Consider the following 72,089-nt stretch of genomic DNA (forward strand, 5'->3'; position numbering starts at 1 on the left):
TACACACACCAGTGGCCTCCAAGGGCTCTCGTGTTTGTTTTGTTTGAGGTCCAGGTTCTTTACCTCATAGGCCAATTCATTATCTGGAATTGATTTGAGGACATTGATGCTGTAGCTGACCCATTTTGTGTGGCAGAAACCTTCCTTGATGCACATTTCTCTTAGATCCTGACACAGCACAGTGGCTTCTGGCACCACAGACATGAGACAGTCATCCACATAAAAACGCTCAAGTATTGTGCATTTCTAGATCCAGCATTCATTAAGCAGTCCAACATCTGGATTGATTTCTGGAATGCACTTTTGCAATTTTTGCAAGTCCAAATTATAAGCACATACATAACACTTTGTAATGCAGTTATAAGGGTTTACAAAACTCTCTAAACCTTTAGAATCATGCATGACTTATAACATGGTTTGTAAAATGGTGTATTGTACGTTCAGCATTCATAAAGCTTTATACCCCCATGCTAAACAGACAAGTGTGTGTGAATGGTTAAGGCTCTTAATGAACAGGTGCCCTGGTCACGTAGTATGAATGTGAGTGTGAATGGACAAATGCAGACGGACTGTGAGTGGTCGTCAGTTAAACACAGTCCATTTACCATTTACCATTCTACAACAGTATTTGAAAGAAGATCTGAGTCCTGGGTTACACAACACATAAAAACTAATGCTAACGTAATGTTAGCCAGTTATAAAGGCACATAGAGGACTGCTCTAACGTATCATAACAGATTATAGAAATTCAAACTTTCTGAAATGCAATGTCTTAACATTAATAATATTCTATAACACGACCTTATCAGCTTTACATGAAGTGACAGCGTTGTGTAAGTTTATTAGCAATTAGCTGTCCTGCTAGCTGCAAGAAAAGTGTGAGCCAAAATACCCCACGATTATTAAAACTACGTCAAGTCTTTATTTTCCAAGCATCCAACATCACCATAGAGGCCAGGTTATGCCAAGGCCATAATAGGGATAATAATAATAACAACCCTAATGTATGGCCAAATATAAAGCTAGCTGTACTTCTGTGTAATCACTAACACATTACACTCAGTAATATTGTAAAGTAACTTGTTACTTTCATTTGAAAGTAATATGTAGTAAATGACATTTTGAAAGTAACTTGCCCAACACTGGTGGCCTCATTGCTCAAGATGCCTTTGAGCAATCCTGATTAAACTCACTGGACACATCCTCTGCATTCGCACTGAGGTTCATTCAAATCTAACATGTGGCTCTGGAAATGCAAATACACACATATCATGCATCTAATTACCCACTTATTCACGTCGAAATGTGACTGTCTGCAATAAACACCAGAGATTTAAAGAAAACATGTTCAAACTTTACTAGAAGTCAGAAAGAAAATTGAATAACCTAAGTATTGTGACTGACGTGTGATGTGCATAGTTTTTGGAAATGTGACTCATGATCCCTAGAAGTGTATGATTCCGCTGTTTCCCATGATCTAGTGTTGAAAAAGCAAACACAAATTGCAATAAATCCTAATATTGAAACGGAATACTTTAGAATCACAATACATAACGAATCAGCACCCAAGTGTCACGATAGTATCAAATCAGGAGATAAGCATCTCATCCCAGCCCTGAACTTCATGCCCCGTAAGGACAAGCAATATTATTGATTGTGAAGTTTGTGTTTGCAGATTTGCATAGAGTGGAGTATTTGGCTTGGTGGAGGTCAGTGCTCTCCGAGTGCCCTTTTAGTTGTGTTACAGTACCAGGCAATGGTAACTTTATACATATGTCACTTTACTTAAAGCTTATAAAGTCATGCTATAGTGTATATTATTTATAATCCATTATTCTATTTCAGAAACACTGAATTTTGTATAATCTGTTATGATACATTTGAGCAGTTCTCTGTGTCTTTATAAATGTCAAACGTGGTAGTTTATAATGTGCTGTGTAAACAGGATTCTTCTTTTAAATAGAGTCGTCCTTTGGCATGGAGGTCAAAAGCTCCATGAAGTCTTATAGCTGTATTACATTGTCTTATGAATGTACTTTTTTCCATAATGATTATAGGTTGATCATAGTATATAGTTTGATAATGACTGAGGAGGTTTCATTTGACAAAATTGAAAATATAGTTTATTAACATAAAAAAACTGACTTTGCAAACATGCTTTAATTGCCGTAACAAAACATACCATCTTGCCTTGTAATTTGTTAAAGTAATGCTGTGGTCGCAGGGATGGTGCACGTTCAGGTGATGGAAAAGTTTGGTTGTGTCTTAATCTGCACTTTGTTCCTTTTTCCAAACCGCTTCCATATAACGGACATCATATGACCTTTTATGTCAATAATTTCCTCAGCTGTGGAGGATAACATAGGTTCACTGTCAGCGCTTTAGCATAAAGTGTGGCTGTGTAGCAAAGCAGGTGTGGATTAATTACTGCTGTCCTGCTTATTTCTGCTGTGCTGCTCCATTTATCATATCAAGTAAAAATGACCAAAGTTTATCATTATCAATGTAAATTTTATCATGATCATCGTGATCATGTATTGGGATCGTTTTATCACCCAGTCCTACGTATAATGCATGATAGACATGCCCTTCATAGAAAGTGTTGCCTTTGTTTCCAGCACAGACCATCGCACTGCTGACTGCAAGGCTGAGGATTCTCTGTATCGTCAGCAGCTTTTTTGCTCCTGTTTGTCTTTTCATGTGCAGGAGCGTGGGATGTGTTAAAGAACACACCTGACAGCACATCCTCAGCTGCTCCTGTTCATATGTCCATGCCTTAAACAGTTGAAGCACAGTTTTTACATGAGTCCATGCTGTGTTGTCCTTGACAGAACATGCATGGGGTTGTCATAGCACTGTCTTGGGGACTCTTCTGCATGCTTTGCTTACTGTCTTTAACCTTAAGGTCATGTGCTTTGTGTTTTTCTTGTGCCTTGAACTCTGCATGTGCTTTTGTAGCTGATTTAACTGATGGGCTGTCATCTCTGTCTTCAAAAATTGGATGCATAGTGATGTTGTCTTGTTTGTGGATGAAGCCAGCAAGGTTTAAAAAACTGGCTTCTCTGTCCTGCTGTCCCTGTATGTCGTGTGTCGTTATCCTCCATGTTTACTCTTTACACTTTACACTCAACTTGTAAAGTAGCTTTGTGACAATGGCTTTCATGTTGGCAGCATTGTTCCTTTCTTCCAAGTAGTCGACGTCTATCATCTTGTTGCAGCATCCAGTCAGGAAAAGCGTGCAGACATTTACAAACGCTCCATCCTCAGGTCAGCAACAGCGCGCTTGTGTTCATTTCTGAAATATTCCTTCAGTAGCTGCTTGGCTTTGTTGTGTCCTCTCTCAGGATTCATGTGGAGACAGTTTCTGATTAGTTCTTTGGGCTGCCCACTAGTAAACTGCTCCATAGAGTAGAGATGGTCCTTGACATTATCATTAGTAGTTAAGTAGGTCTCCTTTAAAGGTGGGAATGTCCAATGCTTCATCGTTAGCTTTGAGATATATAACACTGCATGGAGTCTTTTAGCCTTTAATCAGCTTTCTGACACTTCTTTTGTTTTAATGTATGTGACTTAGTTCGCCATAAAGCTCTATCCACCTCTAATGTAAGGCAAACAAATGAAGTCCCACTTTCAGATTTTCTACGCTCTCTTCTGGTAGCAGACAGTATTGTGGATATCTGAAGGCTTCACTTCTTCATCACATAGGTTTGCTCGATTAGCACACACCTCAACCACCTGCATCCGTTTCTTAGTTTTAGCACCGTTGGTCTCATGTGCTTTAGGTTCAAACCACCAGCTGGTAAATTCCTCTTCACTAATGAATTTTGTCAGACCAACTCTTGTTAATCATCTCATTTTTGTTTTACAGTGCTAACATTAGCATCCTTGTCCTGAAGTTGTTCCATCTCCCTCATTCTACTTGTTAGCTGAACTAGCAGTAGTTTTGGCATCTGTTATATGCTGGGTGTTCAATTCTGAAAGATATAAATTAATATAAGATATGATCTAATTCTGATAAATGATAAAATATGCATTCCATGCCTGCCAACCCTTTTGATTTTCCTGCCCCTGTCCCTTCTGGGTTTCAGTTCCACCGATTTTCTCCCCTCGACTTGATGAAATATCAAAATCTGCCAAACGACTATTTGTTAGAAACAGGATTGCTGCTGTTTGTGATTGTGTTTTTTAAGTTACATACTTATTCCACATATTTGTTGTCAATTATGATGAAACAGAGAGCAAGAGAGAGGAGCAGACACACATGCAGGCGGGAGCGAGGCCCCCCCCCGCACATCATCAAACAAAGCCGTGGTCCTTCAAACTTCAGTGTTGCAGAAAATCATTGGACGCGTTATCCAGGAACACATAAAAAGCTTTGTTATAAATTCATGAGGTTATTATAAAAATCAGCTACATGTGTGATTAGGAAAGAGCAGAGGAGCAGAATCGCTTGTTGATCAGAGAGAAACACTTCTGCTGTAAAACAGTCAGGCAATACCAAACATAGTGGCCTACGTATATACGATGTATGTTTAAAGACACATATGATTAAAATATTTTATGAGACAGATCATAAAATATCTCAAAATCCTAAAAAAAGAAATCCAGGTCATTTCATGGTGAAATACTGAAAAAGTTCATGCATGTTAGAAACAAGCTGAGTAACACGACACAAACAGCCTTCTTCAAGGTGTAGCCCTCAACACATGGTAGGAGCTGCAAGATGATTGCAAACACCTGAGCAGAAAGAAAATGAACTCACAGGTGACAAATATGACCACCAGATGGCTGTGTGACATATATAGAGAGAAGAAAAAGACAAAATCTGCTGCACCGTAAGCACCTAACATCATGCATCAGAACATCTATGAAAAGGACTAAAATCAGTCTCTTCAGTTCGTCCTGGGTGTACTTTGGCCTGTGTATGGTACATATAAAGAGTTTCTCTCTGTGATAATGACCAGTCGATTACATTCCTCAGTGCTCTTTTTCATTGACTATTAAGTGCTTAGTCATAAGGTGATCTAAATTTGCTTTTCTGATGGCATACTTAGGTTCAGAGGCTCAGAGAGTCTTTCAGCGCCTCTTTGTCTGGCCCAGCTCTATGGTACACAACAAATGTGCTGAGCTCATTTTCAACATTCGTTGTCTGTTTTTTAATATTCCACCATGAAAAAAACATGTGAATAGAAGCTTTTAACTTCATGCCATTCATGAAATATCTCATCTTTATGACTTAGTCCAGCAAGAAATTACAGCATCAGTTCTAAAATGTTTCACAATCCAGTTACATGTTACGTTTTTCACTTAATAGGCACACTCATGAGTTTATGGATTTTGTTTCGGGAGAAATGCAGCTCCACAGGTTTCACATTACGCTAAAAGACGGTGAAAGGTCAAGATCAGCCCCCTGCCAGACGCCAGAGAAATGTCACTTCCTTTTTCTTGTCTGCTGAAAAGACCTGGACTCATCTCGAGAACTTATGGGTGGATATCTAAAGAGACTGACACTGTTTTTTGGACTTTTAGCTGCTATTGTTTCAAGGATGAAAGCCAAACTTATTAAGCAAAAAACCAGAGACTCTTCATTAAAACTAATGAAGCAAAAATGATCTTCATTAGAACTGCACAGTGAGTTGTTCCTGGGACAGCAAAGATGTTACACATTTGACTCTTGTTCAGATGGATTTACAGTGTGGTGAGCAGCAGGTAAGGGTTTACTGCCTTGCTCAAGGACACTTCACCACCACCATCACTGGCTGTTGGCACATCAAGCCAGAGGCACTATGAGCTCTCACTGATTCACTGAATTCTTCTTCCATGAAGACAGAGATGACTCCAGATCAGCCTCTGAGGGAATTCAGCTTCTTTCATTCCATCATTAAAGTCCTCCTCAAGTTACCATTTTCAGATGGGAACACTGGTCACAGTTTGACCTCTGGGTGTATCTACAGTATGATGTGTGTACATTCACTTTTGTATGCTGGCAGGATACCATGTAACTAAGCATTAGCTGTTCTGTGCTGTTACAGGGGTCAAACTGCTGTCCATATCACATGCTATCCAAGATCATGTGACACCATGCATGGATTTTGCTCACTCAATCTGCTGAGGTGGACTATGTAATATAGATAAAAGTTGTAGAAAACATTAATAAGTGGTTCTTTAATTGATTGAATTTGCTTTGAGATGTTTTGAGATCTTTGCTTCCACCGTCAAAATGAAGGTGAATGGAATTTAATATGTGGTTCTTACAGCATCCAAAGTTCAGAACTTTGAAGCTGAAATGTCTGAGACTGCTATCAGAAAAGCTTCCAAAACAAATACTATTAAAGTTATTTCAGATTGAAATCTTCTGATGGTGTATGAATGTGGACAAACCACACAGACTCCTTCCAAAACGAAACATTAGCACTTCAAATCAGATGCTTGTTTGAATTCAAGAGCCTCAGTGTGGTGATCCATCTTCAGCTGGTAAAGGGTCAACGAGTTAGCATCTGCAGAAAGAACCCAGCAGGATGTGATGCTGCTCTCACAGCCTGCATGTCTGCCCAGGAAGCACTGGAGTTTCTCTAAGTGTGTCACTTGTTTGGCACAGATCATATCTGTGGTTCAACACACTGCATTCAGTATATTAATGAATGGATACTGACATACTTTTTATTTAAAGTTTCTGTAACACACAGTTTGTGGAATCACACAAGTATGTATGTTGTCCCCAACTGAAAAGGTGGACACATTGATTTTAAGTGCAGGTGCACTGGTGTACGTACATGGTAACAGGTATGTACAGTATTATGCTGATTGAACTGCTGTATTATATCGTAACTATTCTTGGCTGGGGCTATAACATGAGAAATCATGTGAGGATACTCTTTATTGATGTGTTTTTCCAATAATTTCTGTCACTTTAACCTCTCTGGAAAACCTCTCGGAAAGTGAAGAAGGTGAAAGGCTCATCTTCTTTCTTTCTTGTCTCTTCAGCTAAGGCTCGATTAACACTGCAGCTGACACTGTCTAAGCTCTGTTTTTCTGCCACAGGATTTAGAATCTGTCTAAAATAAGAACTTCAGTGATCAGTTTTGATCTCAGTGTCATTGTTAAGATCTGAGTGTGCGATGTTTTGTAGATCAGCGCTGATCAGGTCAGCATTGAGCTAGTTGAATACTCTTAAAGCAGAAGGTTAGAATTAGTAATGAACCTAATCTAGCTCTGATACTGCAGGAGCGTGAACAGTAAACATTAAGGCCAATATCATTAAGCAATTTTAATCCAGCATGGTAAAATGACGGGACAGATAATAACAGACTGTACATTGTATTGAATACATTGAATGGCTATTGTTAAATGATAAATAATATTATAAGCAGGGTTTGATTTCATGAAAATCTGTGTGATTATGTATTGAACAGTTTTATAATACATGAAATCTCCACAGGGTAGCCAGCAATAATTTGTCATTAGGATACAACCTCAAACTGACAATGTTTAAAAATGTAATTTCACATGTGAGAAGACATTTGGAGGCAATCAAGAAAGCCTGCAGTGTGGATGGAGCCTGAAGCATCTGCAAGTTTGCTGCATTACATATGTGGCTACACAGACATTCATTCATATGGTGTCTGTTACCTGAACACTCAGGTTTATAGATGCCATCAAACTTGTTTTAATTTGAAATGTTCAGGGGGACATTTCAGAGAATTAAGCACAACAGGAATTCCTTTGATGTAACTCATTTATTACAGTGTGTTGGGAGTTTTCACAGTAATTGTAGAGCATAGTTGTGTTGATAACCTTCATGATTTATTCTGATGAACAGATGATGACCATTTCTTTGAGGATTGTGAAATGAGGATTTGAATGAAGCCAGCAGCTCTTTGTCCGTTCCACTCACTGTTGTCCTGAATACCTCACTGTTACTTCACTGATTACGACATGAGCGAGAAACCAGCGAATGCTTGAATAAATCAGATGTGATCATATGTGGAAATGATCTGGAGCAAGAAAGAATAAAAAAAAGCAATATGAAATCAAAAGTCAGTGTGAGCAGTAAGTCAAACTGTGGTCTCTTTAGAGACGGTGTGACGGTTATTTTGGTTGGGAAAAACCCACAGAGAATTTAAGATGATGAACATTTGGACATGGAGTAATCATGGTCTCATAGCTACCACTAAAGTCACTAGTAGAAGTGAAATTAGCAAGTACCAAAATTATGGCAGGCATAACAAAATGATGCTTCCTGTTAAGCTCAGGCCAGTCTTCATTTTTGAACATCTACATTTATTTATTTATTACATTTGTTTACTGTAGGTCTGCTTTCTTTTAAGATGCCCATTGAGTGAATAAATTGGAGCCCTTATCTAATAAGGTATCCTTTAAAAGGCTTCATAATGTGCAACTAATGGCTCTAGTCATGGTTCATCATTTACCAACAGTTTACAGGTGAGTCGTGTGCTTTGTGCTTTCAGCTCTTCAGAAAGAGGCCACCTGGACCAAAATCCATGTATCAACGTGTTGACATTTTCTGTTTGAGGATAACTGGGACTGTTTGCACAAACGATTTGAGGGTGTTGAGTAGATCATTACAGAGCAGTTATCCATCTGATCAGTGCAGCAGCTACAGCATGGACTCACAATGGGCTAAAAAAATAACCAATCAAATTGATCTAATGCAACAACACACCTTCACTCAGTCATTTTTACTGATTAGATTTCAGATTAGAATTCCATGTTTGTATTGTATGCTTGTATTAAGAGTGCCATATTAGAATGTGGTACCAACAAATCATTCTGTCCACATTATTCCTTAATTTATCTGATATCTGTCACGTTCAAATCATCTCATCAAATGTATGTCACAACTCCATGAACTCTCTTTACCTGAAGGCCTTGCAGTTGAAAATCCCTTAAAAGTAGTGAGTGGACCTTGACATAAGAACTGAGTGAACAGAAGATGAAAAGGAGGAGGACACAGTTGATTATGGAACCTTTTATTTGAAACAAAACCATGAAGAAAAAAACTTTTCACTGGGTTTTAACAGTAGTCTCTTTTCCTTAATAAAATCCATTGTTGAAACATCAATAAAAATACTTCATTGCATCAACTGAAACCAAGAGACACAATCGTCATCTGTCAGCTCATTTTGGACATCAACAATTCACACAGGTGAGAGAGGAAGAAGGCAAGGCTTACAGGACTGCTAGATTTAACCAGCACAAGGACAAAACCAATGTCTCACCAATGTGTCACAATTAAACATGAGAAAGTACACACTGACTTTACAAATCAGCACGCGTTTATACAGCAAGACCCACTGAGGAAGAAAGGACAGCACCAGTTCACCTGTAATACACCCCACAAGCACCAGCATTGGTCCTACATGTGCTCTAGAACCCTCCGCAGGAAGCAAGCTTCTCATCACAACGTCCTAAAAATGAGCCTAAAACTATACACGTTAAAAATAAAAGTAAAACATATAATCTGACATTTGTCCCACAAGTATAGGACACTTTACATGCAGAGAGAGGCCTCGATCCTGACATACATTTATTTTAAACACAATGTCCTAAAGGGCAGCAATAAAATTGGATTTCAACTTAAGATTTGCTACTGAATCACAAATGTTATATTGAAAGTGGTAAGAGGTAAGTGAAAAGCTGGAAAGACATCCGGCCTCATCTGTATCAGTCTTCATTTGTTCCACAGTGGCACCTCACCTCTTCATGGTACAAAAAACACAATGAGAGGTTCATTTATGCTTCCAAATGCCCTCCCCCTCTATATTCTTGCAGTAATGGTTAAAGGGACCTCTGGATCCTTGTTGACGAGTCATTAGAGTATATTCATGCATCGATTATTGGACTAACAAATGTACAATTAATAACTTCGACCAATTGTTCCTCTTCATCATATTGCCACATGTTTAATGCCTGGCTAGTTTCATTTAGCCTAAATATTAAGGGTGGTGCAGTGCTGTTCTACCACAGGTCCAGATTTTCAGTCTTGGCAAAGCCCGGGTCTTCGCGGATCTTCCAGTAGGTTTGATTGGTCAGCCACACCTCTCTGCCAGCCTCGTCCAAAGCTTTCCTGTGATAACAAACAAAAGAAAACTATTGCCATTGTCCAATCTTGGAAAAATGTTGTTTCTGTTGACATCGTAAAACCACAACGTGCCAGTATTGGACTGACTGAAACCACTACAGTGGCCAGTACCACTAATCAGTTGTATTAGAGATGATGGTAGGTGGACTTTGTTTCCCAATTCAGGTCATTTAACTGGAGCAGTCATAACTTTGTCGAGGATGAGGAAACAACCCCTGGTAATGTCAACAGGGTTGTCTCATCTTGGATGATGTTTATAACAGAGGCTGTACACTGTACAAACTCCATTGTGGAGTCTGGAGTTGATTGACAGATGTGGGCATTCAGAGGGCAGGGAGGGTATTGTGAAACAATGCCATTGGTTGGGTTATGGGAGATGAAGGTACAAACATTGCTGGAGTTTAAATCATGATTGGGACTAAAAGTCAGAATATCTCTGCTTCTTTTATTTTAATCGGTCTTTTGTGAGTCCCCATCACTGGAGTACCCCTTTAACATATTGCTGATACAAGGGGTTAGGGACATTTGGCTGTGGATAAATGTGTTATGTTACATTTTCCTTTCCAAATGTTCAAAATCAGAGCTCCTCACCTGAAAAACCTGGGAATGTGCTCTTGCCCTATCTTGGCCATCTCCTTCCTCCTCTCCCTCTGCTTCTCTTCCACCTCATCCTTCTTTTTATCTGCCTCTGCTACCTTCCCCTCCTCCAGGAGCCTGATGGAGAGAAGAGGCACAGGAATTAATCAGCTGGTCAACATGGAAGATGGTACAATAACTACAGAAAAATACAATAGGAACACATTTTCAGTTTCGATAAATAAGAATCCTATCTGTACCTCTGGTCCGGTCTGAAGCGTGTGTCTGTAGGTGGGAGGACAGCCTCCAGGTCAGGCGTCCGTTCGTTCAGTTCTCTGGCATAACGTGAGAAGCCATAGAAGTCGAAGTGGTCATCAGGCTGCACGTCTAAACAGGAAAAAACATTACGCACATTAACACTTGAGTCATCAAACAATGTGGAATGTAAGAAATCCTAAAAGGAGGATTTGTGGTCAACAACTCTTTGCATTTTCTGTTCTGTATCTTCTAAAACACAACAAAGATTTTCTAGTGCAAGAGACTTTTTAAGAGATTTGCCAGTGCTCAGGGAAGGTGCACTCACTGGGCTTCCAGATGCACGTTGGCGTGACCAGGGTGTCACAGAAAATGCCCTCATGCCAGAGACCTCCAAAACGATGAACCACCTCTCCAGCCTGGTTCAGAACCACACCCTGCACCTCATTCTTACTGTTGTCTGAGCTCCAGTAGCGAGACTGGAAAATGGGGGAGAATGGGTCAGGGTGGTTAAACAGGAGAAGAGGACAAGAAAAGTTCATGTGCATTATTCTGCTGTCTAACTAGCAGTCACAGATGCAACATTAGAGCAAAGGTCCAGTGTGTAGGATTTAGAGAGATCTACTGGCAGAAATAGAATCTAATATTCAGAAGTATGTTTCATTGATGTTTAAACATGTGGATACAGGAGGAAACTCCAGAGTTGTCTGAGAATCACAAAGCTTGTCTATTAGACACAAGAGGTATCACTTGGGCTTATTTTTGTTGGCCAGCTGTTGTATTGAGTCTAAAACTGAATATTTCTGTTTGCTTCCTGTGATCTTGAAGAGTTTTTTGCTGAGAAATGGACTCATCATTGATAGTCTGTTCACACCGATATAGAGTCATAAAACATACACTTTGTAAGAAAGTGAAAATAAACAATAGGACACTTAGGCCTAAACATTTCTTTTTTAGTCCTCACGGTATCTGGTCCTTGAACAAACGTATTTGAGGACCCCTGCCATCTTCTGTTATGAAAAGGCTACGATATGTTCTGAAGTGTAAGATATTCCATTTTGAAATCCATTTTTTACTGAGCAATAACTTATTAATAATGTTGCATACATAGGGCAGCTGGAGACCATCCACTTCAATCCTGTCCCTGAATAAATGTGATTTTAATGTGGCTGATTTCCCTGTGGTTAACATTGTTGTCATGGTGACAACCACTGGAGAGTGTTGTCTGTTGTTGCTGAGTTCACACATTAACACACTGCTATCAGTCCCTAAATCGAAGATACAGAATGAATTTACTGGTTAAATATTATTTTATCACTAATCAACCTCTGACCCTGATAAAAGTCAGACACAGACCTTGAGTAAAGACAGATACACTGTCCTACACTGAGGGAGGGTGAGGCGAGGGGTGTTAAGCTGGTCCTACACATTAGTTTGTGTGTGTGTGTGTGTGTGTGTGTGTGTGTGTGTGTGTGTGTGTGTGTGTGTGTGTGTGTGTGTGTGTGTGACTCCTCACCTTGACAAACGTGATCTTGCAGGTGCAGGCGTCACTCTTTGTGTTTCTGATGACCACCTCACCATAGTGCTCCAACCAGCGCTGCTGACTCAGCACATTGTGGATACATGTCACTGCCTTGTTCCATTCGTAGTGATCACCATACCTACACACACACACGTGAGGCCATAACATTAAACTTCACTGAATTCGGGGCATTTGCCTTCATCTTCAGGCTTGTTTTTTAGGCTTTACATTTTTTAACTCTCCAGATATCCTCAGTGTCTCAGTCTCCAGCACATAGCCACAGTGCATAACAAATAATATCTAAAAGTTCTCTTCGTTCAACAGCACTGAAAATATACCTAAATGTTATGCTGACCATGAAAATGCTGACAATATTTGAAAAATTGATATACAGGTGACATATAAATATCAATATAGTCGCAATATCCTTAAATTATATCTAATGTTGATTTCAGACTGCACAATATTCCTGTCTGTTACGATGGTCACTCTGTCAGTGACTGTATGCTGGACAGTACACTGTTTAAAGTACTGCACGAGCAATGAGCTGTCAGTTGTACTACTCTATGGTTGTGCTAGAAGTTAGTAGTTTATACTATTGTTGCACATGTAGCGGCTATCTGCTGCATCGTGCAACTGGTGTTATTAAATGAAGCAGTGACTCACTTGGGCAGGGTAACATTGACCAGTCCAGAAGAGATGATCTCCACGGACTTCCCCCAAAACTTGTTTTTCCATCTCTGATCTGAGAGCAGACAGACAGACAGAAACAGACAGAGCATTAGGTTTGCCTCCACTCATACAGTACAGGTTTATCCAGCACTCATCTCTATGCACAGGACTGCTACCTTGCCAGAAAGTGAAGTTTTCTGACTCTGCATGGCAGGCGGAGACAGGAGGGTGGTGGCTGACCTGAAAATACAACAAATAATTTCAGTATGTTCGAGACTCAATTACAGAGGCTTGACCAGCATGTATCTATATCTGTATATAGTGATTTGATTCGATATCCTCCTCTGCTGCTTACCTGCTCACTGATGTAGCGAAAGCCTCTGTCTTCTCTGTGACTCTCGTAGGTTTCTCCCAGAACAGGGTTGAAGGGTTTGTAGCGATACCTCCAGGATGCCCAGGCATATCCAGAGATGGAGAATGCAGCCACATAAACCTGGGAACATTTTTTGTTCATTTCTTTCTTTAATGAACTTTCCACTGAATTCAACTGTATCTCAGCTTCAGGTGGATTGAACTACGTAAACCAAACTCACCATTCTCTCATATGGATCATCAATGTTGTTGGCAATGTCCAGCAGCTCAGAGTATTCCAGCTCTTCACTGAGCCTCTGCAGCAAAGACACCGGCTCATTGAGAGCGACCGGCATAGAGACTCTGGACAGGTCCTTGCCGATGTTGTTGTACAGGATGGTCATGATGCCAATGTGGCTGTTGTCTGTTCCTGGGGCGGGGAGGGCAGTGCGACGGCCTAGACACAACACAGATCAGTACAATTAACGCAAATTTCAACTAATCAGCATATAAGTGAGCTCTGACAGTCACTATTTTGGACAGCTGTGCAACAGAAAAACCCAACTGTGACCACCAGCAAGTGTGATGTGTGATCATGTCTCAATCTGAGCTGCACATTTAAGTTTTGAATTTGGCAGAATTAATGTCACGACCTTTATTAGTTCTTGCCTTTTTGATGTGCTCAGAAACAATTTTGTAAAATATACTTCATGTGAATGCCGTGTTTTATATATTTACCTTATCAAAGATTTACAATAAAAAAGTAAATGGACAAATCCAGTGATACCCTTGGTTCCACCTTAGGACACTCCAGGGTGCACCATCTCATTAAAGGTGGTTTCACACCTCTATCTCGGTTCACATGTTCCAGATTAAGAGAAAAAATATGCATTGTTGTATTTTAGTTCTGGTCTGGTCTGGACTTTTTTACAAACAAACCAAGAGGAGTAAATATGAGCTCATACAAACTGACAACTGACAACTCTTGATTCAACAGTTTTGCCAAGTGCCATCCAGTATCATCAGCACATCATCAGAACCCACATGAGGAAGTCAGATTCAAGTTTATGCAGCACCTTTATACGTCTGATGTGTATATGTGTGTTCTTTGGTGTCACCAAGAGCTCAAGAAGAAATAACTGGAGACAAGATGAAAGGGATGCATCTAGTACAGTAATGATACGGAAGTTATCACTTAAACATCATCTGTACCATGATAATTATCATTATTTCATAATCATGATTATTTATTATCATACCATTATATCTAATATGCCATTCTATCAGTAGCCAAGTTTCCATAAATTGGGTATTATCATTGTTATTATTGTTGTTATTATAATTATTATTGGAGATTATAGATTATATATTATTCAGATAGATTTCTGCAGGAGAAAGACAATTTCTGGACTATGTTCACTCTAGTTTCTAGAGTATTAGCTTTTAACATGTGAGCATGTGCATAACAGACTTCAGACAGACAAAGTGTCACTACGACAACAGAATGTTTGTTGCATGTAACGGTGTAAACTTGTATTAAAAATAATTTAAGTCTACCCAAAACTGAAAGTGACTGCAGGTGTTTTCTAAGTCTTAATACGTTTGTTTCCACAACTGACTGGTTGACTGCTTCTAAAAATTCAGACACTTATCTGTGCTGTAAGGAAAAGCTGTGTGCTTTCACTGCTGCTGCCGTGCTGCATCATCAAGACACAGCACGGTCTGTCGTTCATCTCAATCAGTCCAGTGAATGTCTACAGTGAACCAGCTGTGCAGAGTGGGCGTTACGGCACTCATTTACAATATACATAAGACTAAACAACAGTGGTGTTACCAGTATTAGCAGGCACTGGGCTGGGTCTCTCAGGAGCATTGTTCAGACTGGCCCGGTAATTGAGGGTGGCAGTGGCTGAGGAGGAGAGAGGAGAGAGTCAGTAATTCATAGTGACTTTTCAGTTTTGTTGGTCAGAAAATGGCTGGGCAATATGGTCTGACTGCTATGGACAACTGAACAATGGGTAAAAGCTCACCATGTCCCTCCTCAGGCTCTGAGTTGCTGGTGGTGGTGATGTCACTCAGGCCGGACTCATCCGAAGCCTCTGCCTCTGATGAGGTCTCGCACAAAATCACCTCACTGGCATCAAAATACTCTGCCATGGATTCTGCCACTGAGGGCGCACGATGACTGTGACGACCCATAGAAGGTGTCCTCTGTGAGGGAGCGCAGAGCAGGAGAGGAGAAAAGGATGTGTGGTTCAAACTTTTGTTATATTTTTCAAATGAACAGTGCGTACAAAGTAAGAGTCGGAGCACAGCCGCTAGCGAGCAGGCAACAAACATGCAAAACACAATGACTCAACACACACACGGTCAGAGCCGAGCTTCTGGTGCCACCCACTGGAGCCACACACAAAATGTGTACATTGTCCTGTCTACAGCTGTCCGAAAAGCATGAAGTGACCAACCTGAGCCACACCAACCATATGACAACACTGTCAGTCATTTGTGCTTTCTTGTAACAGACTGTGTCATGAGAGAATAATCACTTTGACCAAGATGTTCTCTGCTGTGATAACTTATGGGAGAATTACATCAAGATTCTCCTCACAACTTCTAACTAATTTCATATGTAAGACAGAAGTGGATGCGTATGAGTAACACCGAGACAATGACATTGACATGTACAAAAAGACCAACTGTTTTACACACAACGCAGTACACACCTGGTCAGGACGGACGGTGCAGAAGGATTCCTCAGTAGAGTCAGAGGACAGGGAAAGCGAGTGGACTTTGGTCAGACGTGACTGTATGTCAAGCTAAACACGCATGCATGGACATGCACATATACACAGACCAGCCACGCAAGACACATGAGGAGGAAACACAGAGGATCACACGTAAGTGTCAAGCAGACTTCAGAGCAGTCACACAGCACATAGCACAGCACAATAGAGAGACACGTTTCGCTCTATTGTGCAACTGGGCCAGAGGACAAAGCTACATCTTTGTTGTGGTCTGTAGCCATTAATGTATTTACAGTAAAAGTTGCACTAGGACTGCCTAAAAATGTTTCGGCAGGTTAACTTAGTTCTCCATCAAGTAGTAATTAGGTTCAGGTTTTGGGGGGCACTCCAGTCACTTAATACTTCCACAAAGTTGCAGGTGTGCAAGATTAAAAAGAATGGTCAAAATCAATGCAGCAGAGGCTGAAAGGCTGCCTGCTAAACACTCATTCCTTCCAAGCTCCACACCCTCAGATTGTAATGTAGGGAGGCTTGCCATTACGAACATGTTGCCTACGAGCCCTAGCTAAGATAGATATGATGACATCATCAGGGTTATTGCCTCAGACTTAAGAAAATCTCCAAACACATCACACATTAGTTTTAAGAAGCTGAGTGGTAATAACCGTGAGGAGTCCAATGATCTTAATATGTAAAATCAGAGTGCCTTTGGAAATCACCCAATCAATAGGAGCAACAACTTGTCATTTAAGAGTTATTTATTCCTGCTCTCTTCTCTGTATTGAGAAGAGAGGAATGAATTGACTTGATGACTGTTGTGTGTGCTGCTCATGGTGAGAATGCAGGGTCATAGCCAGCCAGGCAATCAAAAACAAAGTAAAAGGCCAAAGTCACAACAACTGATGTCCCATAGGTTGAAAATGAGAAATCCCATGCAGCATGGACAGAAAACAAGCAGGCAGCCAGGAAGAAACCTTATGCAATACCAAACAAGAAGGATTACTGAGCACCGTCAGTTTGACGGCAGGAACTAATCAACCCTTGACTGACAAGACTCGGTTTCAGTATGTGACAAAGATGGTGCAATTTGTGTCTTTGTGTGTGCAGAAACAGAGAGAAAGACTTGAGGTGTGTTCCTTCAGGACGCGCCTGTAAGAACTTGTGTCTGTCCTGCCGAGAAACAACCCAAACCTGCTTAACAGTTTCACACAGCACTTCAACAGACACTGAGGGCTTGGCCTCCATTGTGTTTTTGCGGGCTGATACTAATATTTGGTGCCAAAAATCAGGTTTTCAACTTTGGGAGAAACAGTGAGGTGGTGACAAAGTGCACAGAAAGGGAAAGAAGGACAGATACCTCTAAATTCATCTCTGTCAGTCTTTGTTGTCTGATTTTCAGCTTCAGGATGAATGAGGATCATTTTGATTTTTGTTTCTTCGCAGCCCAGCTCAGCTTCAGCTAGTGTGTGTGTGTGTGTGTGTGTGTGTGTGTGTATGTGTGTACATAAGGGTGTGTGTGTTACCTCAGACAGTGTTCCGCACAGTGTAGCGAGGTGCTGTGAGGTGTTCTGCCTCAGGTCCGGGCCGGTCCAGGCCTGCCTCACTCTCTCTCTCTCCAAAGTCAAAACGTCATGAATGGATGTGAGAGAAGCATGAACTGTAACATAGCACACAGAGAATATGAATTACAAAGACAAATTTCAGTTCATCAGCACATGAAGCTACCTGTAATAAAAAGTATAAATGCTGCAGACAGAAGTTTAGAGCATTTTTCACTAAATTCATTTTAGTTTATAAAAATGTCAAAAAAAACTCACACATACTGACTAATGAAAATCAAAGGTAGCCAGAATCTAAAATGACATCTTGAAATAGTTCATCTTAACAAAACTTTTTTTTTTTTGCTTACATTAATAAAACAGAGTTGGCAATCAAAGTTGTCACTTATTCAGTTTTTTGCTGATTCATTTGTCAATTATTTCATTATCTCAGAGCACTGAACTGGGAAATGTCCTGGGTGTCGAGCACTGTCTTAACTTTCAAAACTAGGTCAATAGAAAGTATTCAGACAAATACAGGTGTCAGGTGGGAGGGACGTACTCCTCTGAGAAGTAGTGAAGATGTCCTGGTGAAGCTTTTTGGCCTCAGGTGAGCTGACCTGAGGGTTGGACAGCTGAGAGTAGACGTAATCAGGGATAGACTGAACGGACGCCCCCAGACCGGAGCTGCTGTGAGTACTCAGGTGGCTGGAAGTGAACTGGAGAAGACAAGACAGAGAGAAGAGGAATGGGATGGGATCAAACAGAGTTTCTACACGTTGAACAGAGGATGTTCAAAAGATCAATCACAAGGTAAAAATCAATCACAACAATGCATAAGAGTCAGTCCTACCAATCCCCCCATGGCTTCAACTCGGGACAAAGTCCTGGAGTGACCATACCCTTTCCCTGTCTTCTTGGGTTTCTCCAGGGAGAGATTCTGAAGAAAAAAACAAACAAAACAAAACAGACCAACATCGTTACAGCTTCTCTTTAAACAGAACATGACATTTTTCTATTTGTAGACTGATATTTATATTCTACTTTCTGTACTCTCTAGTTAAAATATTTTCCTACGAGACAAAGAATATAGCACAATCAACTAAATTAGCCTGGATTACAGACAAGTGATGTCAGCTCACTGTTATATTTACACAGAAAAACATTTGTAGAACCACAAATTCACAACTGTTACTAGAATACTCACCTGCATGCTGATGCGCATCTCCAGGTCTGTGTTTGTGAGTGGTAGGCCTCCTTCCAGCCAATGGAGTCGCTGGATGAGTTGGGACAGTTCTGTCAGCTCTGCCTGACAGCGAGCCAAGTCTGACAAATAGAGGGTCAAAGGTCACAGTTGAGAGATTGACAGTGTGTTTATTTTCTGTATCTCAACATTGTATGCATGCATTCTGTCGCTTATATGGTGAAATATGACTGAACCAGGCTTCACTCTGTGGCCCAAGATGACAAGTGATTCTCACCGTTGGAGGTCGCGTCGATGTCATGGGTCTGCTGCAGCCAGGCTGACACCTTGCTGGCCACCCCTGGGTGAGAGGAGACGGCAGGGGCGGGGCTTCCCATCTCTTGGTGGAACACTGATGCTGAGCTGGCATAGTGAGGAGGCTGGATGACCAAACACAACACAGTTTAAGTCACAAACTGAAACCAATGACAGAAAAAAAACACTTATTCAACTAAAAGAGGTTATTAAGTTTATTATCATTATTTTGACAGCTGGTCAAATAAGACCAGCATTTTTTAAGAAATAAATTCAAACTTGTTTTGAACTGTTCAAGTAATTGTCAACACAATTGGCTTATCAATAATGAAAACAACGGTTATTTAAAAGTCTAGCCGTGACCTCTTTTGAACAAAGTTAGAGAGGTATGAATAAGCATACACCATACTGGTGGTTCAAATATAAATAGATTAATAAATTCAGTATCGAGCTGATGACGCTGTCTTTGCTGTCACCATAGACAGAACACAGTCGGGGGGCACTGACAGAGGTGTGGCAGTTGTGAATTTTCTGTTAACAATTTAGTGATAAAATGTGTGACATTAAGCATTGAGCATGAATCTCTACAAACCATTGCTCTGTTTGTCTGAGCGAGAGTGGCCACGGCTGGCAGGGTGCTGGGGCCCAAGGAAAGAGCCTGAAGTACACCACGATGAACACTCATTGCCTCGTTTTTCCTAAACACACGATGGGCGCACAGCTTGGTCAGCCAGATATAGAAGAGGTCATGACTCTTTGCCTAACAGGAAGGAAAGAAGAGAGAAAATAATGACACACATGAAACCAGGAAGAGAGGAACAAGGAGAAGGCAATAAAAGTCCAAATCATTGCAGACTAAAGAATATCCATGGGCATGTTGCCAGTGTTGTTAATCATTCTGTAACTACCTCCAGAGTCCTGAAATCTCTCTGAACTGTGTCGTGTAGGTTACCTTGAGGTGGTAGAGGTTGTCTCCAGCATCCAGGTCTATGCGTTTGGATTTCTTGTTGACAGACATGACAGCCAGACTGACATCCAGAGAGCCATGGAGTTTCCCTCTTTGAATCTAAAAGACAACCACAAGGCATGTTTTAAACAGATTTTTTTTTTTTTTTAAATCACCTATCAAATACATTCAAACAGAGCCATTAAGACCACACTGGAATCAACAGAATAAACACAGACAGGGTTCATGGCTGTGCCATCGCTGCTCTGTGGGACCATCTAGTGTGGCAGCTGCAGTTTGTTTATGACTTACATCTTGCTGTGTCTTGGAGTACTTGAGAATTCCTTTCTCCAACAGGAAGTATCTCTGGAAGGGACCAATCAGAGTGTTAGAAAGAAAACAAAGATGTTCCAGCAGACTCTGGAATTACATTATGTTGACTGTTTGGAAGATAAAACAGCTCTGGTTCAGTCGAATTATCACATTAACTAGAAAATATCTACATATCGAATAGACATCAACATAAACAATGACACTGACAAGTTGTGTAAACAAAGCAGAAAAGTTCAGATGCTGTCCAGTCTGTGCTCACCTTGTGCCAGCCTTTGAGCGGGTACTTCCTCCTCTTCATCAAGTAGCCCTCACAGATCCCAGGGATACTAAGGTCCACAGATGAGCCAGGAGCAGAACACATATCCAGATGCTGCAAATCATCCATCACCTCCCAGTGACGAGACTGACAGAGATCAAACACTTTCATTATTATAAAACAAACCCAAATACTAAAAAGATTCCATCTCCATCTATATAATGTATTTATACATTTTATTTATTCATTTAGGATACAGCTGTGGAAAATGGCAAAAAAGTGGATCTGTAAGTAACTAGAATGGTACAAAATAAATCAACTAAAATCAATTAAATACAGATGAATACAGTCAGTAAAGAGTGCTGCATAAATTTGTACCTGTGGGTCTTGTTACCTGTTTTGAAAGCTTTGAAGAGCCAGTGCTGTTGCTCCGTGAGTGGCCAGGTCTGAATGTACAGGCTGGGGATTTGTCAAGACCAGTGATCATCGATTGGCTGCTGGTCAGAGGAGGTGGACAAACCTGAGGGTCCATCGGTGTAATGTGATGAGGAAAGCGTTGCATGGAGGGAAAGAGGGCCTTCAGGGAAGGTTATGTCTCATGGCAAAGTACACAGAGCACTGTGGAAGTCAACAAAAAGTGTCAACAGCACAGTGACAAACCAATCAAACACAGTGAATCAGAAATAAAATCAGGTTCCAAACTGAGTAAAACCTTAAAATAAATGTCATTTTCAAAAGGAGACACGACCATTGTTTGATTTTTGACTCCTTGCAAATGTTACTAGACATCTTAAGTTAGAGTACTTTCTTCTTAAATTTAAAAATCAAATTTTTTTAATGCTGTAACCACAAGTTTACGAGGACACGCGCAATGAAAATCATTATCTATCCTGTTAACGAATTCTTACAAATACTTTCTCAGTGCTCCAGATATCCTATTGGTAGTCACCCTCTCAAAAACAAAGCTGGATTGAAACCTTCCATGAATAGCCATGATTTCATTTTCATTAGTCCAGCTGGTTACAATTAATGCGCAGCACAATAGGAACAAATCTGCATTCTCAAGCCAGCTCAAGTATTATCTCAAACATTACTTGAGACCAAGAGTGTTTACTGCAACCATGAAATCCATGACACAAAACAATATTTCACATTCTTGTCATTTCTTAATGCCTCTCGTGTTATGTCAACCATGTCACTTTTATCTTCTCCTCTACTTGCTCTGAACAGTCAGTTCTGTTAGGGAAAATTCTTCCTTCTTTCTCATATTTTCTTACCCAAATAAGATTAATGGATGCCCTCACCAGATATGACAGGAGTTCATTTATTTTCATTATTTCTAGTTCTAAACCTTGATCAATTTATTTTGGCTTAAACATGTGAAAGACAGGCCAGCTATGTGATAGAAGGACAAAGGAGTATTAAAGGTGGCAACATTTTCTACATTCAACGTATTTCCAGTTGAGCTATTCACATGAAACAGACAAGACATTAGTATTAACTCAATAAAACTCCATAGGTAGAGACATTTTAACATCCAAATCCATAAATAAGCTCCACCTACCCTCATCCTCTTTGTGGATAGCAACAGTACATGGCTTCATTCATTTCCCCTTCTATAATTTGAATTCCAAAACCAACAGAAGAGAAACAGCCCCACATCATAATGCCTTTGAACTTCACTGTAGGTATGGTACTTTCAGGGCCACATACAAAGCCATTCTTCCTCCAAACATGAAGTATTGTATAGTAGTGTTGGTGAAAAGTCTGATTTTTGTCTCGTCTGAACACTGTTTTTAATGGATTTGATGTTACAATTTCTTTACTGGTGTAGAGTTAATACAAATGTCTAGTCTCAATTTCACACAAATAGCTGCACTGGAAATCAATTAAATATGTTACTTCCTAGACTGCACACAGCAGGTCAGACATGTTAAATAAAATGCTGCTGTTTTGAACACCTCTATGGCTGGACACTTAAAATACAAACACATAAATACAAACGCAATAAAAGCTACTTTCACCTTATATTTGTCTTCATGTAGAAAGTCTCAAAGTCACTCAATCATTAGATCAGACAGACACACAATGACATGCATAAATAGGATGAAACCAGTTAACAAATGTCCCATTGAATATTTGGTGGCTCTTCCTCCTTCTCTGGGGTAGGAAAAAAAACAAAAACAAACCAAAAAAAAACATACATGTGTCTCTCCAATTGCTGGCATAGCCTTTCCTCATTCAGCAGGTTACAATAATGGTAAGAGGAAGTGTTCAATGTTGAAGTTCTAGTTGAATGTTTTGAGAAGCCTGACATGATACTGATAGTACATGATAGCGTGTTTGACAATGAATGAAAAAGTGCACAACTACAATAAGAGGTAATACTGATGTCAGTGTAGAAAACACAAGTAAATAAAACCAAAATGAGGCAAAGGAAAGCAACACTTAAAAAAAATAATTAAAAATCAGGAAAGCCAAGTGACATCCAACAAATGAAACACAACACACCTGTGTTTGTCTGACAAGCTGCTCCCTCAGTACTCCACAGGCAATTCCTTTGACTTTCCTTTAAAAAGAATTGCAGAACTGCAAAAATTTCCCTCAGTTGCTATTTAAAAGAAAAATCATAGACAAAGATTGTCCTCTGAACTTCCTTCAGCATCAAAATCCCCTGTGAAAAAACTCCCCTCAACTGTCCTGTGTCACACTGAGAGCAATGCCACACCTGACTGATGGTGTGCTTGTCAGACTGGTGCATATCAAAGCCAGTGGGTATCTGGGCGGGGCTGAAAGTAGAACAACACTTGCTCTACCTGACCAAACAGGCCTGCCAGCTCTGTCATCATGAGGATGACAAGATGTGTAACAGATTTGTTGTCAGCAGATATACATCAGAAACATAAGAGGCATACGTTGTATTCAACAATCAATTCTACCCCACAAAGGCAAACAGTAGCAACTTGTGGGTGATTTAAAACGTGCAAATGACAAAACAGGTTACATTTCAAAGAAAGAAAAATGGAGAACAACAGGCCATATCCTCCTCAGAGCACTCAGACAGTCCATTGCTCTGTTTTAAAGGCATTTGGCAGGTTTGTGTGTTCAACAAGCAAACAAACACGGAAACATGTAAAGTCCCAATAACGCCAGGTATTCACGTTCAAAAAAAGGTGCAGGTGGAAGGGAAAGCATGCTCGTCAAGTTGCCTTGAGAGTTTTGTTTCAATGCCATGTATTCACTGAAAAAGAAAAAGCGTGCAGCATTAAGGCAAAGTTGGCTTGCTTGATATGTCTTTTTCCCTTGACTGAACAGTATATACAGCAGCACTGTCTGGCAGCCAACTTGCAAGTATCACATTTATGATTTTCACCAGCAACACATGAACACAGCATTACCTCAGGATACTTGCAATATTTGTGATTCTGCTATTGCGTTGACATCTACATTTTGGGAAAGGGGGACTTAGAGAGGACATAAGGTTGTGAAGTTTTGGAATTACTTCCTAGTTGCCAAACATCCACTAAACCAATTGCTGCTTAGGAGTTTTGCTGCCCGTTGGAACCAGAGAACGTGAAGCTAGAGGAGCCGAAAAAAGGCCAAAACATTCCCTACATGCTTAGTGCTATACATCATCATTATGTGATTACTGTACATATTTTAGTTACTGACTCACTATACAAATCATTGTCATGTTGTGGTAGGTGGTGCCACCACTGGGATATGGCTAATGAGCCCTCACTGGTCTAAATTTCCTCACCCACACCCAATGATCAATCAACTGGAAACAGTGAAAACTAAGGTTATCTGCAAATAGTAAAGCACAGCAGTGTATTCAGGGTATTTACATGAAAAACAGCTTTAAGAAACAGCTTCTTGAACAATACCCCCTACTGTAACCGTCCCCTCTCTGCCTCTTTGGTGGACATCAACAATGGCAAATGCCACAACAATGCTCACAGCTGATTTCATAAGTGAGGTATGACACTGACGTGTTGAGTCATTAACTAGGACAGAGTAAGGAGTTCAGAACAACCATGAGAAGTATGTGGTCTGACCAGTAAACCTGATAGAGCCCCGAGAGCATGATTTAACCAACACCTCTTAAACCTTGCCTGGAGCACAAAACAAGGCCATGTGTCAGTTGTACAACCTGGTGATTGAATTTTGTGAATCCATTCAAAAATAGGTTTCCCAGAGGCCACTGCACATTCCAAGGTGCTGTCAACAAACAGTGGTTAAATGGGACCCTGAACAATTCCAGCTTACAAAGCTGAATGTTTAATAGGTAACCAAATTGAGGGATTGCTCCTTGAGTTTGTAAACTTGTTCAAATTTGAACCTGGTTCAACTTCTGCAGCATTTTTTCCCTGTGTATTCCCACTGTCCCAGTACAGTGGCTTCACTGTAATTAATGAGGGCTTCATTCATTGCTAATATCATTCAGGAACTCAAAACGGAATACAAATAATTATCAGACATAGATTTAGTTGTAACTTAGACATAAATATTTGGGGCTGGGACTGAACTTCAAACTTTAATCTCACGAAAGCAATTGCTTTCATTCTATGGAGGATCAAAAAAAAGCCTCGTCAGTTGGTAACTCATCAGCCTAGTGAGCCAATAAGCATGCAGCATGCTTGTACCAAGATTTAATATTGCTGGTGACTTACAATACACGTTGCAGAGACATGCATGAAAAATGACACGACACCTAGGTGTGGGACTGCCTTTAAAAAATAAATCAATCAATACATTTAAAAACAAAAAAAAGAAAGCTAAATACAAATACACTTGCAGAAATGGGTGCAATTATTCATTTGGTGGCCACTGACAAACGCTGAGATCTATCCAGAGAACATCTTCTTACCATTTTCAATCAACGGTCACGGTTAGCAGAACAGCTATTGATGGAAATCTGGTGGTAACTGCCAACATGACTGTGGGTGACTCATTTATCTCATCTCCATTTCCCGCACCCTCCCATGTAAGGCATGAGGGACAGATGAAGTTTGTCTTTGCACAGATAGCATGACGTTCTGTCCAAACAGTTATCATAGGCCCATAGATACTGCTGTCAGCACGATTAGTTTTTATTGATGTTCATTAACACAAAATCTAAATCAACAACACTGAAATGCACAGCAGACATTACTATTTCTTTCTTTTTTAAATAAATTACTTCATTGATATTCTGTTAATGAACTCATTAATGAATAATCCAGGTTATGACAGGAACGTCTCAATATGTGCAATTTTTCAGGGCTCAATTTCTTTACGCAAAGTGCAAATCATGTATTTTGATTATGCATTTGTAAATATCTTACATCAAAATATACATTGCACTGGAATTTTTGTTTATCATACGTGACTGAAGGGAAATGATAACCAAGAGATAACTAAAATGTGTTTCTTTAAAAATAATCTCTTGTGCTCCCTGGATATTAGGGATGCACCCATACTGACACCAGGATTGGGCATAGGCTCCGATACTGTGCTCATCGTAAAACTAATCTGCTTCAACTGCCTCCAATGCCATTTTACAGCATTAACCTCTCGTCAGTGGAGCAGGTAGAGGGAGGAGAAGCAATGTCACCAGTTTGGAGAAATTTGAGGATAAGTGATGACAGAAGTAAGAGCAGACTGCAGAAGTAGCTCCTTTAAAACAAGTAATTTGACAAAACATCTAAAGAACCAACAACCCAGAGTTCAAGCAGTCTGCTAATGCTAGCAGCGGGAAACATATCCAGATAACAATATATATATATATATCATGATATAGCATATTTTCTGAAAATTCAATGAATAGTTTATATAAAATGACCAGAAAGACCTATTTCTTACTACCATTTGAAATATATTCAACAAATAAAAAGATACTTCTATCCATTTTCTATGCCGCTTATCCCTTTCAGGGTCGCGGGGGGCTGGAGCCTATCTCGGCTGTCGACGGGTGGGAGGCGGGGTACACCCTGGGCCGGTCGCCAGCCGAGCACAGGGCACATACACACAACCATTCACACTCACACCTAGGGGCAATTTAGAGTCACCAATTAATCTAATGAGCATGTTTTTGGTCTGTGGGAGGAAGCCGGAGTACCCGGCAAGAACCCACGCATGCACGGGAAGAACATGCAAACTTCACACAGAAAGGCCCGACCCGGGAATCGAACCCGTGTCCTTCTTGCTGTGAGGCACGCGCACTACCTGCTGCGCCACCATGCAGCCCCAAAAGATACTTATATTTCTCTATTTGTTTAAAAACTTTTCCTAATTCTCATTTAAGCAGCCCTCTTTCCAAAACAGCACTGTTTGACATGATTCTTGTCATAGGTGGTAACAGGCGGACACAGGTTCTGTGTCATGTTCACTTCCCTCCATGTTTCTTTGTGTTGCCTTCATGCAAATGTACTTCCTGCATCTGTGCCATTCCGAAGAATGCAAAGTCTTATCCAAGTGACGAAAAACACTGCAGCACACAGTGTGACCTCCGACTGCTAACCATGGTGCAACCTGACCAAACCAAATGCAGATTGTATCGTGACGTGTGATTTAAGAAGCGTTGCCAGAACAATCTGTTCTATTACAGGCGGGTCTATGTGATGTTACTTCAGATGTGGCAAAAGACCTGAACAGACTGGTTCTCACTCTGTTCTATCCTCCATCTTCCACTCCCCCTCCCCTTCCTTCCCTCCAGGAATGTGCCACAGCAACATGCACAGGCTGTTTGGTCACATGTGGCCAATGCGAATTTACAACACAGTGTTTACAAGCCAGCATTACAGTTTTGGATGCAGTTGTGTTCTGATATGTCACATAAGGGAAAATCAAAAGCTTAATGCAGTCTATGCATGTAGCCTCCCCCAGTGAAGACAGGCAACACAACTGGTGATAGAAACCCACAAAGCAGCTGTTGATATGCACATCAACACAGTATAAATGAATGAGAATCAGGAGCACCCTTCAAACATTAAGTTTACATGAACACTAATATTCCAATATTATTCAGAAGATGACAATATTTCAAATTTTGATAAGAGCCATGTTCACAACATATTGTGTTGGGATATTCCGTATTCGGTCTTATTCCAAATGTAAGAGCATAACTCTGCCATCAGTTACAGCAACAACAGTGGGGAAGCCCGCTGTGTCCGTGAACGCCCGTCTGTGAGCATGCATGTGCAGACTTTGAGTGGAAATGAGATGAACTGCTCCACAACATGAGACTGTGAAAGCACTACAACTGTTAGTGTGACTGCAGCTCTGCTGGTGAAGGCTGTGACAGATGCCAATGTCTGCCAAATGTCTTAGCATGGTGAGCACGTTCATTTCTGCCATTATAGCATCATTATCAGCATTCACTGTCATTCAGCATTTGGAGAATATTATTCCTCCCACTTTCTCTTTCCACCAATTTCTCCTCTGCTTCAACTCTTAACCTTTTAAAAAGGTCCTCCTCCCTACTCCTAACAGCTTTTCACCTGTCATACTAAATAATGTGTGAACACTTGCTTGTGTCTTACAAGAAGAGCAAAGAAATGTGTCGTTTCCAGCTAAATGAGTGGGGAAACTTTTTGTGCAATGGATTATTTATCGGTAAAGATGGTTAGAACAGTCTTTATCTCTGGGGTTTTTCAAAGAGCAGCAGGTATTTATTGTTAGTGAAGTTTCATGTTTAAGTCTGTGATTCCGTAAATATATTAGGAGGCACGAACTGGGGATATTAGCAATACGAACAAAACTAGATAATAAAACTTTTCAAAGACAAAAAAAGTACTGAGCAGCAAAGACAGCAGCAAACACAGCAGTGTGGGAAAACTATTAGACACAAGACAACACACCCAACTGGCCTCGGGTGAAGAGCCACGGAGGAGGGTGTGTGAGGAGGAGTGTGTGAGGAGGAGTGTGTGAGGAGGAGTGTGTGCCCATGTGTTCCTGAGCACAGGTGTGGGCTGAACGAGCACCGCCACGGCCCCAGCGTGAGACACGACGAGGAACATTTGACACAGCCAATAAAGACATTTCGAATGTGTCTTAGACATATTTCTTAAAACATTTGGCACTGGCTAATTCGCCAAATTGCCGTTAAAACCGCCGTTTCTAAATGCTTCAGAATTTCTGGGACGACCAGCCAGAATTTGTTTTAAACGATAAAAAACAGAAAAGTGATGACATTTTCCGAAAGACTTTTTTTTTTTTTTTTTTTAACTTTCTTCGCTTGAAATGTAAACATGTAACAGTTAACAGAGCGTCGAGTTCAAGTCATTTCTCTGAAGGGGAGCTTACCTGTTTTTGTTGCGAGGCTGCGTCCTGCTCAACTGGAAGCCACCAGCTGAACTGATGAGACGCCTCTTCAAAGTTCAGAGCAACCGCCGCTCCGCGAGCTCTGCGTGCGCGTGACACACCTGCGCAGGTGCACCGGCAGGACAGGTGCATCATGGGAACCACTTTTTTTTCTCTTTTTCTTTTTTTTTCTGTGTGTGTGTGTGTGTGTGTGTGTGTGTGTGTGTGTGTGTGTGTGTGTGTGTGTGTGTGTGTGTGTGTGTGTAAAACAGAATTCAAATTTATAATTGGGGAACATTATCAAACTGTCAACAATTATAACGATAAAACATCAGATTGTCAACAATAAACAAACAAACAAACAAAAAGCATCCCTGGCCTGACATAAAATTAAAGACAAACAATGCGTGACACTTACCATAAATCCAGACATGGATTCAGATTTTAAGAGCAGATTTTTTTATTTCCTCATCAGCGATGTTTTCTCCATTTACATACTAAATGATATTTTTCCATAAGAGTAATGGTCAGTGGGGTAATCTGTCTTAGATTACAACAGAAGAAATAAATTGGCTACTATTTATATGCATATTAAACAAACTAATAGTTTGAGCTTAACTTTAAATGATTATTCTGCTGTACGAGCCCACAATAGACTATCAAATCAAAACTCACACTGGTGATTTTGTACTACAGACATGATAATTGTCATCTTCTATAACTGTGTGAAAAACCTTTTCAATTTCAACTAATCTTATAAATTTAAACAATATATTTCTGTAGCAGAATTGCTGTTGACTTCAGGTCAAAGTCAGGTGGATGAAGCTCACACAAATGTGTGCTCACAGTGTCTGTTGCTGACATATGGATCCAATAGTATATGATGTGATGTTCCTGAAATAAAAATAAAAGAGGACATGGAAGAAATGGGAATGTGGAAGTTGTGCTGCATGGGCAGTTGATCTTCGTTGAAGCTCTTACCTTAAATGGACATAATATGAAGGTTTTGATGGAACATGTGAAATTCTAAACATGTTAAAGCAATGCTTTTGTGTGTTTTTAGGGGAAACCTTAATGTTCCAGGATACCATGATATTCATATAATAGTGTTCTTCCAACTTTGTGTCAAGTTTGTATTTATGCCTTTTCGGTTTCAACATGACAAATGACCCCTAATGTAATTGCATTCATCCATAACCCAAACCATAACTTAAACATCTCATTCAGGGAAACAGGGTTCTATGTGTATTTTAGAATAATGTGCAGCTAATTCAGGTGCTGATCAAGGGCTGCCAACTTCAGAGAGGAAAAGGACCCGGAGCACAGACTGAGATAAGAAGAAATCTTAAAAAAAAAAAAAAAGAAAAAAAAAAGGGTTGATCTGAAGTTAAGACTGGCAGTAAGCTTTACCTGTGAGTCTAAATTCAGGGAATCAAATTCCTGAACCAGCAACAGAACACTACATGTCAGCCAAGTCAGAATTATGCAGGTCTGCAAAAGATTTCCACAACCATCTCGTGGACAAAGAGAAAACTAAGCTTATTGATGTCCCTGAGCACAGCCTTTCAGGCTCTCTTCTACATACTGCTGCCAGCAAGATAATAATGCATCTAATTAAATACTTAAGATGGCAGATGGTGTGTTCAGGTACCTGCCCGTCATATTGAATGCTACAGGACTTGTAAACTGACATGTTGCCTGGGAGGCTGGACTCAGGACACCAGTGCCTGCCTTTACTTTTCTCCACCTCACACTTGCACATACTACACTGCTCTGATGGAGAGTAGGTGTGTGTGTGTGTGTGTGTGTGTGTGTGTGTGTGTGTGTGTGTGTGTGTGTGTGTGTGTGTGTGTGTGTGTGGTGTGTGTGTGTGTGTGTGTGTGTGTGTGTGTGTGTGTGTGCCCAGGGCAGCAGCTGTCTGGCTATGTTTGGAAGCTGCACTGAACGTTCTCGTCTCTGGTCATTTATACATGCTGCCATCACTTTGTTGTCTGTATGAATCAGCGCATGCTGATTGTGCAGCAGCGGGGTAAAATGCTGGATTACTTTTCACACAGTGAGCAGTTCCAGTGCGTTTACGTGGAGAGACGTGATGTGGCCTCTGACCCCCTCCAGCTGTGACAGACATGCTCACAGAGGCTCTGTGAACGCTGAGATGTGTGACCCGGCTCTGCCCAGAGGTCCCCCTGCCGATAGGAGAGGAAGATTTTTCCAGTAGGCTGAAGTCTGATTTCTACTTTTGCCATGCAGCTTACTCTTTAGCCTGTGCAACAACTGTGATTCATCCACACAGTAGCATCTCCTCTTCTTTGAAATCAGACCCTATGGAGGGAGAAATGTAAACCATGTCTCTGCTGCTGCACCGGGTCGATGTGCAGGTGAATGAACCACCTCTGCAACCACATGTGAAGGAGAGCCACTGGAATCCACTTGACCTACTGACATCACGCCCAGCAGCTGCATGACAGAGAGAGCTGTCACTTTCCATAGAGGCATGTCATTGCAGAGGAGTGAGCTGCCAGTCCTGTTCTCCTTAGTGGCTGGACATCCAATTGTCCACTGAACACAGGCACTGCCACTCGGAGTAACGCTCTGAAAGCAGGTGTACATTACTTGTAGTTGTCATGGAGTGGAGCCAAGCCAAAGCCCTCGCTGCAGGTACAGGTGAGCTCTCCAGTGCAGCCCATGTGGGTCTCAGACCTAAAGGGCTGAGTGGAAGTCTCATGGGGACTGCATTACACACACGCTTGCGTGGAGGAGGTGCGTAATGCACGGGGACAGCCACCAAGGATTATAATTATCTTATTTTCACTTAAAATGTTTTTGTTTTTCAAGCAAGATCGAGTCAGTCATAAAATAGATACTTGCCAGTTTTCAATGTTTGGTGCTATGTAGATATTTCAGTTCAGTACCACAGAAGTATTGAAGTTTTATATCAGGTCTACTCTTTATAGAGTTTTATTTTTCTGTCTTTCTAAAAATGATACTGTTTTATCTGTTGATATTCTTAAAGCAGCACTAACCAATAATTTCATCAGTAGATCAAAGCACTATGTTTAAAGTGAAAAAAAAGTTTGTGGTGACAAACTCAGAGACCGACAACCAGTTCTGCAGTTTAATGTCTATGAACACGTTACTTTGGTTTCATGGCCCACTCCTTTACTCTTCTGGTCACAGCATCCTCATCATCCTGGGTTCCAGCAGCAGTAAAAGCTCTGATGAAACCACTGTGCACCTGCTCAGCAGCAAACAGGAGACAGACACAGTTAGAGACTAGCAGGTTAACATATTGGACAATTTAGCAGCTGAAGAAAAATTGGATTCCCACTGGTCAGGCCACCAAAAATATAACGTAATGTCACAAATAAAGAACAGTAGCACATATCTGCATTTTAAGGTGGTAATACCTCAGTGTAAGAACGTGTTGCTCAAAGATAGATTGTACTAGACAGTAAAATCTGAAAACTGAAATGTTCTATATATCTGTGTATTAACAAACTACAGCTCATTTGGCTTAGTAAACTCTCATGATTTCATCTTGTTTAAAATGAAAAGACACTGTCCACTGTCCTGTCTCAGCTTTTAAATGAGAAATAAATTGTAGAAAAATACACACACATAAAGCTAGTGTCCAAGAAAATTGCATTCAGTTTGGATTTACTGCTGAAAACAAATACCCCCTCTGCCCTGACAATGGGTGCACATCTACAGGAAAAAAAAAAAAAAAAAAACACCAGTCAAGTGTATCAGGACTGAACAACATTTTATTTGGTACTTTTCCAGAACTTCTGTACAATACCAACATTTTCAAGACCTGGGATGAATCACCCGTGTCAGTGATCCAGACTTTATAGAGCCACAGAAGAACCCTGCTTAAAGCACAACACAACACAACCAAACAGGGACAGGATTTCTTCACTTCCACTTCAGGAAGTGTGTTGCAATCAACATTTTGGCAATCACATATATTCTGCTAGGAGCTGCTTCTCATATAACCATTCTATAACATAATAAAACAAGTAAAAAGGAATGCCCTATATTAGTGATCCCATTCGAATCTTTAGCAACCGAACCCCTGCCGGAGGACCAGGGTTTGACAAAACACTGACAGCAGAGGCTAACTGCTCCTCTCTCCATCAACATGGCTGCACAGAGCTAAAGGCAGACTGGAGGACAATGGAAGGCAGAAAAGATATACACCAAGCACAATGGTCACTGTTTTGTCTGACACCTTGTCTCAACATGAAAGCTTCTTGAAAAACAGTAGAAGAGGGGAGGTATGCTGAAGTTACAGAGCCCACATTTGGACTGAGGGGAGTATTTCAACATTTTGGGAAATAAACCAACTGCTTTTCTTGGAAAGAGTATGTGAAAATTCATATCATCTAGTGTCTGTTAAATATGAAACTTCAGCCATTAGCCAGTTAGCTTATCTTAGCAAAAAGACTGGAAACAGGGGGGAACAGCTAGCCTGGCTCTGTCCAAATGGAACAGAAGTTATGTACCACCACCTCTAATACTCACTGACATGTTAATCTTGTTTAATCCGTACAAAAACAGCATTTTACGTTTTTCATGGGGGACTGTAGTGGACTATTTCTTGGCATATAACCCCCCGTAACATGGTGAACTGTCATTTCCACTTTGACTTTGTACAGATGAAACAAATGAGATGTGAACATGTGAATCGTTAGAGGTGCTGGCAGGTGGATTTTGTTACTCTTGGACAGAGACAGCATAACTGTTTCCATTCTTTGTGATCAGATGAGATAAACTAACCAGCTGCTGGCCACAGCTTCATATGAAGTGTACAGACAGTATCAATCTTCTTACCCAACACTCAGCAAGAGAGTACACATATTTCCCAAAATAAACTGTTCCTTTAAGAGGATAGATTCTGATTTTCAACACTCACATCCTGTGTGTACACTGGAAGTATTACTGGTATTGGTATAATCATTCCTCCTCTCCATTATCTGTAAAGGGGTCCCTTCCTAATGCTGAGTGTAAAAATGCATCCGATAAGAGATCCTACGAGGCCTCAGTATTACGACTTAGTCAAATCAAAAGGTTATCGAATGGAACCAATGGATTTATGTGACTTACGCTGTTGAAATCTCATAGATTTAGTCCCATTTCTTACAGTTGAGTCCAGTTAGAAGATGAACAGGTGGAATGACTATAGCAATCAATGACACTTTCAGTGTACATAAGGCATATGAGATGATTGTAATACCTAAAAATGATCCTTGTGGGGGGTTTCCTCTGCTGCCTTCTCTTCTTTTCCTTGATCACACCCCTCACTGTATTCACACTGCAAGCAACGCTGTCAACACATCCATTCATTTCCTGTCACTGATGAGGGACACTTGGCCAGTGTGCACCCAGACAAAAGAAAGCGCTAGCTGAAAAATGGCAAATCAGATTTCAAATTCACACAAATGAATATCAATTCAGAGGAAGGCTTATCTGTTCATTTTCATCAAACAGCTACTTAGCCAGCAAAAGCCATCTTTATGTTTAAATCAAATTATGTAGAGAACAATGCCAAAGCAGTAAAACAACTTCATTTGTCTTCTGTCCAGATGAAAGCAAAGCCTTTGGTCAGGCCTCCTTCAGACGGAACACAGTGACTGAGTTACTTGCAGTATGAACACAGAGAAGGGTACGTTTGCTTGTGGATCTAGCTGGAGCATGGGATAGTTTGGATTGTAAGTTGACGGGTTAATCACAAGAGCCAGCAATGCAGTGAACAGCAAGGTTTCCAAATAAACAATGTACCCTACAAGCTGCAAATTAGCATTATTTTCAGCACAACAATGAGAAAACAGCATAGCAAAGGGTATAAAGGTGAATGTCAATCAAACTGACATTTCTCTAAAGGCTTCTTATCTGGTAAACAGATTTCAACAGCACTATTAGAACTGAAAGCTAAGCAGAAGTTTCTGTATAATGCACAGGAATCGTTGTATTCAGAATCATGAGCTGCTGATGTTTTATGTGGCCTGGTTATCGAGGCGGCTGTAGTCCACTCTGAAAGAGCTGCGGCATGGCTTTAACCTGGCCAGAGGAGTCAAGGAACGAGCCCCGCAGAGTCTCGCCAAAAGGTCCAAACTTTCTAAAGCTACCTTCAATTGTTAAAGGTGCGCCTTTCCTTCCTCCCCTCTAGAATTCAAAGAAGACGAGGCTACTTTGAAGGAGAGCCTGCTTTCATGACCTTCATCAGCTTCCACTGTTCCAGCCAACTCAGGCCAATCACCCAACTCTCTCCATCCTTTCGTTTGGCCCAAATCTGCCGGGACTCCAAAGCCTGACTAGATTTCTGTCTGGGCTTGTGGGCGTTTTGTCCGTTCCTACAGTGTGGTCAAAGGTTTGAGCCATGAATCTAACCTTTTATATTCACAAGCAACAATAGCTGGTTAATCTCAAAATCTAACAGGCATTTGGGAATTAAACTGACAGCATCAAAACGGCTGCTGGTTAGCTACAGATGTAGCACAAATACACCGCTCCAGGCCAAATTTGCCAGCATTTGACTGGTGGATGGTGTTTTTTTTCCTCATTGTCAAGAGAGCACTACCATTTCTTCTCTTTCTGCAACATCCGTACAACAGAAGCTTGATTCCAATCCTGAACCTGCACAAAGCCTGAAACGTACGTCTTGCATTCTCTTCTGTCATTTTACTCCTCCACTGCAAACAAAACAAAAAAAAGTCCCTTTGCTTTTAGTTCTTGGCCCGGCTTTAAGACCAGCACCATCCAGGGAGTCAGGGCTGGGAGCTGCCCTGGCTGTCAGGGTCCGTGCCAGAGGAGCTGGTGTCCGAGTCTGAATCCTCGTCGTTGTGGTTGTCCTCCGCCAGGCTTTTCTGCCGTATTCGCCTGTGGGTGGCGCTGAGGCGAGTCAGAAGGCCCTGGTAGTCGAAACGACCACGCTTCTCACCAAATGGGTCCTGGGTAGACGGACAGAAGAATAAACAGAACGAGTCTTTTTATATTAAGAAAAGATCTAGACTCACTTTCTGTGTTGTTTTATACTGTTTAAGTTAGTTGCTTGCAACTGCATGGTCATATTTCAAACAACCCTTAATCCAACAAGGAGAAATATGCACAAACCTTCAGGTTCCCAAATTGACTGCTTTAGTCTATTATTTGCTGGTATTACTAATTATTAAGGCAAAAGAATGCACTTCAGTTGATCAGCATTACAATGAACACAATATTAACTTTGCATGCAGCTTGAACTTCACTACAGCTGTAAGGATTGTGAAAAGCCAAGATCACTGCCTGCTGAAAACAGCCTATTCTTCACTGAAAAGGCCTAAACAAACACAATCCATTACAGAAGTCCTTTGCTGTTTTCAAAGCCATTCTATTAAGCTAAGATGGATTCCATACAGTTTCTGTTTGGAAAAAAGGTGCCGTCAACAAAAATCAACACATTCCACTGTAAAAATGGATGTTCCAAAGCAGCTGCACTGCATTATGGACAGAGGTAACAGAACCAGAGCTTCTGCTGTCCAGTAATTCTTCTTTTTTTTTTCAACCAGGGAAATCTGTTGAAGTCCGACATATGAAGTCTCTCCGGTCATAATGTCCAGTGAAAATAAATTACTGTTTCCATGACTGGAGTCTGGGGGCATTGGCCACAGCAATGTAACAGCTGTTTCTGGTTAAATATAATGGATCTTACTCTTTAACAAAAAGCTGTCTTTGTAGGGATCCTTTCCATAATGTTGTCCGACACCTAGAATAACAATCTGAGCCCTTCAATGGCAAAAACAAACTTTTGGTGGATGTACATTGACAGTGCACAAACTCCCAGAGGGATTACATTGCAGCCTGTTTCTGTTGTCTCAGTCACTTGAACACAAAAACATGGGAAAATGGTATGTTATAATCAGATTAATACATGAATATGAATTTCTCTGTTTTTCCAGGACACTGAAGTATTCCAGCATGCATGCACCTGCGCAACTGTGCACAAAATGTCACTTTCACTTACCGAAAAGGAAATGTGGATCAAGCAAGATCTTTAAAAAGACATGTTTATGTTGAAATAGTATACAAATAGTATGTCTCTCAATGTATTGATTTTCCCTCTTATGGACATTAATAGATATATGAATGGTTTTAACCCACGTGTTTTAAAAAGGGAATATTCAAACGTCATTTCTGGCCAGTTCTGACAGCCCTAATTTACAGAAACTGTCATTTTTTTTTTTAAATCACTGAATCACTGGTTTGGTCAAAATAATTCAGTTAGATGTGGAAATACTGGGAAAAGAGGGACACATCAGAGAAGCAGCAGGGAAAAAGTGAAAATAAAGCCACTGACCACTCAAAGTTAAAAGCAAAGACTTACTCACTGGGTGTGACATTTCAGAGGTATTTCTTCAGTGCTGCTCTGATAGGTGCATTTTCCATACAGGCTCCGACAGGGTACGCACACAGCTGTCACATATGTTCTGCATGTCTACGTATTTTCTAAATATATTTCAATATGTTATAAATGTTAAAAAGATCTGTAATTGTGGAAAACTTTAACAGCAGCTGAGAATAAACAAAGTTGTAAACTGCATCTGAAAAGCTTGAACTGCATCGCTGACTCTTGTTGATGATGATAGAGTTTAATCAAAGTGCTACACTTGTGATACTTGGCACTTTTTTTTTTTCTTTCCTTTGGGTGTTTGAATACACAGGTCCTTTGTTATAAGGACTGAGCATTACAAACTGGTAATGGATGTAAAAGGATGTCTTCAAATATTCCTGCTTGGATCTTGTTAACTGATACTAACTCTAACATGTTAACCTTCATAACTAAAGCTGCAACATGCATTTTTGAGAACTATGGGATATTGTTCCATCCCTTGGATGTATGTTGGTAAATCCTTGCATTACAAATATTCATCTCACAGGACGACCTTACATTGTCACTAAAACATACTGACAATAATCTACATTAAGACGTAGACATTGAAGACAGGAACACAGATTAGATGAAATAATAACAAACATAGTCACCTGCATGTTCTGTCCCTGTAGATGCAGCCTCTCTTTGCAGACTCCCTCATAGAAATCATAGTATTCCAGGAAGGACTTTTCCATGACACTCCTAAAAACACACATGCACACATCAATCAGCTGATTAGCAGAGAGAAGAGTGACTGAAGAGAAGGGAGAGGGACGGGAAAGGAAGACAGGGAGGAAATGATGTTAAAGGTTCTAAACACAACATTCACTGCCATTAGATGTCGCACTAGAGCACCAGCATCTCACACCGAAGCAACGAACAGACAGCTATGTCGCCACCTGATGCCATTAACAAAAACAGCAATTTTACCTCGCAGATCATCATTAAACCCCCCAAAACTGTCTTGTTTGTCTTTGCACTGTTCCAACAGTCAGTGGTTTGGTCAAAGTGAACCATCAATTTATCGACACACAGTTTTTCCCAGCTGTATATTAGTAACATATTCATATCGATAAGGAGCCATTTCTTCAGTCTGCTGAGCGACCTACAGTAATCCATGTAATACCGCTAATGCTAGCTACCTAAAACATTGAGTAAAATGTGCCTGAAGTAGCTGAAGTGTGATGCTTTGTGAGCTGATGGACAGAACCACTGCTTACAGACACAGCTGCTGCGCTGGGAAGCTGTGGAAGCGAGAGCCAGGGGGTTATTCTGCAGGAATAAAACACACTGGATTACGCTGTGATACCGAGCTGCTCACTGCCGAGAGAAGAGCTTGTTTTTTTCAAGTGTGCTTAAAAAGTGGATCTTCACTCTCGCTTCTCAGCATGTCTACTGCAGGGAACCATAGAGGTGTGCTGTTAGGCATTTCGATGTAATTAGTCTCTCTTCATCCATGTTGCTGACTGGATGGGAGAAGCACTTTCCTTCATGAGCGTACAGAGAGGAGAGGGGGGAAAAAAGAGAGACGAGAGGAAATGAACAGAAAGAGCACAGGCTCTGGTGAGTTCAGTCAGACAGTGAACTGAACAAAAACACACACACCAGTCTCTTTATAAAGATGGGGAAGGTCAGCTGTTTCACAAGGAGGGACTCACATGAATTAACATACATATAGGGCTGGACCAGGCACCAAAACACAGACCAGAAAAGCTTGGATTAGGACACACATAGAGGGTGTGTCTTCATTCTCTACTCAGGATGCCATTAGTCCCCTAAATCTCCAGAAAAGCAAATAGTTGTTTGCTGCTACATTCATGTTCAAAATCTCATATATAGAACCTTCACAGACAGATGGAAGAGAAGGAGGAGGAAAAGAAAGATGGACAGTCTCACCACAGAGCCTCAGGACAGGGGACTTTTCCCTCCAGCATGTCACACACAGCCACCCTCATGGTTTCATGGCGGATACATTCGTTGTAGTTCTTGCTGTCCCCTGGGTGGCGCTCCTGAGAGAGGGACAGATGGACACACGCACACATTAAGAAACCTTACTGAAAGTGCAACATGAAACAAACATCATCTATAATGGTTGAGTGTGAATTATGTGTAACTGATGCATTGTTGGTATTATTTCACTCATTCAGTCGCAGTGGAACTTCAGAACTTACATCACTCAACTGGAATAATTTCTCAATTAAATTTCTCATTTATTAGTGTAAATGATGTGTGACACAGCTAAAAAGGCATCATCTGTTCTTGTGGCTAGGGCTGAAAAGCATCTTGTCATCTGGTCCCAAATTTTAAAAGCTAATGAGTAACTCTCAAGATGTGTCAGTGAGGCAATAAGCATGCAGAATCCTGATAACACGATGTGATAAGACTGGTGATTGGCTGTCATAGAGGCAAGCAGGAAAAACATTGTTATGCCCAGGGACAGGGCGTGTATGTGTGTGTGTTTTGAGGCTTGGCTACACTGTTGCCAAGACTGTCAAAACTACATGTCTGAGGAAACACTCGACTGTTCATGGAATACATTTAAGGTTTGGAGAGTGAGGGCACCCAGTTGCTCCATGTTCACTGCAAGAAGAACGGACGGCAGCCATCTTCCTCTCAGCATTCAAGCCCACCTAACCTCCACCGCCACTTACTGCAAATTCTTGCCAGAGTCAGTTGAGAGAAGAGTGAAAACCTCTTTGTTTTTTGCTCTTCTTTCAATGAACACATATACTGTTTCTCTACCTGTCAACACGCCTAAACCCTGCCCACCCTAAGCTGCCAGTAGTTCCTCATAGGACGCTGATTGGTCCAATCAACTGTGGGTTGACCATGAGTTGACCATTTGCCTGGCGAAATGGATTCTAGACAACTTGCAAGGTAAACATTCTGTGCTGTAATATTTTCTGTTGGGTCACCAGTACTTCAGGAAGTACAGCAGTCGTCTGGTAATCTGAACTGAATCTGCTCCCAGTTTGATTCTGCCTTCTATACTTATTTATTTATTGATATTATGTTAACAGACACCTTTAAGTTGTGATAAATAGGTTTATTTTTTATGCTTGAAAAAGCTTGGAGTGCGTAAAAATGCCAAGGAACTGAAAATGGATTTCATAGCACAACCTAGCACGGGTACTGGAAAGTTGGCCAGCTTTAAAAAGGGCAAATGTGGTGGCCTTTGGCACATTTTAACACCACTATTCATCAAGTACACTAATCTTAATTATTGCATATATTGATGAGACTCTGCCTGACTGTAAACATGTAGTGAATTATTGTGGAGGAAAATTAGACTTCTTGTGTGTTTTGGCCCACACAGTGTATAAATATTTCAATATTTATAACCACACCTGTTCCTCACTGATCAGAACTTTTGTAATTAAGATGAAATGTAAAATCTACATATTGATCGTACATTACACTGCAGGAAGTCATACTTCATTTTTAAAACATGGACAGTTTGCAAAATTGGTTGATGGCAAAACAAACAAACAAAAAAACTAAACAAAAGCCATTTAAAATGAGGCAGAGCCTTCATTTTCCTCACAGGACATAGGTGTGGTACTTGGACAATGCTGTCTGTTTTAGTGTTTGCTTGCAATGGGTCACAGAAATGGCTCTGCTGTAAAGAGCTCAATGTCAATAAAGATAAATTATTTGTTTATTCATTAAACCCATAAAGATCTTTTGTCTAACAAAGATGACCCTGTCCACACAACCAAAACAGTTCTTAATGTGTTTAGTCATTAATTTATTTGCTAATATCTGTCAGAAGTTGAATCTCCACTCTCTAATCAGCAGGACACAATCACTCAGCTGACACACACACATGCACGCACACTATGTGGGCAGGACTGATACAGACAGATGGGCACATTTCTCTGTCATCATGCTCGCACTGTTTTGAAGCGCAGGCTTGTGGTTATAATATGTATCTGCATAACCAATTAACATTTTACTCCCAACAATTTTTTTAGAATCAAGAAAGTAATATAATAAATTAGCAGGCTGAACTTAAATGAAAAGTCGGCTGTTTGGCTGGCAGCTGGCGCTTACGGTGAAAATTAAGAACAAAATAAATCAAATGACAAAATTTCCAAATCTCAAGCTGCATCTGTACATGTTTCCCTTTTCCCTATCAACAATCCATAACAGAACTTATCCACTGTCACACTCTGCTTGTGTTTCCAGTGCTCTGCCTTGTGAAGCTAAATTCCAGGACTGGTAGGATGGTAGGAAAAGCAAGCTGCAGGTAAACACTGCAATAAGGTTCGTTCTAATATACATGCAAAGTTCATCACAGTGTTGGAGTGTGTATCATTAGTTTAAGAACAACTTTCAGATAGTTTTGGTATTTTTGTTCATTCTTTTGATTTAATTAACCCTAAAGTCAGTATAAAAAAACCCATTGTGCGGCATCCTTTCATTACCATGGTCCATGTCGCTGCGACAGCATTCCTGAAGCCAGCAGAGACTCAAGACCAACCTTTTTAATCTTGCTTTGAACTGAAATTTTTTATTTGTCTATTTATTTATATATTTTATTTATGATAGCATATCAGTTCCGGTTTGGTGGGAGACAAGTGTTTTTGTAGTGTGAAGCATGTTGTGTTCATTTTCTTTATTTGCTATACAAAAAAAGTCTGACTGATTAACATGTAACATGTACCCTAGCCCCAAACCTATCCCGAACCATAACCAATTATGTCTAACCCTAAGCTGAACAGGACCTCAGTCAAGATGCTTTGCCTCGTGAGGGTTGGGCATTGGTCCCAGTGACGACTGCGTAGTCCTGTAAAGTTCAGTGATTATACCAGAAAACTTCCCCAATAGGTAACAAAAATGTGTTCACACACTTATTCTACACTACCTGTTCAAAGCCAGGTTCATTATGATAGGGGTTCTCTGTCATCAGAGACTGGATGGAGATGAGGACAGATGAGATACTCTGAGCTGGACTCCATGCTGGGCCTGTCCATGTCCTACACACACACACACACACACACACACACACACACACACACACACACACACACACACACACACACACACACACACACACACAGATTACACCATCATATAGTTGTTTACAGTGTGTTAATTCTAATTTGTAAGACAGAAACACACTAAACACACTGTTTCTCACCATGACCAACCATCCTAAACTGATTCCTGTGGAGACAAATACAAACTACAACCCTGATTCCAATGAAGTCTGTAATCTGTGTAAAGCATAAATAAGACAGAATGTGATCATTTTCTAGTCCTTTTTGACATATACCCAATAGAAAACAGTACAAAAACAATATATGCAATGTTTGACCTCATCAGCTTCATTCATTTTCGTAAATATATGATTATTCTGAATTTGATGTCACCAACACGTTTCAAAAACACCTGTTTGGATCATTCCACAGGTAAACAGGTTGATTGGTAACAGGTGATAGTATCATGATTGGGTATGAAAGGTGCATCCTGGAGATGCTCAGTTGTTCACAAGCGAGGATGGAGTGACGTTTACTTCTCTGTGTACACATGAAGGGATTAAGGATATTACTACATGAGCCCAGGAACACTTTGTAAGGCCATTGTCAGCTAACACAGTTCATTTGCAAATGATTACGTCCTGTTTCTACTGACATTTTACACAGCATCCAAACTTTAGAATTAGGGCTGTATGACAAAAATGAACCCTCACTCAAACTCACCCCAGGATGCTGAGGCAGACCTTGCCATTGCGGTAGAAGTTGGGGTTGAAGCGGACAGTGTTGTGTCCGGTGGTGATGAGCTTGACCCGCGGTGGATGGATGGGGTAGTCGGGGGGGCAGCGGAACAGGAAGAGGAAGAAGCCGCCCTCGTACGGTGTGTCGAACGGCCCTGTGATTAGGGCATGGATCTACGCGAAAATGAAAGAAAAACCGTGTCAGTGAAGTTGGATTAACTGACGAGAGGAAGGAATGGTGTATGTGTATGTGTTGGGGGGAGGGTTGGGAAATCATGACACGGGCACATGAGAGAGAGGGATGCTGGGGGTGAACACTGGAGTAGAATATCTGACCTAGAATAAAACTGACAACATCCACATCAGACCCTGCTGTGAGGAGGAATTCTACAAATGAGAGGAACATCAAGTTTCATGAGCTAAAAACTTCACTCCTGCCCTGTTTGTCAATGGTGGTGGTTCCCAGACTGGTTTCAACTCCAGCTGAAGCGGAAACTCCCATCAAGGCAGTCAAAGTGTGACACAGGATGGAAAACCCCATTACTGCCCAACATATTCGTCTCCAAACAATCTATAAATAATTCAACCACCTCTATTAACTACAGCATTTTTACAGGGTTCACGTTGTTTTTATCATCAATTTGGTTTGGCAACAACACCAAAAAACAACATCCAAAAAGCTTTAAGACAACACTTGCTTAAGAAGTCCACTGGGGACCATTAGATCTGGGAAAAGTCATTTAGTTAGTTTTGACGCTCTCAGCACTTATTTTACATTTTAGTCAAGTGGTGCTGCCCAAAACGGCTTGGGTGCTACAGTTAAGTCTTGTCACGGCAGAGAAAACCCAGCACACAGGAAGTACTAACACGCAGCTACATCCTGTAATTATTGTTACTTCCTAGAAATTTAGGTAACGTTACCCAGCAGCCAGCACACATACTGCTCGCCTGTGCTGTAGTCAGAAGCACAGGGGAGATGTTTGTTAGCGCCAACCCCCTTTACTCACTCATTAACTGACATACTGCAGTCTACATTGTACATTTACTGCCAAACCCACAACTTACTGCTCACCCTTTCCTTTACTTCAATTAGCGAAAGCACACACTTGCTACACACACATTCATGAGATGCATGAATGTGTGTAATGCATGTAACCATCTCAGTAAGCGCTCTCTGGAAATAATACAAATATCCTGTGATAACAGCAGCTTCACTTCCTCTGAAGACACACTGTAATCAGCTGCCATTCTCTGTCACATTAAACAACAGGCAGAAAGCAGCTCCAGTAATTTCAGCATATATGATCATGAAGAAGGTGTAGTGTTTTTCTGATCCTTGATCAGTTCAAACACTGAACAGTGTGTATGAATGAGGGAGCAGTGCGAGTGAGAGTCCATGATGCTAACATTTTTTGCCTTGCTTGTAGTCCGTAAATGGAATTCCAGCATGTGTCTGAGGTAGTTCATGGCTACTTGTTGATATTCTTATTTTGGTGTGTTTTAGCCGCTACCAAACAACTTCAGGTGCATCACCACCACCTTCTGGTCTGGAGTAGAGAAGACCCCTATAGGCCGAGAGGACCAAGTTGCAATTCCAATCAGATTTGTGATCTGATCAGTGGAGACACATATATGTGGCTAAGTGTATTAATTGGCATCCAGATTTTATCTGGACACTTGAAATAAATGAAAAGTGGAAATGAGGCCATGCTGTAAAGGCTTTGTCACAGGGGACCTGGATGTTTACCTTGGTCATGTCTTGAGGATCAGGGACAACAAACATCCCTGGTGGAGGTTCCTTGTAGATGGACATTATATCCCTGCAAAGACAGAAGAAGGGAGACAAGTTAGTGTCCTGGAAGGACAAAGTTACAGTAGAGATAGAAAGAATCTGTCTCAGGCCTGATCGCAACCTGATTACAGATGAAATTCCACTCATCTCCACTGAATGGATTTGCAGCTGAAGTCTCATTGACATCCCAAAACCACAGCATCAGGCCAACCCAGAAGTACTTGTCGAGATGCCACCAGGGTTGTGTGAAATGTTTTATTCCTTGTTTAATTAGGAAGCAACATGACATCTGTAAAAGACACTGATTAAAATGTGTTTCTCATTTCAGCGTAGGTTAAAGCAAACTACAGAGAGATCCATGTATCACTGGCTAAGTTACATAAAATGCTGGAGTTTCCTGAAACTCAACGTTTTTTTTAACGTCCCTTAAGGTTTCTGGCGATGGCAGAAACTTCGTGTTAAGCTTTCACTTTCGATTTTTATTCACCTCATTGGTATTTGAGGGCCTTAACTTTACCTAAAAACACCCGACGGTGACAATACGGAAAACATCTTCCACACCGTGTTTTCTTACCTCTTTATCCTCAGGATGCACTGCTGGGAAGCCTTCTCGTTGTCCCAGTCCGTGCTGAGGGTCGGGTCCCAGGAAGTGGCGTGGATTTGGGACAGGAGGCCCGCTCCTGCCACCCCGCCGACCCCAAGCCCAACACCGGGGAGAGGTGAGGAGGCGTGCACGGTCGGAGACACGGCCACGGCGGGTGGTGAGGAGCCAGGGGTGAACGTATTCCCAAAACCGGCCAGGGAAGCAGTGACGGCGGACATGGGGGCCACCACAGCGGTGAGGCCACTCTGCGCCGCAGCCGCGGGAGGAGGGGAGGCCGGGTTAGCGCTGGAGTGAGCACCGCTGGCTGTCGAGTGTCCTACCGGCAGAGAGTTCGCCAGAGTCGGCAACAGCGAAGCTCCGCTGCCCTGTCCGGTAACGCCTAAGCCAAGGGCACCGCCGCTGGACTGCTCTCCAAAGCTGTCCGCCATGGCTCACAAGCTAGTAATGTTAAGCTACACTAAAATTGATGGCGCTGGCTTATTTGTAAGGCTAGCTAACCGTTAACTGCATTGACAGCTGCGTGAGAAAGTTCCCTCTGCTTGTTTTGTCCAGAAGGATCAGAGAGCGGAAAAACGGGGCAGAGCCGAGAGCAGAGGCGAGGCCACAAAACAAGGTATTTCTTCCCACGACATGGTGGCTACTTGTCGTTAGCTTGTGTGTTTTTCCTCAGGCCTCCAAAAAAGTATTAAGTGGTCAGCAAAATGACTTCGTCCACCTTGATACAGCTTATGAAGCAGTCCACTGTCCGGCTAGTGTCGGTTTAAGAGAAGATAGTGTCCGAATGTTTGGTTTTAAGCGGACCATATCCTCTTTACTCCCTTCACATAACGCAAGTTCAAGATCCGATTTCTAAGTAGTCAAGCAAAACTGAAATGATAAAACACGGGGCATCCGGTACGGACTTTCAAAATAAAACTCCCAATTGGATGTCGCAATAAGTACTGCTGAAGGTGGTACGGCGGAATGAGTATTTAATAATTAGATCAAAGTATTTATGGAGAAACCTGTGATAATTGTAAATCAATTTAAATTCATATGATGAAGTCCAAGCCACACAGTATTATGGATGGAATGTCTCATGAAAAGGCAATGGTCGCACCATCATTTTTTCTGCAGTTACTTTCCTTTCTAATGAGTTTAGCTACTGTACTGCTCTGTGTGGTACCTTTGTTAACAGCAGGTATGCTGACAAACCTTTTTTGTACTTTATTGAAGCCTTGAGGTGTCAAAAACAGTGATACTTCAATATCAAAACGGATCTCTTGTGATGTGACATCCACACCAAGTTAATAACTTAAATTCACATTCACTGCAAAATATACTGTATATAAAGTTCTCAGATGACTTCTGATCATGACAGTGGCAGCGTACTCCTCCTCCCACATGAGAAATTGCACTTTGACATTTTATGGACAAATCTGTAGAACCAAGTCAGTAATGGACAGTCTGACTGATAGGAAATAGTTGCTGCCCTGTGTCTGCTAAGTTTCATGACTCTACAAATTGTTTTTCACAGCACACCAAAGGAAGGGGAAATCTAAGTGATTTACAGTGATTCCTGTTCAACATGGCCTCATATAAAACAGAAGAGCACATTTGAAAACTAGGTAACTTTTGAAACTTTTTTCAAGTTCACTTGCTCCTGTGAAAAAACATACTCACGATATAGTTGAGGTTAATAGTACATCTGGTTCTCTTCATAATTGGCAAGTCATTTTGTAAACTGACAATCAATCAGGAGATATATATATATATATATATATATATATATATATATATATATATATATATATATATATATATATATATATATATATATATATATATATATATATAAAAAAACAGTGGGGAGTCTGGGTTCTGTGACAAGACCGTACAAAACACTTGGCTGCTTAACTTACAGAATTTATAGTAGAAGAGTAAAACACTGTTTACATTTGATGCAACGGCCACTTGTATTTTCAGAGTACATATGGAACAATTCATTTTCTTAGTAATGAAAGATTAAAGACACTGCAGACTGTTGTTAGTTATCCCAACCATTTATTCTGGACAGATTTCAACCGAAGTGAGGTCTTACATAAAACTTCTGAAAAACAAAAATAAGCGTAGGAACATAAAAATGTTGGATTGGAGGTTTGTTACCCTCAGATGTAGATATTTTTCCTTTATTTATTTTTCCGTTGATTGGAATGGCATACCAGCTCATTCACAGTTCCCGTTCTGGAAACCCCCTCCAGATGGAAGGAAGGAGGGAGAAGGGATCAAGGAAGGAAAAGAGACAGGAAGAAGGGCTAAGTGAAGGGATCTGTGGGCGTGTTTCCAGGTTTACATGGCAAAGAGGATGAGGAACGCCACCATCAGACAGAAGAGACCCATAGCCTCAGACAGGGCAAAGCCCAGGATGGCATAGGAGAAGAGCTGCTGCTTCAGGGAGGGGTTCCTGTGGAGGAGGACACAGGAAGTCAAATACACCGCTAATCAAATCATAATCTGATCACAACCAAACAAGAACAGACATCTGCAAGAGCAGTGCTGCAGGGTGGACTCACAGCTCATGCTCTTCAACATGACACATAGCTTGTTCAAAATTTTGCCATGCCAAAAATGCAAACACTGAAAACTCAAATTAATCACTGTATTTACAAAACCAAATGAGCCTTAGATGGATGCCTTCTGTGTGAGTTTCATGTAATTAATAATTCATTTACATGTGAATGTGTTTAGAGGCAAGATGGAGCAGGGCTGGGCAATAAACTCTGGATATAGGATCATGATAAAATTTCTGTTGATAATGATAAACCTTGGTCATTTTTACTTGATATGATAGATGGAGCAGCACAGCAGAAATAAGCAGGACAGCAGTGAGTCAGTGCGCTGCCTCTCCTCTGCTCCACACAGAGTGGACAGAAGTGTGGCTTCAAAACCATCACAGAGGGAACAAAACAGACGTCACGATGTATTTCACAGGAGTCAACGACAACCTGCTCAATGCTCATTAAACACGAGTGCAACAGAAGGGAGAGAGTATGAACACTTTTGCAAACATCTGTTGAACTAACTTTCAGAAACGTGACGCCTTGGATCGCTCTGCCTGCAGCCACCTCTTAATCCACACCTGCACTTTCTGCTAAAGTGCTGACAGTGAACTTATGTTATCCTCCAAAGCTGAGCAAATTATTGACATTAAAAGGTCATATGGAAGTGGTTTGAATATCAAAAGTGACAACGAAGCACTAACACAGCCTGCAAAATATATTCTGAATCAACATATGTTTGCAGAGCTAAGTATTATTTTATCTTTCATGTTAAACTATATTCTCAAGTCTAACTAATAGACCATCTAGTTTTCTTCAGGCTTCAGTCACTATCAGGATGCTCTTCAAACTGGCAGCATTATAAAATTATGTACTGTGTTAAATATCAATATTGATCCATATGGCAAAAATGATCGTGGTCGAATTTTTGGTAGAGTCGCTCAGCTGGAGATGCAGAGTGACCTGTAACATGCAGGGATGATGACACTGCTGCATTTTCTACTGTGGCTGCATCAGTGTTTATCATGTCGGTTTGGGTCTGCTCAGGTGTACTGCATTTTCATTTGGTTCCAATTACCCTCGTGTCACAGACATGTTTCCATTGTCATTGGCTCCCTTTGGGGTTAGAGCTTTCATCATTTGTACAGGTTTTCACTGGTCAGTTTTGGATCAAGTCCAAAAAACAAATCGTAATAAATGTTACTTTGCTCATGAATGAAGTGGCCTGTGTTATGTCAAACACTTACACACTCAGCTCGGACTGGACTGTTGTGACAGTCTGATGCAGCCATCGTGCTACTCAGGGGGCAGCTGCTGTATTTTCCTCAAGTAGAGAAGCTCTTCCAGTCTTTTTTTGATGTGGTATGTGTTGTTGAAGCTGCTTTAATACAGCGATGATGCTCAAGCAGAGCTGTGGTCCTGTTTCTGCACTGGAAGAAACCCCCCACTCCTCTTGTGGAGCAGAGTAGTAAACAACTCTGCTGCCATGGGAATAAAAAGGAGCTCGATTGACCCTAACTTTTTTGGAACAGGACATCTGCATAAAGTTGAGCTTCTCTACTTTATCTGTATTGCCGCGGGGCACCTTTTAAATCTCTGCAGCCAGCGGGCAGTGCTGAGCCGTGATGCCAGGTCCCATTGACAATGAACAGCAGCCTGCTGCAGTCTCATCTTTTGAATGGGTTTGTGTGAACAGCCCATGAGATGTGCAACACAATCTGTGATATCATGTGGTGCAAAACAGAGATAGTGATCATCCATGAACAGTGTGATCTAAAGGAGCAGCTTGAATAGTTTTGTTTTAGAAATACTGTGGTTATACTTCAGTCTGCACATTTCCATCTTTGCTATCCATTTTAACAACTTAAATGCTAATATTGATTAACGCTACCATCTGTTCATTCACACAAATAAATTACTAACTTGAAACAATTGTTAATTTGTGCTCACAAATGAGTTTCTTTCTGATGACGGATGCTCTATGGCCTCAGGTATTGTATTACATTGAAAAAGCTAATGGACCAAAGGTAGCTAGTCAGTAGATTATGTAACTAGGCAGTCGCCTGTCCTGTTACGTGACAAAAACCTAATTCAAAGACCATTTTCTTGCTCAGTTGACAACACGGAGCAAACTCCATTTACTTAAGATAGCAAGATATACTTATAAGTACTTGTAAGCAGACACAGAGTTGTGATTAATTTTGTGCAAGTACAGTTTCCAAGGTCAACAAGAGACTCGACGCAGCCAGAGTCTTCAGGTAGCTTTAAAAATCCAGTTCTTATCTAAATAATTAGAAGGGAATGCGCAGTGATTGTAGAAGTGCAGTGGGATGTGCCGTGGAAACACGTGCAACAGGTTTGAAAAAGCTGTTATGTTGATGTATGCACTGATTTAATTTGAAAAGAATCTGTCAGGCAGTGCCCTATAAAATATATTATTCTGCCTCGAGTCAACTTCACTGAGGAGGTCTGGCTTTTACATCTTCAGATTAGTGAGGAGTATTCTAAAAACCAATGACAGTGATATCAGTGTCAGTACTGTAAACATTTCAGGGTGTTGTGGATAATCAAAATGGATGATGGAAAAACTACCTGGCATAGCCAATGATGAGGCTGCCGAACACTGTTCCGATTCCAGCTCCTGAGCCGGCCACACCCACTGTGGCAGCACCAGCACCAATGAACTTGGCGGCAGTGTCGATGTCCCGGGAGACGGCACTGGTCTGGAAGGAGCGGGTCAGGATTGCAGACTGGCTGACTGGCAAAAGAGCCTGGAAGAGAAGAAACCACGACAGTGCATCCCAATACTGCATCAGCCAAGAACAGATTGAATGTTGTTTATGCATTTCATGTGTTTATGTGTGTCCACTGTAAGTCAGCTATGAAGAATCTTTTACAGTGAAACTGGAGTCTTAATTGTTAAACCACAGGATGTGAAGGGTGCTGGCACACATCAAAACTGAAATCCAATATTAATAATGAAATACAGTTTAAAGGTAAAATGGCAGATATATCATCATCCTGCTGGAAAACATCAGTAAACCGCCAACCATCACATACAACCCTGATGCCAAAAAAAGTCGGGACGTTGCCAGAAACAAAACAAAATGCGGTCATTTGCCAATCTTTTTTGGACATATACTCGATTGAAAACAGTACAAAGACAATATATTTCATGTTTGACCTCATCGACTTCATTGATTTTTGTAAATATATGCTTATTCTGAATTTGATGTAGGTTTCAAACAAGTTGGGACAGAGCAACGTAAGACTGGGAATGTTGTGGAATGTTCCAAAAACACCTGTTTGGAACATTCCACAGGTAAACGGGTTCAATGGTAACAGGTGATAGTATCATGATTGGGTATGGAAGGGGCATCCTGGAGAGGCTCAGTCGAGGATGGAGCGAGGTTCACCACTTTGTGAACACATGACTGGATAAAGGAGATTACTACATGGACTTTTATTTCTCTCTTAGACAGCATCCCAACTGTTTTGGAATTGGGGTTACATCTTTGTTCTTAGATATATTCTGTTACTTAATACTGCAGAACCATTTTACACCGTACAGACATTTAGCCAAAATCAAGACAATGCTGAAGTCAGATTTTTCTACAGATGTATACTTAAGGTAGTCATGCCTTTTTAAAAAAAACCCAATCTGTAGAGAAAACGACAACATCCTCATGAAGATGAATGCTAAAAGAAAGTGATATACCACTATAGATTGGATCAGTATTGGCCATCCCTGTGCACAGCCCAGGACTTGGCAGGTGTGTTGGCAGGAAGACAAAAGCTATTTAAAGACAAGTGTGTGCAGGATCACTGAAGGTCGTAGGACTGACCTGCTGCTCCACTGTGGCTTCAGGTCTGTTGAAGAGGGAGACTGAGACTGGCCGGGCGAGGACTCTGGACCCCCCACGCAGCTACAGACAGACAAAAAAAACAAACAAACAAACAAACTATTAGCATTAGCACACTTCTACAATGTTATTATCTGTTGCAAAACAAACAAAAGGCAAAACACATCCATGTAGAAGTTAATCCAAACTAAAATAATTACATTAAATTGACATTTTTGGACATGGACCTGCTGCAATGTACTGTACATAATGGCCTAAAAATTGCACTTTGCTGCATGTCAACATTTTCCTAACCATAGCCTTTTGTCAGTCCACAACAGAGGTTTTAAGAAAGTGGATTCTGTTGAAATGGACAGCATAACAAACAACACTTCAAATCTGATAAAATGATTATACTGATCAGTGGTGTCGTTTAGTACAGGTCAAACTATGAAATATCCACTGACACAGCACGCTGGTAGTTTTACATACAGGTAGAGCAGGACAATGCAGTTACAGGTGCACACATGATAGTGATCAGTCAGTCTGTGGAAGTTAAGCTGTACCGTTTCTACCATGGCAGCCAATTTCGCAAAGCAGCAACTGATCAGTGTCAAACTGTGATAATAGCCTTTCTGCATCACAATCCATTTAGACCACTGCTTGCACTGTGGCGATCTGCCTGTCCTGCTGAACTGTGTGTCAGATGTAAATATGGAACTTTGTCCTCCACAACACCTCCATGACTGAGATGCCTAAATGCTGCAGGGTCAGCTGACATGGAAAAACAACTAACTGTGCAACTGTCATAAAGAGCGTGGACCAAATATGGCTGCCATTCGAAACTACTGTGTCCTTGAAGGAAAAGGCTAATGCAGGCACATAACTCTGAACATATCATCCTTTGGAGTCATGTCACTGAAATTTCATTTTGGGGGTTGAGGTTTTGAAAGCTAGAAACCTCAACCCCCACCTCCCACACACGCTTACAGATGTCTACACAGGACAGAAGGAAGAACATTTTTCCAAAAAATGTATTTCAGCTGACATACCACAGCAGGAGAAGTGACAAACTTGGCGCAGGCATACATGGCTGGAAGCTGGAGAGAGAGAAAACATTTTATTTATGTTGTAAATGTCCTCATGCACTGTTTGATCAGGCAGCAGATTCAGTGATGTGGTTCAAGACTGTTACACAAATCAAACCTGAAACTACAGTCAGATAATGACTACAAGTGAAAGGTGGACATCTAGAGGTTGTGATGAGTTAACCCTGAGACACTGAAACAAGACAGTACACTAGGTATACAACTAAATGTACATTAAATGCTGGTCAGCTTCATCTTCAGGTCACGATGTGTGCAATCCATCTCATATAGACACAGGGCAGAGGCTGCAGCTCGGCGCCAGTTTGCTCTTCAACGACCTGTATCTTTGACAGCTTCACTGTAGACAGAAGTAACCTTAGGTCCACAGCTCAGGGTCACACTACACATGCACACATGTGCTAAAGTGCGTTTCCAGTGCCAAAAAAAGGTCCTCCATGTTAAATAAATCAGTTTCAGGAAAAGTGTCCCGGTCACATACAGAAAAATCTGGTATGCAAAGGTCAAGTCCAGCAATAGGCTGATCAGGAGGGGCAGTTCTGCTCTGCTGCTCCTGGCCAGTTCAGCCAAGAGGCTCAGTTAATCCAATTGCATCGACTATAGCAAGGATCATCTCGAGATAAACCGCTAAATATCCACACATGCTGCAGAGTGAGTGGCTAACGATAACACTCCCACTTCCAGACGCCATTAGCAGTAACCTCGAGGACATTTCTACGTAGAAGATTCACGTCGCCCGCGGTGGGGGTTCAGCAAACATCAGTATTCCGTGAAAATGCGAATACGATTTTAAACTTTGACAAGGCCAGAGTAAAGGTTAACTTGCATTACTGTGTTACCTGTTTAGACCTGAGTTTGATTGACTGTCCTCGGAGAAGAGGGGAAGCGCCGGAGCTAAAGGGGCTAAGCTAACCAGCCTGCAGTCTTGAAGGTCAAAAATGAGCCACAGACAGTCACACTGGGCCTGGAAACTAGGCACGGTGCACTCCCTGCTACAATAAACCTGATATAATGCTATGACAAAGGGCGACGTGACATCGCAGGTCTCTGACAGAGATGTCCTTGCAGCGGCGGACTGATTCAGAGCACGGTAGGCCTCAGACTGTCAGACATTTTACATTCAAGTGTCAACCCAGGTTCCCCGTGCTGTGGCCACTGTGTGACCTGCTGATTCCAACTGCAGCACAACAACCACAGCAACTGGTCGAAATGTCTCCTGAAGGTACTGCTGCCTTACTACCTGTCACACATGTAAACTAAGAGCTCACAATCGGCTCCTAAATTATTCCTGGTAAGCAAGTCATTGAATGGCCGACCTAGCATGCTAGCTACCGATCGTTAGCAGTGACAGCTAACTTAAAGAACGTTCCCCTGGCGACTGAGCTTGGATATCAGACGCACACGCATTTACAACAAGGACCAACGTGAGTGCACGTGAAGCGTGGGAGAATGAAAGGCACATATTACCGGTTTGTTACGGCTTTCGGAGGGTCCGGGATTAGCTGCTCTCGCACACAGCGGCAGTCAATGAATGTAGGATGTGTAGATTGTCACCTTGTCATTTATAAGATCAGCGTCTACGTCCTAAACGCCCATTGGTCAGAGAGAGCCCTCTTTCATTCAGAATTGGCTCACTGCCATGTTACACCCGTCACTCCAACCTATCGGATACAGCTTTATTAAACTACAGTATTTGTGACTGGTCGGAAGGTTTACGGAGGCGGGATCAGAGGAGCTTTCATTAATTTAATTGGACAGTATTGCCGGGAATGATGAGTTTACGAGGAACGACCTTTTAAAGTACATCCAGTGTCCTATGTACCTATTGGTTAGTCTATAGGAAGTCCTGCCCTTCTATAAAAATGAGTATAAATAGGTTCCACACGTCAGAATTCCACAGGTAAATTATGTTGTAATGTAAGATCTGGCACAACTTCTCACCCCCTAATACCACCATTGTAACTGGATGACAGAGGATATCAATTCAGTCTCAGACTGTTTTATATTAAACCCAAATGAATGCAATACATCAACAAAACATTTGCTTTGTTTCTAATTAAGAATGTAGTGAAGTACCAACATATTCATCCATTTTTTTTTATTACAGCATGTCTTATAGAAGCTAATTGCAGGTAAACAAAACAATGACAATCTCATGCCCAAACTTATTTTAAGACTAGAGAGATTTACATTTCTGTTTTCACTGCTGAATTTTTGCACTTTTATAGATAGACAGATCACACACAAAACATCCATCCATCCATTTTCTATGCCACTTATCCTTTTCAGTCAACGGGCGGGAGGCGGGCTACACCCTGGACCGGTTGCCAGCCGATCGCAGGGCACAAATACACAACCATTCACACTCACACCTAAGGGCAATCTTAGAGTCACCAGTCAACCTAATGAGCATGTTTTTGGTCTGTGGGAGGAAGCTGGAGTACCCGGGAGAACCCACGCATGCACAGGAAGAACATGCAAACTTCACACAGAAAGGCCCGACCCGGGAATCAAACCGGCGACCTTCTTGCTGTGAGGCACGCGCACTACCTGCTTGCGCCAGCCTTCACAAAACATACATAACATAAAATTGTATACACTTGTGCATAGAAATCATTGTGCTAGACAAAAAAATAAGACAAAATCCAACTAAAATATTAAGTACATAAAAATAAATAAATATTTAACACAATATCATTTATTGAAGTATCAGTCGAAGTACAAATACTGAAAGCAGTTGAAATACCAGTTAAAATGGAAGTATTTCAAGCTGAAATTTCGGTTTAGGCACTGAATGGAGATGGAGCGCCAATTTATGTGTAAATGTGAGTGAATTTAAAGTATCAGTTCAAATCATGATTCCCATAGACCATAATGAACTCAACAAGTTAACCTGACGATGGCCCCAGGCTAAAAGTCAGAGGATCACTTACAGTAACACAAATTATCATAAGGGGGCCATGGATGCACCTTAAATGATTTTGTTTCATCATTGGCAGCTGTAGACTTCTGTAGTCTTTATCCATTCCTTCATCCCTCCATACCGCCCTTAATCAGGCACTGTGACCTCTGACCCCTGCACAGCGTATCATCCTCTCATATCATCCATCTAGTTGGTGCTGCAACTCCACCAGCGCACTCAGATGAAAACGTCAGCTAAATGTTGAAAATGTAAATGTAAATAATTCAGTGCCATTTACTGCCACCACTGAGCAGAGAAGGCAAGCTGTCAGCTGATTTATGCTTAGCACGCTGTCAGCTGATTGGCTGATCTCAGATGAAGGCCCTGCTCATAAATATTCATTAGATCTTGTAAAAGAAATTATAGATTCCTCTATAGAGACTCACAGGGACAGAGACAGAGGGTGAGACACAAAGCTCATTTATTCAGACTCCGTAGCAGCAGAGGGCGCCAGAAGATAAGATGTACCAAAGATTTCTTTGACTCCCCACACAATTTATGTCAGAATTTGTTTGAATTTAGATTCAATTTGAGTTTTTGAATACTTTCTTCTTTGACTCTTGACAATGAGTATTTGCATGCTCTATATTTTCTATTTTACTGATAATTTTATTCTAAATAACCTATAGAAACAAAACACCAGTACATGATTCCGATATGTGCAACCTCAATCGACAGTGGCCATTAAAACTGAAGACATGCAGTGAGGAAACTCTTGCCTACCGTACAAAGCGTGCTCATGGTTTTCTCTTTGACTTCCTGCACTAATAGAAAACGCCTTGTGCGTCCTTTTTTATGCTGTGGTGTCATTGAAAGAGGGATGACTCCCTGTTTGGGTTACACCTCTAAAGTTCTGTCTTATTAGTGAGGTGTAGAGACAACAACCACAGGCTTTTCCTCAGAGAGTAGACCTCTGATGCTACGCTGTCATACTTCAAAGCCTTGTCTCTCTTTCAGAAATAAGAAAAAACTGTTCAACCCCGTCTCTCTGTGCATTGTGTATGTTCTCGGTCACTTTCAAATATCCACGTGTGTACACCACACACACATGACAGTGTTATTTTTTTACCTAGAGATGCAGCAACAACCATAGCTGCTGCCCCAGGTCTGCTGTATGGCTGTCGTGTGTGGTCATTTCAGATGTGTCCTGACAGCCTCGTGGTTAAGGCACATACCACACACAGTAACTACAATGTTCCCAGTTTGATTTCTGCCAGGGACCTTTGCTGGTCATACCCTCTCTCTCCCCTAACTTTTCCTGTCCCACTCTCACTCTCACTCTGTCCCGATCTAATAAAGGCAGACACGCATCAGATCACACAAACGCTCCAGAAAAAGGACAGACACCAGCAGTCAAACATTACTGTGTGTTTACTTCTCTGTTCTTTCCTTCTGATCTTTGCGTTTTGTTAAACAGCTCCACAGATGCCCAATTTTCAGAAGAAAGGTTTGCCCATGATGGACTGTCCTCAAACTGTCCTCCAGCTGTCCAACAGATGTCCTCCTAAGCATGACACTGCAGAGCTGGAGCTGATTCTGTGACAGTCAATACACTCGCGTAGCTGAATTCAGACAAAAAACATTCTGGATGGACCTTCAAGCTGCTAAATAAAGACATTGTTTTTATTTTGAAGGCAACAAGACGGACAAAGTTTTTATTTTCTTTGTTTTTCTGGTGTTTCAAGAGGAGAAAATTCTACATCCATAAGCAGAAATGGAGCAACCCCAAGTGTAACTATGGATATGTTTGCCACCCTAATTAGAAAACTACACTGAAAGCAAGAAAATACAGTATACACATTTATTGTATTGTTTCATTTTATTCATTATCAGCATTTATTTATTAACGCTGTCTGTTATAAGGTCTGTTATAATTAGTTTTATGTACTGTTCTGGTCAGTTGATATACAGATGAATTAATTCAATCAGTTCCATTCATATGAATGCATAATTACATCATTACATATCTGTTCAAACATGATATCTCAGCAATGTATACAACAGTATAACACAATATAACAGATACAGCCAAATATGAATTAACAAAGACAAAAAAAATGCAGACGCATAACAGGCATTTTCGTTTCTTATTTAATCATCTTTTATTGTTTTTGATTCTTTTTCTTTCAATCTACAATTTTTATTATTCGGTGTAGAAAGCTGCACAACAGAGATATTTCTATATAGACAGTTGCTGTTTATTGTTGCATATTACACAGAATTTACATATTCACATTTACATATTTCTTATTGTTTATGGTTGATTTACATTGTTGTATAGCGTACATATTTCTACATATTTTTAGACATATTCTCTTAGATATTTCTCATTTCCTTTTCTATTTTTATTACTGTTGTACAATAGGAACAACTGCTTCTGACCCAATTTCCCCTCTGGGATCAATAAACAAAGCATTCTGATTCTGATTCTGACTTTTTCTGCTCAAGAAACACTTGCTGTTTGAAAATCCAGAGACCAGTCAAACTAATTTGACAGAGAGAAACAAAGATGAACTGTAAAACTATAATTCATCCCAGTTTTTTCTTCTGGATTGACCCACTCGACTTCTACAGGAAGAATGCTGTAGTTATGAGCACTCACAGTTTACCTGAACAATGAGGGATTATTAACTGCATTACGAGTGTCCAGATTGTCCGTTGAGCTCTCACACTGTTGGTACTGGCAGATCTGTCGGCTTGTTTGCAGTCTGCCAAGAGCTACAAAATCAATCCATCGTTTTAATGGTAGAAGCAGTAGTTTTTTTCTGAATGTCAGATACATATTCAGCTCGCTTTACTTCAAAATGTCCCCCTGGTTTAGCAAACTCACCAGAAACTCAAACCCAAGAACACATAGACTAAACATAACTTTTTTAAAGAAAATATAACATAAAGATAGTAATTTTTGTAGTTTTGACAGTATTTACATTTAATTAAACATTACACCATCTTCTGGTGTTTCAATCTCACATCTGCTGCAAAGTCCAGCAGGGATTTGGGAGGCACAGTATTTTATTTAAAGACGTATGAGCCGACACTGCAGCACATCTCAAAATTAGTAGTCTGTTAGGACAGAGTAGATGTTCATGCAATGATAACTATATATGAAATATTAATGCTCTTCTCAATGTGACAAAAGCTTGTCCAAGGTTTGATTTGAACTGCGTAATGATCTGGAGGTATATAGGTATCAAAGTCAAACTGAAATTGAAGTTGCCCTCACTGTTTGTTGAAGGAAATATAAATTAAGCCAAAGCTATTGTGCACACTTTTTTGTGTTTGAAAGGAAACTACTGACCTGCACATCAGACTGTAGAAATGTTAAAACATGTTTTTTATCTTAATAAACAAGGACACATAGCGCTGGCTATGTGCCGTCATGCCACAGCTGTAGATGACTTTTCAAATATGACTGTTATCCCCCGTGTTCAGCTGCATATCCAGCAGAAGTCCCTGCCTCCCTGATGTGAGCTGGGAAACCACAGCTCCCTTCATTAAAACAGACCTGCTCATTCTTAAAGCCTGCACACCATAGAGTCTCTTCTCTTTACCAGTCAATGCCTGAGAGTAAGGACCTGAGCTACCAGCTAGAGTTTGTGTGTACTTCTGAGGCCTTCTGCTGATGGATTTGCTGTTTTTCCTTTGTGTCTGCCTCAAACCATCAGTACTGTCCAACGAGAGAAGCTGCCTCAGTGTCCTCTCTGCTTACTGCTCCTGGACCTTTGTTTTCTGACAGAGGACGCTGTTACGTTTGCATTTCACTCACAAAGTGGAAGCTAGTAAGAAAGGCTGAGTAGCTCCAAACTGTAAAGCATTTACCTAGCTTCCTGACAGTATCCCCAATTTTTACTGGACGATATTTTTCACTTTTCAACACTAACTGATCATCAGCAGCTTTACAGTCAGTGCTGTGTTTGTCCCACGTATAGGAAGGAGGGGTCTAACTATTGTCAGCTGTCTTATGGTTCCAGATGTGGTGACCATAAATGACCTGACTGTCAAAACCCATGTTATCGGGCACTGTGACCGCAGCACATTACCTGGTGATGTGAAGACACACAGTATTGTGCAGAGTAGCTTCATGTACTGTAGGGAGTGCCCAAATACAGATGCTGCAAAGAAATGGCTAACAACATTGCTTCATGGTTTATATCGATTAAGCATCAAGATGGCACCCATTCCAGTGAAAATTGTTGACCTGTTGTTTGCCTCCATGTTGTGCGGCCCGTTGGATGTGCACATCAGTGTTTCTCTCCCTGGCCCTGGCCAACTGGCCCCACTCATGTTGGGATGATGTCACGAAGACAAAAATTTTTAACTTTCTGAGAAAGTTTCGTAAGTATAAAACCTTCATGAATTTAGACCTCATTACAGACGTTTATCTTATAATGGAAGTATAATAGAGTATGATATAGGAAAACGGCCGCAGTACTGCAGTTGGCCACTGGGACAGCTTGGCAGCACTGCATTCAGCTCTTTATACGGCCATGTGCTGCCCACAGCTGGTTAACTGCCTGTTTGGCTGTTGCAATTGAGATGATATTTTTAGTGTCCATGTGCACAGATATTAATTCAATCAAATAACAGTACCATCAGCCTCAGTCTGTGCCAAAAACTGATGCCCCCCCACAGGAACACTAATGTCAGGTAGTGCTGTCACAGCAGAAAAATAAATCTATTAACTTGAATGTTTGTCAGCGAGCAAGAAAACTCTGCTCATTTTCCTTTTTTCCATTTTTACTGAGGCAGACAGATTGAACTCTCCCTTTACCATCCAAACATATCCATGCAACACACACACACACACACACACACACACACACACACACACACACACACACACACACACACACACACACACACACACACCAAGAGGGACTGCCATCTTCATTAGTGCTGAGTGCCAATGTGGCCTCTGGATTTATTGGCAGGCAGAGGGGAAGCAGACTTGTATACACACATAGCTACACACACACACACACACACACACACACACACACACACACACACACACACACACACACACACACACACACCTCCTCAGCATTCCACTCCACAGTAGCCTAGTAATAATGACCAACCTCAGTGGGATCAATAGACTGGAGACAGATGAGCCTGGTTAACACACACACACACACACACACACACACACACACACACACACACACACACACACACGCACACACGCACACACACACACACACACACACACACACACACACACACGCACACACGCACACACACACACACACACACACACACACACACACACACACACACACACACACACGCACACACGCACACACACACACACACAGAGGTTTTTCACTATGCTGGTCTGGTGTAAGCTCAGGAAGATGGATAGCTGCATTCACCCTGCAATTAATAATGTTTTTACAAGACTGATAGTATGGTGTGTGTGCGTGTGTGTGTTTGAGAAAGATCTATTGCATGATGGAAACATGGCTGGATATTCCTCCCTCCCTCAGATCCATCTATCCATTTTCTAAACTGCTTTTCCAGTTTATGGTGATGGGGTTCTGGAGCCCATCCCAGCATGCAATGGGTAAGAGGCAGGTTGTAGTCTTGACAGGTCGTCAGTCTATCACAGGCACTTTAGAGGCGCATGTCTTGATAATGTGGAGGACACAGACTATGGGTAAACACACCAGTCTCATTCCTTTCCTCCTCTCAGCAGGAAGGTGTTCAACAGTGTTGCTCCACCACACATTACAGACCCTTTATTGCTCGTGTCAACAAAGTTGAGAAGAGGGAGCATCTATTACTTCAGTTGTTTTTCCCCTGGTTCAGAAAGTAAGAGTCAGAAACTGCCATTCTCTGTCCTCACCAATCCTGTGACTTATGTTTAGATATCATGTATTTGTTTAGCCAGTTTAAGGAATTCAATTACAACCAGAAGTTTATTCAGTAGGGATATCTTACCTATAGCCAGCTGTGAAAATGTCCCTCCTGAGACACTGTATATACCTATTGAGCCACCATAGCACCAGAAGGCCCATCGTACCTCCCATGTCTGTATTTTCCATTAGTTCACTGTAATATATGAGCAGCTGAGCTGAATGTGTGTTACACTGCTTTTACCTGTCTGTCCTGGTTCTGCAGAAACTACTAACTTTGATTAGATTAATGTGTATTTTGATCTTCTGGCTTAATGATACTGTCATTTCTCAGTGTATGAGTGCATAGATGTACAGAACACAGATATCACAACTGTTATTATTATTAGTTATTTGAGCAATGTGATAGACATGAATCACTCTTGCTCTCTTGTTTTTTCTATGAGTACTGCAGGAGGGGGTGATAGAATCCCTTCACCTGCACATCACAGCCTGCTGACATCTGTCTATGGTGAGTATGCAATATTTACTAAATGAAGCCTTACCACGTGTTCGTGTCGTATGTTCTAGTACCGCACAGATGTTGGGATGTTACTTGTCAGACTATTTTTCTTGGTAGGACATTGTCACTTCCTGGGGTTTCTTCCCCTGTTTCATTCAGCAAACATTAAAGGAGAAGAATAGGAGAATAGTAGAGTCAAATGCGTAGATCCAATAGAATCAACAAAAACTGACCATAAAAACAAGTGAAGTAATTATTTATTATTGTGTCATTTGCAGTCACTTCCATTATCATGTCAGCTATTTCATTTAGCCATTTCTGTATATCTGTGTCTTCTCTCTAGACTCTTTCTCTATGTGTGTGTGTGTGTGTGTGTGTGTGTGTGGGTAGTGGACAGTGGGATGTGTTCTAATAAACTCTTTGTTGGGAAGCTGTGTGACTCGGATGTCACCAGAAGCTAAGACACAGAATATCACTGCCTAATAAAATGTGATAATAAGACACACCCAAATAGTCTAATTATCGGGACAGAAACTCTGCCTCTGAATGCCCCCCTTTAATCCAATGTATCAGATTCATTCATGGGAAAACTCTGAACAGTCTCAGATTTAATTTAGCAGTCTAACTGGCCTGAACGTGACAGAGAGGGAATGGCTGCTGCTGTGATGTAATGTAATGTGTAGGGCCGTATTTAGTGATTAATCACATTCTACTTCGTCATGCACAAAGAGGAATCTCAAATTACGTTGATGGAACATGTTTGTAGAAAATGAGACAGTCCCAGTAAATCTGCTGCAGTGGTGCCTGCTGGTTCACTGCATGGCTTAGTGGAACATCAAGATGGAACACAGCCGGCATCAGTGTTATTAGTTTCACATGAACTCAGCTTAAGGCTGGGTAGCATTTGTAAATTTTCCATACTGGTACCAATATTATACCTTCCCTACAGTACCAAAGCCAGTTTATCACAAATGTTACTGTAGAACCTCCCTCCACTACTGTAATGTGGTTCATAGAGATACAGTAAGACTGTGGATTTGAGCTCCCATTACTTACAGTGGAAGTGCATTATAGTAAGAAGGCTTCATCAAAGCATTCACATGGGCACCTGACTTTTGCAATAAGACATCCGGAAAAAAAAAAAAAAAATAGGAATGCAGCATCCTTTAAAGATGATGAGCTTGGGTGTATGCTGCTCAGTTGAATATAGTTGGTGATTTTTAATTTCAATAAAGTGAATGCAATATGTATTTCTTTGGTCAATTCCAAACGGCAGCAGCAAGAATGAAATCAGGACTGAGGGCTTGTCAGAGCTGCCAGCAGTAGAAGATGTCAGCCATAAACTGGCCTCTGCTCCTGTCTGATTAAGTCTGGTCTCTGCGACAGTTTGCAACAAATCCTGAATTTAAAACAAAGATACTGTAACTTCACGTGCTTCTGTATCAATGCGTGATCACTGCCAGGGCCTGTGTCTCTGTGTGTGTACATGAATTTGTGTGTTTGTGTGGTGCTTATTACACTGCCTCTGTCTATGTCTATGTGTGTGTGTGTGTGTGTGTGTGTGTGTGTGTGTGGCTGTGAGGGAGTTTTACAGGCAATCTCTTTACTGCTTTGTGTGGCGCACACCTACTTTTACTACCCCACCACAGCGAAGAAAGAGCAGAACACACACACACACACACACACGCACACACACACACACGCACACACACACACACACACACACACACGCACGCACACAGGCAGCTCCAATAAGCGCCATGTGAATGAAATAGGCTGGTTGGTTTGGTATTGAGTTCTCTCTGGCTCAGTTTATGAGGAAGCTGCAGTGAGGGGTGGGGGGCAGAGGGTGGGCGCGGACATTACTTTAATTGTAGTCAGGGTCTCAGACTAAAGTGAGATCACAGTCTAATGCAGCATGCATGTACAGAGCAGAGTCTCAAATTGTCTCTTCTCCTATCGCCAGCACTAGAGGCAACTAGTATCAAAAGTTCAGCGGTTGATCAAATATTTGTCAGCAGGGCTGCTTCACTGTAAATGAAAAAACACGTCTCACCTGCAACATATAGATATACCTGTATGCCTGTGTATACCTGTGCAGATAGTTTTGGTGTTCAATTTCCAGGAAGTGAACCATCCCACTCTCATTTTTGGTGCTCACAACACTGAAAACAACATCATCAAAATGCATCATGTCTTTCCAGAAACGGTCTCTCTGGGTTACTCTGGACTGTTGGGCTGAAGTGATTCAATGTCCAGTTGAAAATATTATTCATCAACAATTTTGGTGTTCACTCAACTGTCATTTCTGAATGAATAATCTCTGTTTTATACAACTATAAATTAAAAGTTTCATTTTGGATCGTTGAAGACATTCCCATAGGCTCAGAGGAATTGTGAAATAGCTGAAATAGAAAACTGACGCTTACTCTCACTGATCTATTATCCCCCGGTTATGGTGCCTCTAAATATCTCCTGTTCAGGGATGATTTGCAGAGTTGTATTTCCGTCTAACTAACCTGTATTGAGGTGGATTAGTTCTGCAGGTTTATTCGACAGATATGTTTTTATTTTGTTGTTGTTTTTTTTAGGAATGCTAGGAGAGGAAACCGATTTAGTCACCAAAAAAAAAAAAAAAAAGGAGCCAAAGGTCAACATTTCAGAGCAGATGATGTATATGTATAAGTCATACCACTATAATACAAAACTATTATTGTTGCTCAGGAGTCCTCCTAGCCAATCAGTTAAAAAGCAAGAGAATATCTACACAATGGATTTATTAATGGGCCAAGGGGAAGTGACTAAAACAGAGGGGCAGTAAAAGATGTGTTTCATACAGCGTCAGAAATGAATGGTGCTAAGGTGGCAAAAATGCTTTAAGAAACCTCAGTGCCGCTAAAAAAGCTAGAGGCAAATACAAAAATTATTTTGGAAAAAATATGTACAATAGTTAACGCTGAGAGAATTTTTTTTTTTTACCCTGTTTGAACTGTGCAAAGAGTCGGATGTTTGTCAGTTGGTATCACTGCAAAAATTCCTGATTTAAAAAAAAAAAAACACCTATCGTCTCACTCAATGTGCGTCACCAACACCAGCATGGCCATCACCTGGCACATTCCACCTTGTTATTCCAGAACAAGGAAAAAGTATTAAAAAAGGTGAAAATCTCGGCCAAATCTGACCGTTTTCAGACTGCAGCTATGTGAAAGGAGAGGTGGCTGGTTCCATAAGAGCTACGCATTTTTTAATTCAGATTTTCCTGACTTGAATTATCTTTAAAATTCATAAAGCATGTGTCATTCATGGTACAATGTGCCAGAATAATTATTTCTCTCTTGCAGTTAACTACTGTAGATGTGTTTTCTGAATTAAGGCGCCTTGCTGGTCCACTGGAAGGGGAGGGACTTTGCTTCTGTACAGAGATGAATGGAATTTAGCTTTTCTCAGAAGCCTAAAAAAGAGGTCGCTTTCACAGCCTCTTTGCCGTGGAACACAACAGTACTGTAAGCAGAGTGTATATTAAACTGGATTCCCATTTAACACAAGTCCTGTTGTTTATTAATCCCTCTAATCTTGTCATTAAGCAGTTGACTCATTCATTGCTGCAGCTTTATTGCTTAAAATAAATATATGATATGTGTTGGATGCGTGTGAGGTTTATTTGAGGTGTGTGTGTGTGTGTGTGTGTGTGTGCGCGCGCGCATATGCTCACGTGTATGTTTAGGTTCTTAATGTGGCTTTGTGGTTCGCAGCCTTCTCTATCACAAGCTTCTGTTCCTCCTATAAAAATTCTGTTCCTCACTTCATTTGACCTTCACAGCCACAGTAATTAGCACTGAAATACTACTGCATTTCTGTTGATTTCAAATAAAGCTGCAGTGGTCCATGAGAAAGTACTACAGTATGCTCTAAGGTATTCAGACAGGACACAAGGTTACCTTGCATACTATGGCTACTTCACAGTTTGACCAGTCTGAACAACCTGAACATGATGTTAGTATTTACTGTGTGCAGAGTAATGTGAGTATTGAATACCAGTTTGTGGAATGATCACTTGAAATAATCTTTCCTCCAAAAAGCAAACTCTAAAGATGCAAAAACCTTGTCTTTAAGATGTGACAGAAAGGGCGTAGAATGAGTCTGACTGTGGGCAAAGTCCATTATACTGATTCAGCTCAAATAGTTTGATGATATAAAGGTAGCAGGGTTCTGCAGCGATCCTACCAAAAGGTCACAGTTTGTGCAAGACTCTCTTCCAAAACACCTGGGAAAGAATCCTTTTTCTGTGCCTGACCCATGCCTGCAAATAGTCTACACATATTGTATGACCTCCAGCATCATCATGTTCAACAGGGGCATCTGATCATGTGGCTGCTGGTCACAAACTTTCCACCTCTATGAGGAAGAGTTTATTAGATGGAGAGAACGCAGAATTCGGCAAATTGCAGCTTAATTTACAATCATTTAGTCTCAAGTTATGTTTGAAAATAAATAAAACAGTTTTTACAGTATTTAAACATGCAAAATGGACTTGGTAGTGGTTGAGTTTGAGAGAGAAAACAGGTCATGAATTTTGAAAGATGTGGTCACTGACGGCATTTTGTGTCAAAGCAATAGAAATGATCCACAAATGAGTCCACGCTGTTTGTTGAGAAATATGCCACTTTTTGTCCTGTTGAGAAATGTGTGTAACCAATTAAAACTGTTCGTAGGGAAACATGGCTGATGTTCATCATCAACATAGCTTATAGACATGTTCAGACATATGAACTGTTGTTCAGATCAAAAGTCAGGCTCGCATATTCATCATCATGGTCCATATGTGGCGCAGCAGCTCTGTTTCACCCGCTCACTGTAGCTGTTGAGCAGTGAAGGAGGGACTGGGTGCAGTACTGCCTAAAGAACAACAGGTGGCAGTCCAGATATGTTAGAACCCACAGTGTGAAGGATGTCTGTGAGAGGATGGGTGTGTTACCACAGGAGTGAAGGGCTTGCTTTGCTATGGGTTTCCTCATTGGCTGAAAGAGGCACATCCCTCACACAGTGCCATGCTCCAAGACAGAAAGATGTCCTACCCGTCTGCCTCCAGTCACTGTCCAGGTTTTCTGAGTGCATACACTGGTACACTTCATTCTGACATGTTACAACCTCACATTCACTGTAGATTATGAACTGTGCAGAAGTGCAGCATTGATACAGTTTTCCATGTTTACCTTTGCTCTGTTTGTGCATTTGATCAGCTTTGTAGGGATCATCAGTTTCATTTTGAATAAAATTCTTCTTCCACATAGGTTTTTCTCTGGGACAGTAGCTGGAGGAGATGCAGTTTGTCTGTTCAGCTGGGCCAAATACATCCATTAAACACATCCCTGCAATTTACTGTATATATAACTTGTATCACTCTGTTTGTGGTGCAAATTGCTGCTGCAAGGCAAACCCTCAGCTCTTTGCAGCTGTAGAGAAAAACTGCTTGGGGTACACAATATACAGTAGATCTGTGGCCAATATATTGTCCTCCGATAAATGAGAGAATGTAATTATCTTTATTTTTGCCATGATGGAATTTCAGGCGATAGTAACATCTGATAACATGAAGCTTTACCTTAAAACAGCCGTAGTCCTAATGTGACGCTACAGCAACATCACAAGCAGATGCAAGTCATTCACTGCTCGCCAGACTGCCCAATTGATGATTCATGGGTGGGGCGGGTGGGCAAGAGAGGCCAAGCTGGAGCAGAATGAAAATGTCAGTGGTGTGGAAGCAAACTGCGACTGCAAGGAGAAAAAATTATACATACTACAAATTAAAGAAGTCATTAGTTACAAAACACAATGCCTGCAGTAAAAAATCACAAATAACCTCAATGACCTTTACAATCTGTACAACATACGACACCCTCTATGCTCAGATCATGATCAGCGGTGACTGTACACTGCATCTTGCTTATTTCTGATTGACTTGTTCAAGTGAATAGTTGCAGTTTTTACAACTGTTACATACATTTCTCAGTCCACGTTTTCCAAACCTTTCACACAGTCAGTGTGGACTAAACCGTGGATCACTTTTCATTGCTTTGATGCAAAATAGATTCAATGAACTGTTTTCTCACTCAAGCAAAACCAAATCTCTGGTTACATAATGAATATTTATATTCAAAACCCAACACAACACAAAATTACTGTAAAATTGGCTGCAATTTGTTGTATTCTCCCACATCCACATCTAAAAAGAAATAAAACAACATAAACTCCTATTGGGACATTCAGTGCCTATTTTCATTCGTTAATGATCTCTGTGAAAGAGGAAGAGGAAAGTGAGGCAGAATCCAGACTGTTTTGCAATTGTAAGTGACAATGTGGCGTTTCACCGTTGTCTTTCAGTCACAGAGTGGTTTACAGCCCATCCCAGGATGTAGGATGGTGCCACTTTTCCCTCCACCTTACTCTCATTCCTCAGCCCCACAGAGGAATTCTTTTCCTCATGGAGGTGCAACGTTTCTGAACAGCAGCCACATGACATCCAGTATTCTCTGTTTCTCAGAGGGACATCTAACCCTTTGAGACACAATGAATGCTGGATGTCAACAAAGTTTTACCAGGTCTCTGTTGAGAATGAGACTGTGTCTCTGTGAGACTAAACAAAGGTAACATTCCCCAATGCTAGCCTTCTCCAGCAAAGCCTTATGGATCCACAAACATTTTGACTGCTTTGAGCCTTTGAGCTGAACATTCTGTGAAAACAGCGAATAGTGTTGGTCACCAGCTAGCTTACTCATATGTTGGGCTACTGAAGAATGGGTTTACTCAGGACTCAAACTGCTAACGCGATCCTTACAGTAGAAAAAACAAAATTTTGACAAAGTTAGAAAGTTTGTTTTATGGGTGTTCTGCTGCTTCTTGTTATGTTTTCATTGCAGACATGTCTGCTGAGGAAGTGAGAGAGAGCGTGCATGAGGCAGAGGCATGGTACCGACAGGAGGAATGACTGATACTGACTGATGTCTGAGTTCTTCAGTCTTTCTAAATTTCACTCCATACTGTGATGTCAAGAATATTATTTATTTTACTGATATTTCAGATTTGTTCCCAGTGAGGTATTCTTGAGTTTATATGTGACTTCGCTGTTGTAAACACTACTGCTGCTACCCTGGAAACAACATTTAGTTCTATTCAATATGTGAATCAATTCTAATCCTGTTCTAAATTCATTTTTTTTACTAAAATTTAAAAGCAATCATTTACTAATGGAAAAGGCAAGAAAGAGACTGTGAACAGTGAACTAAAAGACCATTTGTTTATCTGTGTACAAATAACCTGAGTTTTCAATTGAAACAATGATTCTATATTTTCATTCTGTTAATGCGTCACAGTTGAGGAAGGCTTGTGTTACATTGCATTAAATTTCCTTTCTGCACTGTTTTTACATAAGTTGACATTTAGGCCACCAAAAATGTGCTTTGGGAGATATTGGTTGGTAGCCTGCTTATTGACAACACATGTCTCTCTAATCTGTGGAACCAGTTTAGATTTGCTTGCTGGCTAGCAGATCTAATTGGTTCAGGACACCAGATGGAACAGATTCAATATTTCTCTCGCAGTTGGCTGCTGATTGCAGTATCACAACTGCAAAATTTAACTGCACAATTTACAGATAATACCACATGTCTGTCTTTATTTTCAGTTGCTATTCTGTTCTCAGCTTCTTCACTTTGTGCTTGGCAGTTATCAAAACTTAATGGGCTATGAGTTAATGATGGCCTGAGGCTATGTTCTGTATGACTGTGCCACCTCATCAGCTGTATACACTTCTGACATGTAAAATAAACTGTCCCAAATGGCCTCCACGTTACCAAAAAGTTTCCTCTTGGTAGAACAGCAGAGTTAGTGAGGAACAGGAGGAGAAGAGGGGTGTGTATGCTTTATTGTAGTGTGGCACTTTGGATAAAAACCTCCTCCATCACCCAGATGTTATTCATTGCTTGTGGGACTTCCCTGAATTATCTGTTTTATATTTGTGTGTCCAGGATCAGGACTTTGAGAGGCTCACAAGCATAAACATGGCAGCCTCTCTCTCTCTCTCTCTCTCTCTCTCTCTCTCTCTCTCTCTACCTCATGAACTGAACCTCATGTTTCCTCTCTTTCCTGCCGGCAACAGTTAAACTGTTAGATCTGGTGTGTAATTGAGTGTTGACCACACATTACTGGTTCCATAAAGCCTGCTAAATACAAGCTGGCAATCTTCTCTAAACCATGAATATATTTCTGTAATGTTTTTGTAAAACCATGGCTTGGTTTACTTCACTGAGGAAGTGTATCTCTCCCTGAACTCAGATACTAAAGACCCAAAGTGTGTTGGACGAAGAATACCATTTCCACCCCGAGTAATGGTGGCTATTACTGTACAATGAAAACAGCAGCTTGTCAGCTGTAATCACTATCTGTCTGTGTGACGCATTCTTTGTTGATAGACTGCTCTCATCCTAATTATTATTGGATAGAAAGCCAACACACTTTGAAATTCAAATTGAATTAAATCCAAAGTAAATTCAATTAGAAGTGTTGCTCTAATTCTCTCTATACTGGATTTATCGACTTGTGTTGCTGCTTCTGGACTGATGCCTTTGCCTGTACTCCTATACCACCGGGCGCTGACAATAGATTGAAGCCTTGATTGTGGACTTTGTTTTTGAGTGACTGCTCTGTTGCTAGGCTAGCTTTGCTCGCGCTACGTTTGTTCTTAGCCTGGTTATTATTGCAATTGCTAGCTGGTCTCTGAAATACCTATTTTGTCAACACTGGCTGTCGACATACTCACAGTTACAGAACAACATCAACAGATCCTTTCAGGTCCTGGCTTTAGGTGACAACATGTGGCCCCTTCTCAGGGCTAAACCCAAGTCCCAAGTCTGCTCCACCCCCTGCAACTCAGAGGCATGGGTCCTGGTCAAGAGTGGCAGGGGTTGTACTAAATGCTCCCTCCCACCAGTCTCATCTGAACTTCTTCAGCTGAACAATAAATTCCAAGCACCGGACAGTGGGGATGGCCCATGCTCTCCAGTAAGACACCAGCTGTGCCATGATCCATCTTCTGCCCAGGTTTCCCCTCTGGAGCTGGTTGGTGACTGGCCTGCAGGGACAACGCCTTAACTCAACAGCCCTTGTTGGACTGAATCAGATTATTAAAGATAAGCTGTCTACTGTTCTGGATTAATTAATAGCATTAAATACAGTCTGTCATTCCTGCCTCATGTTTTGTTGAATGTGAAAATTTCTTATCTTTTTCTGAAGGTAAGATTGATGGTCGGATATCCAATTTTCCACCGTTTCATCATCCACTACATTCAGCCATCCTGTTTTACTGTCTGAATTTGCTCCTGTCTCCTTACAGATCATTATAAACACTGTACCTTATATGCTTTCCTCCTCTAGCCCATGTGATAGAATTCCTACAAAAATTTTGTGCAAAGCTTGCTCTCTATTTTTCAGCCACTCTGTGAAATCCAGGTCCAACTCTGACTAGTTTACAATTATCAGTGTTAAACCAATTCTTAAAAAAATGCTCTTTCACCCAGTCCTGTTAGAGAAAAACAAATCAATTTCCAAGCCCCCCTTTTATTAAAAATTCTTGATTGATTGTCACAGATTGACTACTGAAGATGATTGAATTTCAATACAGTTTTC

The 72,089-nt window shown here is 41.0% G+C and overlaps 3 protein-coding genes across 6 annotated transcripts; all 3 read right to left on the reverse strand.

The window, feature by feature from the left end:
* Positions 1-9,471: 9,471 nt before the first annotated feature.
* LOC139343171 (oxysterol-binding protein-related protein 7-like) lies at positions 9,472-29,137 on the reverse strand. 3 transcript variants are annotated; one of them, XM_070980657.1, is made up of 23 exons: positions 29,080-29,137; positions 21,188-21,411; positions 20,797-20,940; positions 20,517-20,570; positions 20,211-20,324; positions 19,851-20,018; positions 19,242-19,383; positions 18,968-19,086; positions 18,614-18,700; positions 18,323-18,479; positions 17,746-17,879; positions 16,202-16,294; positions 15,509-15,689; positions 15,313-15,387; positions 13,721-13,935; positions 13,483-13,620; positions 13,304-13,367; positions 13,122-13,200; positions 12,450-12,594; positions 11,262-11,412; positions 10,939-11,065; positions 10,694-10,816; positions 9,472-10,087 (listed from the first exon to the last, which is right to left on the reverse strand). In XM_070980657.1, the coding sequence occupies exons 2-23, from the start codon at positions 21,353-21,355 to the stop codon at positions 9,979-9,981; spliced, it is 2,787 nt and encodes a 928-aa protein (XP_070836758.1). In that variant the 5' UTR covers positions 21,356-21,411; positions 29,080-29,137; the 3' UTR covers positions 9,472-9,978. The 3 variants fall into 3 exon arrangements, with proteins under 3 accessions (XP_070836758.1, XP_070836757.1, XP_070836759.1); XM_070980656.1 differs by lacking the exon at positions 29,080-29,137 and adding an exon at positions 23,305-23,513; XM_070980658.1 differs by lacking the exons at positions 16,202-16,294; positions 29,080-29,137 and adding an exon at positions 23,305-23,513.
* Positions 29,138-32,825: 3,688 nt separating this feature from the next.
* On the reverse strand, positions 32,826-46,475 carry ube2z (ubiquitin-conjugating enzyme E2Z). Of its 2 annotated transcripts, none has more exons than XM_070980659.1 (7): positions 45,572-46,475; positions 44,953-45,025; positions 43,192-43,379; positions 42,354-42,465; positions 39,383-39,495; positions 38,098-38,188; positions 32,826-36,026 (listed from the first exon to the last, which is right to left on the reverse strand). In XM_070980659.1, exons 1-7 carry the CDS (start codon positions 46,027-46,029, stop codon positions 35,844-35,846), a joined length of 1,218 nt encoding a protein of 405 aa, XP_070836760.1. In that variant the 5' UTR covers positions 46,030-46,475; the 3' UTR covers positions 32,826-35,843. The 2 variants fall into 2 exon arrangements, with proteins under 2 accessions (XP_070836760.1, XP_070836761.1); XM_070980660.1 differs by having other exon boundaries at positions 39,383-39,492; positions 42,351-42,465; positions 45,572-46,456.
* A 1,149-nt stretch (positions 46,476-47,624) lies between these two features.
* Positions 47,625-54,767, reverse strand: atp5mc1 (ATP synthase membrane subunit c locus 1). The gene is made up of 5 exons (XM_070981469.1): positions 54,554-54,767; positions 53,033-53,080; positions 51,984-52,064; positions 50,731-50,909; positions 47,625-48,044 (listed from the first exon to the last, which is right to left on the reverse strand). Exons 2-5 carry the CDS (start codon positions 53,069-53,071, stop codon positions 47,930-47,932), a joined length of 414 nt encoding a protein of 137 aa, XP_070837570.1. The 5' UTR covers positions 53,072-53,080; positions 54,554-54,767; the 3' UTR covers positions 47,625-47,929.
* Positions 54,768-72,089: the final 17,322 nt, after the last annotated feature.

This window comes from Chaetodon trifascialis, chromosome 15 (assembly GCF_039877785.1).
Source record: "Chaetodon trifascialis isolate fChaTrf1 chromosome 15, fChaTrf1.hap1, whole genome shotgun sequence".
In the NCBI taxonomy this organism is placed as follows: domain Eukaryota; kingdom Metazoa; phylum Chordata; class Actinopteri; order Chaetodontiformes; family Chaetodontidae; genus Chaetodon; species Chaetodon trifascialis.

What these genes read in the sequence shown, in the direction of transcription:
- ube2z (XM_070980659.1), bottom strand. Translation starts at nt 46,029, where the DNA reads ATGGCGGACAGCTTTGGAGAGCAGTCCAGCGGCGGTGCCCTTGGCTTA. An exon ending in GTCTGCCTCAGCATCCTGGG is followed by an intron (nt 42,466 to 43,191) that starts GTGAGTTTGAGT and finishes GTGTGTGTGTAG; the next exon opens with GACATGGACAGGCCCAGCAT. An exon ending in TACAGGGACAGAACATGCAG is followed by an intron (nt 36,027 to 38,097) that starts GTGACTATGTTT and finishes CCGTCTACCCAG; the next exon opens with GACCCATTTGGTGAGAAGCG.
- LOC139343171 (XM_070980657.1), bottom strand. Translation starts at nt 21,355, where the DNA reads ATGCAACGCTTTCCTCATCACATTACACCGATGGACCCTCAGGTTTGT. An exon ending in AGATGCGCATCAGCATGCAG is followed by an intron (nt 18,701 to 18,967) that starts GTGAGTATTCTA and finishes TTTTTTCTTCAG; the next exon opens with AATCTCTCCCTGGAGAAACC. An exon ending in ATGATCCATATGAGAGAATG is followed by an intron (nt 13,621 to 13,720) that starts GTGAGTTTGGTT and finishes AAATGTTCCCAG; the next exon opens with GTTTATGTGGCTGCATTCTC.
- atp5mc1 (XM_070981469.1), bottom strand. Translation starts at nt 53,071, where the DNA reads ATGTATGCCTGCGCCAAGTTTGTCACTTCTCCTGCTGTG. An exon ending in AAGCCACAGTGGAGCAGCAG is followed by an intron (nt 50,910 to 51,983) that starts GTCAGTCCTACG and finishes CTTCTCTTCCAG; the next exon opens with GCTCTTTTGCCAGTCAGCCA. An exon ending in CTCATCATTGGCTATGCCAG is followed by an intron (nt 48,045 to 50,730) that starts GTAGTTTTTCCA and finishes CCTCCTCCACAG; the next exon opens with GAACCCCTCCCTGAAGCAGC.